Source organism: Cricetulus griseus, chromosome 4, assembly GCF_003668045.3.
Source record: "Cricetulus griseus strain 17A/GY chromosome 4, alternate assembly CriGri-PICRH-1.0, whole genome shotgun sequence".
Classification (NCBI taxonomy): domain Eukaryota; kingdom Metazoa; phylum Chordata; class Mammalia; order Rodentia; family Cricetidae; genus Cricetulus; species Cricetulus griseus.
This window is the reverse complement of record NC_048597.1, coordinates 98,237,794-98,309,882: the sequence shown is the minus strand read 5'-3', so window position 1 is coordinate 98,309,882 and position 72,089 is coordinate 98,237,794. Positions and strand designations below refer to the sequence as shown.

At 47.6% G+C, this 72,089-nt stretch overlaps 1 long non-coding RNA gene across 3 annotated transcripts; it reads left to right on the top strand.

Moving 5' to 3' along the window:
* Positions 1-25,818: 25,818 nt before the first annotated feature.
* LOC118238758 lies at positions 25,819-30,263 on the top strand. Of its 3 annotated transcripts, XR_004769824.1 has the most exons (3): positions 25,819-25,914; positions 26,657-27,125; positions 29,474-30,263. It is a non-coding gene; the product is annotated as an uncharacterized LOC118238758 (long non-coding RNA). The 3 variants fall into 3 exon arrangements; XR_004769826.1 differs by lacking the exon at positions 25,819-25,914 and having other exon boundaries at positions 26,369-27,213; XR_004769825.1 differs by lacking the exon at positions 25,819-25,914 and having other exon boundaries at positions 26,370-27,125.
* The last annotated feature ends 41,826 nt before the right edge of the window (positions 30,264-72,089 follow it).

The window sequence follows — 72,089 nt, the reverse complement described above, 5'->3', positions numbered from 1 at the left end:
AGCAACTACCAGGACCACAGATGCTGGAAGACTCACCCAGAAGCTTCCTGGGAAAGAGCAGAGGAGTGTGGGATGGGGGCTGGGCAGATGGGAAGAGCCTGGGACTGACCAGGAATGTCATATCATTATTGATTGTCAACTTGACAAGATCTAGGATCATCCATGAGGCAGGTTTCTGAGCATGTCCATGAGGGATTTTCCCCATGAGGCTAACTGAAAAGGAAAGATCCACCCCAAATATGGGCAGCAGCCCTGACTGTGTGGTTGACACAGATATAAGGAAGCCCAAAGGGAAAGGCTTTTGGTTTTTTGCCTGCTTACCTTCCAGCATTGCTGGTTGAGTCAGTCTACCCTGTTGCTGCCACAGCTGCTGTCAATGCTGCCACCATCCTCTGATGCCATCAGAACCCAGCATCTTCAGCCTTCCAATGTGCAGTGGAGACCACTGATGTGACATGACTCTTGTAGACTTGGGAAGCACTTAGCTTTGAGAGTTAAACAGCCACTGGGTATTCAGTCTTTCCCAGGTGAAACAGCCATTGTTAGGTTACCCAGACCAAGTTGTGCAAGCCAATCTAGTAAATCTAGCCACTCTATATACTCATCCTGTCTGCTCTATTCCTCTAGAGCCATGATTAACCCAGGGAGTTGTAGCAGGTTTTCTTTTGAGCCGCCAACCAGCTCCCAAATCACGACATGGAGACTTATTAATTATGAATACTTGGCTTTATCTTAGCTCTTATTTTAATCTGTTTCTCTTCATCTGTCTTTTACCTCAGGGCTCTTACCTTCCTTCCTTCCTTCCTTCCTTCCTTCCTTCCTTCCATTCTCCCCTCTCCTCCTCCTCCTTCTCCTCCTCCTCCCTCCCTCCTTCCCTCCCTCCCTCCTTCCCTCCCTCCCTCCCTCCCTCCTTCCCTCCCTCCTTTTCTCCCCTCTCCCCCCTCTCTCGTCCAACTGGTGGCTCCCTGGCTGCTCTGGCTGCGTCCCTCTCTTTCTCCCTCCTTCTCTTTGCCTAGATTTCTCCTATTATTCTCTCTGCCTGCCAGCACCGACCATCCCTCTCCCACCTAGCTACTATTGGCCATTCAGCTTTTTATTAGCTCGACCAGGTGCCTTAGGCAGGCAAGGTGAAACAGGTGCAACACATCTTTACATAATTAAGCAAATGCAGCACAAACAGATGTAACACATTTTTACGTCGTTAACAAAGGCAGCAGAAACAAATGTAACACACCTTCACATAGTAATACTCTGCAACATAAGCAAATGTAACACATCTTTACATAGTTACAATAATATTCCACAACAGGGAGTTACAGCCCACCCTGGGCAGAAGCCATGGTTCTAGACCTGAGAGCTACCCTCATCACAGTAGATTCTCTTACAGGGGAATTCACTGTCACACCTCCATAGTCTCTGAGGTACATGTCAGCAGTTCAAGCCAATCAGTACTCCCTTTCCTTAGTGGCAGGTGTGGGTGGGTGTTTGGAAAGCAACTGTTTCAAATATATGTCATAAGATATATGGGGGAGTCTACGAGGAGGCTTGCAGGAAAGGTATTTTTCTTTTTCCTGTCAGGGTGGCTGTAACGGATGTGGCGGCTGGAGTTGTGGCAGCCACATTGCAATCATGAAGAAAAGACAACGGCTAACACACTCAAGAAGGCAGGAAAGGAAGAAACAGGTTTTTGAAGATATTAACTATCTAGGAATCTTCTCCCAGAAGAGCTTGTCCTACGAGATGGCAAATCCCCTCCTATTTATGTATTCCTATGTAGCAAGTTACCCCCAAACAGAGCAGCTCCTCACAGCAAACATGTCTCTGGGAATTAGTCCTGTAGGAGCCAGTCACTCAGCTCAAGGTTACAGCTCAAGGTTCACATGTGGCCAGGAGGGCACTTGACAAAACTGGATGGGGCTAGAGTACCTGTTCCCAAGACGGTGCCTTGAATAGTTATTTCCAAGGGTGGGGTATGGGTCTCAGTGCCTCATGGTTTGGGCCCTTTCACAGGATTGCTTGAATACCCTCACAACATGGTGGCTGGCTTTCCAAGGAGGAAGTGGCCTAAGCAAGAGGGGAAGAAGAAGCCACTGTGTTTTATATTTCTGGTCAAAACATGGAAAAAACATCCAGGTGCCCATTGATGGACCAGTGGATACATAAAAGGTAGACTATTATTTGGCCATGGAATAGAACAAAGTGATAAAGCTGTGACATTAATGGATCTTGAGAGTCTGGTAGCGGCGGTGGTGGCAGCATATGCCTTTAATCCCAGCACTAGAGAAGCAGAGGCAGGCAGATCTTTGTGAGTTCGAGGCCAGCCTGGTCTACAGAGGGAGTTCCAGACAGCCAGGACTGTTGCACAGAGAAACCCTGTCTAAAAGAACCGAAAATAAATAGAGAGATAAATGAACAAACAAATAAATAAACAGATCTTAAAATTGTGATAGGCAAAAGGAGCATTCATTGTTTCTATTCACAGCAAATGTCCTGAATACACAGAAAGTAGATTAGGGGTTTCCCAGAGCTGTGGCATAGACAGAAAGAAGGAATGACAACAATGGAATATATCCCAGAATTAGATAGCAAGGGTGATTGCACAGTCTTGTGAATATATATCAAAACCGCTACTTGCTCATGCATATTAGAACCTGACTTACAGCATGGATTTTATCTCAACTGAAAAAAAAATCATTTTAATTCCACATGCCTGGTCATTCACATTCTTTATTGTATAGAGACTTGTTATGGCGAATACTCTCAACTGTCCATTCTCCTGTGGGTGGGCCATTATGTCAGTTCTCACCTGCCTCAGGCCTGTGATTGGTTCCCCTGCATGTCTCTCTGTGTGTGATGGTGTCCCCAAGGAGCTTACTGAGAAGTACAGGTGTGGGCTGCAGGTCTAGGAGCCTACTGTGGAGTATGGGTATGAAATGCAGGTTCAGGAGTTTACTGAGGAGCACAGGTGTGGGGTGCAGGGCTAGGAACCTGCTGTGGAGCATGGGTGTGGGATGTGGGATCAGGAGTCTACTGCGGAGCATGGGTATGGGTTGCAGCCTACTTTGGTGCAGGGATGTGGGAATGATGCAGTTTCTGCATCTTCTGCTTCACAGCTCTGCTTTCTAGAACTCCTCTCTGAGCCGAGGGGGACCAAGCAGAGAAATAGTTCTGCCTCTCCGCTTGGCCCCTCGAGCCCCCTGAGGTCTTGGAAAATAGGGCAACCAGAATGGAAAACAAATCTCGCCAATCAGGCAGTGTACTGCTCTCCCCACCCTGGTGCTCGGAGACCCGCTGGACGGCAGCAGGGCCTCCCCCATCAGAAAGCATTAATGAATATTCACAGGATTCATTAAACATTTCCCCGCGTGGCTGAGCAAAACAGTGCTGAAACCCCCAAGCCATTAACAAAAAAAAAAAAAAAAAAAAAAGGGAGGGAGAAATATTGCAGGGGCTGGGGCACAGGCTTCAAGAGCCTCTGGCGAGAGATGGATGTTTAGTTTTTAAACTCATTCAGTTGCATCTTTGCACTGGTGTTTTGGAGGGACTCTGTGTCTCCATGACCCTGAATAGTCAGCCCTGTGTGCTAAAACACTCCTTGAGATAGGAACAGACACTGCAATTTCCAGGTCACAACGATGTTTAGAGGGCACTTCTGAGCATCAAGGGTTTCCCTAGGAATCCCCTTGTTGGACACTAATGGCTATTCAGTAGTGCAGTACAATTGCTGTGACCCCACTTGAGAGATAAGGAAACTGAGGTCCACAGCTACTAGTGTAGCATCCCAGACTCACTGTTCTGAGGCCACACCATCTTGTTCTTGAAGCTTTTATTGGCCAGAATGCCTTGACCACAATGGGGCAGTCCATCCTGGGCCCATCCCCAAACTGAGAGCCAGAAATGCAACTGTAAGAGTGCAGTGGGCGCAAGCCATCACAGCGGGCTGGAGAAGCCTCAGGTGCAAGACTCTAAAGAACCCAGAAAATGGATAGCCATGTGCAGAGAGTCCTCTCATGCTCAGAGTGACAAGAGTCTTAGGAGTATAGCATCAAGCTTGAGCATGGCTGGGACAGTTGATGGAGAACATTCTGGAAGGGATTAGTTCACAGTCGCCTGTGAGGGAGCCATCAGGAGAGTGGGCTGGGGTGGGTCCCCGAGGATCTCCACTGCCTGAAAGCTCTGACTGTGGCTGCCTGTCGATGATGGACGCCCCTTCATGTCCCTGGATATTTTATCCTGAGCAGGAAGAAAAGAAGGAGGAGGGGAGAGAGGAGGAGGAGGGGGAGAGGAGGAGGGGGAGGAGGGGAAGAGAAGAGGGAGGGGGAGAGAACAGAAGGACAATGATAATGACTGAACATCCACCATGTGACTGAAGCTGGCTAAATGCTCTCCACAGATTATCTTCTCAGCCTCAGAAGGCCCTTTAATCCCCATTTTAGAGTGAAGCAACCAAGACCCAGCCAGGCAGGGTCTGGCTTGTATTGATCATCTACAACTACACAACTTATTCCCTGGCTATTTAGTAGCTTGAAACCTCAGGAACCACTGGGTTCAGGGGCAAGAGAGATGGCGGTCCTAGCTCAGATGTTGGGATAATCTTTTTGTAAGATATATTTCTGTCCTTCCTCACTTGCCTAAGGCACCTTCCGATTGGTTTAATAAAGAGCTGATTGTCCAATACCTAGGTAGGAGAGGATAGGTGGGACTTCCAGGCAGAGATAAGAACCCTTGGAAAGAATCTGAGGTGAGGAATCTCCAGACAGAGAGGAAGTAGGACAATCAGTACTAAGGATAGGTAACGAGTCATGTGGCAGTATGTAGATTAATAAAAGGGTTAATTTAAGTTTTAAGAGTTAGTTGGAGGCTGGGCGTTGGTGGCACATGTCTTTAATCCCAGCACTTGGGAGGCAGAGGCAGGCGGATCTCTGTGAGTTCGAGGCCAGCTTGGTCTCCAGAGCGAGGGCCAGGATAGGCTCCAAAGCTACAAAGAGAAACCCTGTCTCGAAAAACCAAAAAAAAAAAAAAAGTTAGTTGGAAACAAGCCTAAGCTAAGACCAAGCTTTCACAATTAATAAAAAGTCTTCATGTTATTATTCAGGAGCTGGTGGAACAAAGAAAGTCCTGTTACACTCAGATGTCTGAAGAAGTCACAGGCTAGAGGTAGCCTGCTATGGCCACAATGGAAAGCCTTCGTGGAGCTGGGCTCTGACTCTTAGTTTTTGCTGCTGTGATAAACACCATAACCAAAAGCAACTCGGGGAGGAAAGGCTTTATTCCAGATTACAATTCACAGGTCATAATCCATCACTAATGGAAGCCAAGGCTGGAACTCAAGCAGGGCCGGATCCTGGAGGCAGGAGCTGATGCAGAGGCCATGGAGGGGAGCTGCTTACTGGCTTGCTCCTCATGGTTTGCTCAGTTTGTTTTTTTTTATAGAACCCAGGACTACCAGCCCAGGTATGGCCCCACCCACAATGGTCTGAGCCCTCCCCTATCAATCACTAATTAAGAAATATCATACAGATATGCCTACAGGTGATCTAATAAAGGTATTTTCTCACTGAAGGTCCTCTTCCCAGATAACTCTAGCTTGCATCAAGCTGACAAACAAACAAACAAACAAACAAACAAAAACCATGCATCCTCTCAGTGGGTCCTCTGATGGAGTCACTGGCTGGTTCCTCTTCACATGGAAATTCTCTGGGGTGACCTAATTGTGCCTGTCATGTAGCTGCTGGCTTCTCCAGTATGAATGATCTAGAAGAGCTGGCAGAGGGCCATCATGTACTGAGGGACCCAGCGTGGAATTCTCACTATGCCTCAGCCACATCCCTTCCCTAGAAATGAGTCACCAAGCCCTGCCATCCTTAAGGGGAGAGGCGGGAGGGGGGCACCTCAGAAGGGAGGGGTGTCATGGGGTTTGTGAGGATCAAAACACCCCAGGGCTCCAATCCTGTAACCGGAGATGGGTGAAGCCAGGGCTTCCTGTCTGTCCACTCCTCGGACCCGTGTTACCCTTTGCTGTGAGATGCAGCAGCCTCTAGCTTCATCCATCTCAAGGCTTGTTCATTAAATAGCAAGTGAAAAACCTATCCCTCCAACTTTCTAAAAAAACATTAGGGTCTCTCATAGCACAGGCTGGCCTCAAGCTCTCAATCTTCCTGCCTCAGCCCCACCAGTGTATCACCATAGACCTTGGCTTGGGAAAACTTCTATATATGTTTGAAACACCTTGAGTGAGTGAAACTTTTTCTCCCTTTAAACTTCATAAACTCTAAATTACATCAAGTATTCCCAGGGGATATTTAGCATTCAGACTGGATTTTGAAGTCAGTGCAAACAAAGAGTGTAAACCATCACATTAATGTTCTGATACTGATTATACATACAGTTGACCATACTACTAATATGTTGGGTTAAATAAAGCCATGTTTTAATAAAGTAGGTGTGTATATGTAGGTTAGCATAGCATGGATGCAAATGTGGGGGCTGGAGGTGGCATCGGGTTTCTTTATGGCTCTCTGCCTTCTTTTTTAATTTAAAAAACTGATTTATTTTTAATTTAATTTTAATTTAATTTATTTTAATTTAATTTAATTTATTTTAATTTAAAAACTGATTTATTTTTATTATTTTTGATTATGTGTAAGTATATGAGTCTGCCCGTGGCTGAGGGCTAGCCTGGGCAAGTTAGTGAGACCTTGTTTTAAAATACAGAATGAGCCAAGAGTGCCAGCAGTATCCATCAAGAGATGGAGACAGAAGGATCAAGGCTGTCCCCAAAGCAAGTAGGCAAGTCCAGGCTACACCAGACCCTGTCTCAAAAACCTAATTTGAAGCTAGCAAGATGGCTCAATGCACGAATGCACTTGCTGTCAAGGCTTATGACTCAAGATCAAACATGGTAGAAATACAGGACCCACATGGTAGAAATACAGAAGTGATTCCCATTTGTTGCCCTCTGACCTTCATGTGTGCTATGCAGCCCATGCACACTAATTTTCTTTTTTAAAAATTGAATACAAAAAAGCAAATGAAAAGTTGAAGGAAAGTGAGGGATATAGGTCAGTGGTAGAGCATTTGCCTAGTCTACCCTTTAAAGGCCCTGGGTTCAATACCCACTACCACAAAAAATAAAAAATAAAAATAAAAATAAACCAATCAAATAGCACCGAGGTAGCCTGAGTCACTGTTTGCTGAGTGCATAGTGGTAAAGGCCACACCAGACCGGAAACATTCCACCTGCCACGGTGTTTCAAAGTGAATCAGACTGGGAAAGTTAATCAAGATGGACACTCAGGAGGCCACACCCAGAGGAAAGTTGGTTTGTCCTCTCAGTCCAGTGCTGCTCCTGCCTTTGGGTCTTAGCATATGGGCTTCCCTCCTTCTGAAGGCATCTTCATCTTTCGCTATGTCATAGCACACAGACATTCTGTATACACTAGGCATCTAATAGGGGAGCAGGCACTGACAGCTTTTCCCGTTCATGGGTGTCAGATACAGTGTGCCGGCCACCCTGTGCCTGAGGGGTGTGTTTGTGGGTGCAATGGAGAAGGGGGATGGAGATGTCCAATTTGAAAGACCGGGGTGCATAGGTAAGTGAGAAAAGTAGGTTAGAGACAATGTGCCTCAGACGACCCAAGTATTTTAAAAAGCAAATTCCACACTTACTTGTTTGTTTATGGATATAAAAGTCTAGAAAGGTATGTACTCCACAACGGCAATTCCCTTGAGGGAGGACAGGTGTGAGGTTGAAAATATACAGAGAAATTGTTTTATTCTTACTTACTGCCTTCTGGAGCTGAAGTTCTTTGGGGCTAAACTTCCAGAGCCTTCCTTCACAGTTGATCTCTGCTGAACCAAGCTGCCACATACCAAGATGGATGCAGATATGTTATTCTTGTAGCCAGACTGTGAGAGAGCTAAGAGGGCAGAGGCTTAGTCTTCTGTCTGAGTGATGGCTGCAACCCCAGCTTTGACCCCATCAGGGCTGAGGGCTCAGCATGCTCTGTGTGTGCTGAATGGCTCGGCCTCACACACTGAAGCCTGCTGGTCCCTAACTCTGGGGACAGATGTTCACTGCTTGAAGAGGATGGAGATGTGTGTGTCAGCAAGGTTTTGGGGAGGCAGAAGACTGGCGTTTCCTCCTCCCACTGTGAGCAACTCCCTGTGCGAGTGGGACCACCAAATGTCCCTCCCGACAAGAGGCCACAGTAGCTGGTAATGTCATGGATGAGTTCTACATCCTACCTGGACCCAAGTTCCAGAACATTCTAGGGCATGTTTCCCAGACTTACACTATGCTCGAAGAGAACAGCTTGCAAGACCACACGCCTCTGGAAGTTGCTTCTTGCAACCACCGCTTTGGGGTAATTGTATGCCCGTGAGCTTGCTAAAGGCTCTGAGTGGTCCTGCATCAAAGAATCAAGTTTGACTTTACTCAGTCCCAGGCTCACTCAAATCATTCTAGTTTGCTTTTCTGTTGTGATAAGCACTGTGACCCAAAGCAGCTGAAGGGAGGAAAGTGTGTGACTTAAGCTTCCAGGTCAGAGTTCATTGCTGAGGGAGAAGTCAGCAGGAACTCAAGCTGGTGAAGGGACCAGCTCCCCTTTCGGCAGTCATAGAGGCTGAACACGTGCTTGAATGCCCTTGTCCTGGACATTAGAAAGTCAGATGCCTGCCTGGTGACAAGGAACCAATCAGAAGTTAGCTGGTGGTGCTATGCTTTACGACCCTGGCTGTACTTTACAGACAAGCACACAGCAATGACGCACAAAGCATAGCAACCACCTTGGGAGGGCCTATGGGCCATAACAACCAGTTGGCCAATCAACACAGGGCAAGCCCTCCAAGGCTGGAGGCACACCAATAGTGAGCCTGTGCGTACCCCTAGACACTCCCCTTACGCTGCCCTATAAGATCTCGGTCCTGTGGCTTCTCAGAGTCTTTTTCGAGCCATCCGCCATGGCGGGTGGATGAAAGACCCGAGCTAACATGGGGTTAGCTCGTTAAATTACAATAAAGCCTCATGCAGTTTGCAGCAAACTCTCGAATCCGCCTGGTGATTGGGGTGACCTCGGTCGTGGCCTGGGACCCCAGATACCTGAGTTTTCCGGGGGGTCTAACACTGGAAGCAGAAACAATGGAGTGATCCTGCTTAGAGGCTGGCTCTCTCTGTCCCAAGACACATTTTGGAAAACACCACTCTAGAATGTTCTCAATATACTGCCATCTAGAAATGTTTGGTTCCACTGAAGGCTGATCAGGCACAGCATGATCAGCACTGCACACACAGGTTTCTGCACCGGACCCCAAAGATAGCAAAGTTCTGTAGCACAGATGGAATCAGGATGTCTCCCAGGAGGGCATGCCACACTCATTCTGGAGCCCTAGGGACAGATGGCACCATTGTTAATTAGCAATTGCCACTCAGGTTTGAATGCCAGTCCAACCAGGCCTCACTGTGTTGTGACTTAGGGAAGTCCCTATGCCTCTCTGAACCTTAAAATGAAATGGCTCCCACAGAGAGCTGGCTGGGTGGACAGTGCTTGCCTTGTGTCACAAGACCCTGCACTTGATCTCAAGGCCCTGGGCTCCATTTTATTTATTTATTTATTTATTTATTTATTTTGGTTTTTTCGAGACAGTGTTTCTCTGTAGCTTTGGAGGCTGTCCTGGAACTAGCTCTTGTAGACCAGGCTGGTCTCGAACTCACAGAGATCCGCCTGCCTCTGCTTCCCTTCAAATGCTGGGTTTAAAGGCGGGTGCCACAACGCCCGGCCCTGGGCTCCATTTTAAGGACCCACATTAAGAGACCCCGGTGTGTGGCAATTGCTTTGTAATTTTAGTGCTGGGCGGAGGCGGGGGGGGGGGGGGTGCAGAAGGATTCTGTGGCTCCATGGCCAGTCAGCCTAGTGGAATTGGGGAGCCCAGGCCAGGAGAAGACCCTCCTCCTGCTCGCGCTTCAAAAAACAAGGTTGACATCTGACACCTGAGGTGTGCCCTTGTGTATGCATCTCTCTTTTTTGAACGCCCCGCCCCCAATCTCCAGGAGGAAGCAGAGCCTACTGCAGGGGAAGTGTGGTCCCAGAGCAAAAGCTGCTTGAGAAAACCCTCGAAGGCCCTGCGTCTCGGGTTTAAACTATTAGAACCGTCTTGTGTCTCGGGAGAAACTTAACGCGCTTAAAAACGGGGAGAAAAGCAAACAGTAGAAGCAGATGTCGTTTGTGGCAGAAACTAGAACTAGAGGGGCTGGCTGAAGCTTTATAGCTCCGCAATGTAGTGGGGTGACCCTGGGTAAACCCAGCACCCTCTCTGAGCTTCCCAGGTAAACGCAAGGACAGGAGCGGCGCCGGGGCTCTGCAGGCCTGCTGCAACAGGAACACTGTCACTCCGCTGCCTCAGGTCCCTCTGGTCCATCCACATCTTTTCCTTGCCTTGGGCCTTCGTCCTTTTCTTCTCCAAAACCAACCTAGAAAGCGAGTTAAACTGCGCTCTGGAGCGGATCAAGGTCACCTGCCTTCCCAGGCCTCGGGTTCCCCCCGTGGGGCGGAGCGTCCCCGGGTCCTTCGGGTCCCTAGAGGCCTCGCCACACTCTGCCTCGCGCCTGCCAATTAGGCCCTAATTTGATTTCTGCTCTATCCGTGCGAACCCCATTAAGCCCAATTCCGCTCATTACTGCGACTTTTCTGCTCTCAGTGCGCCCCCCTCCCGTGCGCCCCGAGTCACCTCGACGTTTCTTAGGAAACTAGGCTGGGAACTATGCCCTCCAGGAATTCCTTGGACGCCCTTCACTGGTCAGTCCCCTGCCGCAGCTTGGGTGGTTCCCGGCTTGGGGATCTCCGTGTTCCTCTCTACTTCCTGCCCAGGTGCCAGTTCCTGTCCACTGAGCTGTGTGATCTTCGGGGATAGTCTCAACCTCTCCCAGCCGCTATGTGCGTTCGATAGGACTGTACCTCCCAAGCATGTGAGGCTGAAATCCAAGTCACCCGTTAAGCCTTGCAGAGGGTTGCTCAAGGACAGGCAGTTCAAACGACAGGAACTTCGAAGTCCAAAGTGCAAAATTAAAGACAAACCCAAAATTTCTGTGACAAGATAAACCACATTTTACCATCTAGTGATGTGGCTCCGGGGTAGAGTGTTAGATCCAGAACTACAAAATTTAATAATAATAATAATAATAATAATAATAATAATAATAATAATAATGATATTACCAACCCCCCCCCACTATTTTCAAGAATTTAAAGCAGAAATCCAATAATAGAAACAAAAATGGAGACAGGACTTGAGGTAAGCCACTTGCAAAGTGAGAATAGTCTTGAACTCCTGATTCTCCTGGCTCCGCCTCCTGGTGGCCATACTCTAAGATTACAGGCTCCAGGCATGCCGTAGGGATTGGAACACAGGGTTAGTGTGTTAGACCAGACAGGATCAGCTGAGTGGCGACTCCAGGTGTGTGTGTGTGTGTGTGTGTGTGTGTGTGTGTGTGTGTGTGTGTGTGTGTGTGTATTTCAAACTTAAAAAAAAAACCATTCTATTAGATCCACCTTTAATCTCAGCACCCAGGAGGCAGAGGCAAACACATTTATGAGTTCAAGGCCAGCCTGGCCTATATAGTGAGTTCCAGGCCAGCCAGGGGTACATAGCTGTAGTTAGCTGCAGCTACTTGCTTAGCATATGCAAAGCACTGGGTTCAAAGCCCAGCGCCAGAGTGCTGTACTAAATAATGTCTCTTGGTCCCTGATTTTTTAAGGGTTTCTTGGACTTCTCTAACAGATGTGAGTTTTACTTTAGTCTCAGCCCTGAATAGAAGTCACAAGAAAAACCTTCTTAGCTCCAACACCCCATTATAATAAGTGGCCCTTCCAGTCTAGCTGGGACAGTTTGTGGGATTTTGACTTTAAAGGGCTTTAAAAAAAACAAAAACCAAAAAACATTGGGTGAGCGTGTGCCACAGTGAACTATGGAGGTCAGAGGAAAACTTACAGGAATGGGTTCTCTCTTTCTGCCATGCAGGTTGGAGAGGGAACACCCAGGTTTGATAGCCAGGGCCTTAGCCACTGAGACTAGACACCCCACTCCCCACCCACCCCATTCTTAGCTGATTCTTCTTCTTCTTCTTCTTCTTCTTCTTCTTCTTCTTCTTCTTCTTCTTCTTCTTCTTCTTCTTCTTCTTCTTCTCCTCCTCCTCCTCCTCCTCCTCTTCCTCCTCCTCCTCCTCCTTCTCTTCCTCCACTTTCTCTTTCCTCTTCCTTGTCTTTACATCTATTTTTTATTTTACGTGTATGGTTGTGTGCAAGAGAGTTTTGTCAACTTGACACAATCTAGAGTTCTGAGTGGAGGGAGTCTCTATTTTTAAAAAGCCTCCATAAAACTGGGCTGTACACAAGCCTGTAGGGCATCTGCTTAATTACTGATCACTGCGGAGAGCCCAGCCCATCATGGGCAGTGCCATCCCTGGGATGGTGGTCCTAGGTTCTAAAAGAAAATAGACTTAGTAAGCCACAAGGAACAAGCTGGTAAGCAGCACTTCTCCACGGCCTCTGCATGAGCTCCTGCCTCCAGGTTCTGCCCTGTTTGAATTCCTGTCCTGACTTCCTTTGATGATGAACTGTGATGTGGAACCATAAGCTGAATAAACCCTTTCCTCCCCAAGTATCTTTGGTCATGGTGTTTCATCACTGCAATAGTAACACTAACCCAGGACAGGGTGTTTGGTCTGCATGTGTGTCTATGCACAGATATGTACCTGGTGCCCATGGAGGCCAGAAGAGTGCATCAGCCCCCATCCTGGGTTTCTTATTCACAAAATGAGGCTAAGAAGGACTTTGCAGAGATGCTCCAACACTCACCAAGCAGGCAGTGTGATTGATAGCAGCTGTTTCAGACTCTGGGCAAGTTCATGGTCTCCTCTCCTGGGTCCTAGCTGGAGGCTCAAAGACCTTGACAAACAGCATTTAGTGGACTGAGGGACTTAGCCAGCAGAGTGGTCTGTGCTTGTTCACCACATGGCTAGAAGCTGGTTCTTGTTGCCATTGTTATGATTTGAAGGAGTAGCTTTGACCTTGACTGTCCTTGACAAGGCAAGAACCAGCAACAGGAAGGGGTAGTGAATTATATACTGGTGTTGAAATAAGGAGCTAGCAGCTAGGGTGAGGCTCACTTGGTCAGAAGGTGGAAAGCACTAGGACTTGCCCCCTATTCTAATGCCCCACCCCACACATATGAAAATAGGTTTGCAAAAGTATTTGTGGAATAAAAATAAGGTGGGAGCTGGGAGGTGGTGACACACGCCCTTAATCCCAGCACTAGGGAGTCAGAGGCAGGCAGATCTCTGTGAGTTCGAGACCAGCCTGGTCTACAAGAGCTAGTTCCAGGACAGCCTCCAAAGCCACAGAGAAACCCTGCTTTGAAAAATCAAAAAATAATAAATTAAAAAAAATATGTGAGGTGGTACTTTCCACCTTTGGTTGCCAAAAGGATTGAAAAGTTCCCTCTCCCCTTCCTCTTTCATTCCTTTCTTCTTTATTCCCTCTCTCCCTCCTCTCCCTTCCTCCATACCCCCTTCATTCCTTTCTTTGTGAGACAGGGTCTCCATATATAGCCCAGGCTGGCTTTGAACTGGGGACCCTCTTGCCTCAGTCTTACCAAATACTGGGATTACAGCACTTCCATGCTTGGCTTTCAAGTTCTTTCAATTTAATCCATCCACAAAGCCCTTATTCCAAATGAAATGCTATCCACGGTTCCAGGATTACCTGGGACAGCTCTCAGAGATGGGATTCTTTTTCACACACCCCACTCACATCCAAATTACTATACTAACTTCTAGAATATAGCAAACCCAAGGAGCCCCAGGTCATCATGCCCCTGTTCCCCCAAGCCCTGAAACTCTGCCATCCATCTCCAGAGAGGGTACCAGGCCTCACTGCCAAGTTCAGAGCAGTTTTAATTTAGCAGAATGTCTATGTTTTTGGTTTCGGTTTGTACATTTTATATTGGTTGGTCTTTGTTTTTTGTTCTGTTTTTCCCTTCACACCTGTTGCCGTTTTGTTCCTAAAGGTGCTTAATACTAAGGCCATTAATACAAAAACCTGAGCTAGCAACTCCTGCCCCACAGTCTTTTAGGCTAGTCAGTGCCAAGGAACCAGGGCAGGTCACGTGACCCCACCCCTACCTGCAGGCTTCTTCCCATTGCATAACCTCTCACCCAGATGGGCTTTGTTCTAGAAGGTGAGCGAGTCAAAGCCTGCCAGACAACGCAGCTCTGAGCCCACCAGGTTCCCTGACTCACACCCCCTTGGGGGAGCATTGTGGAAACATCACCGGAACTGCCCTGTTCCCAGGTGGTCTGCACAAGGGAGGGGAATTTTTCTCAAACCTCTAGAACAGAGGGACTGTTGGGACATTTGCAGCTCGATTAGAGGAATCTGCTCTGCCTCCAGGCAAAAATAAACAACCAAAAAAAAAAAAAAAAGATGATTCAGTAGACTCAGGACAGATCAAATTCAAATTCAGTTGTCTACAGAGAACGTCCCGCTACACTGCCCAACTCCACCTGCCTATGGCTTGCACTCTAGAAACACTTCCTGTTCTAGGTTTCAGATTCCAGGACATGACACATCATGGTGGCAGGAGGGGGTGGGGACCACTGGAGTTCCTTTTCTCCCCTGACCCTTCGAATCTCAGAGATGAAGATGAAGAGGTGATTATGTCTGTTTCTATTCCTAGAGAAGATGCTCCCTTTACCTAAGCTATCATTAACTTCACAACTTACCCAGAAGAGCTGGGGGAACTAGCTGGGCGAGAGGCAAGTGTGCCCTGTTAGGATCCCTGTAGGGTGTGTCAGGCTGAGGTGCTGGGAATGGCCAGTGTTTATTTACTGCTTTTGTTAAATGCCTGGGCTATACTGGGTCTGTGCTGGTGCAAGAGGAGGGCAGACATAAATCCCCCAGGGTCATCTTTCAGTGGATGCCTGGGGGCTGGCAGAAGCCCTTATATCTTTGTCCCTTTCTGCAAATCAAAACTTCATGGGCAGAATATGGTGTCAGCACAACGCCCCAGCAGTAGCTTTCGCATCTTGGGAATGACCTCCAGTTGCTTGGGAACCGGGTCAAGGCATCTTATTATGAGGGAGGAATAAGGCTTTGCCTGGCTCACAGGAAGCACATACCAAGTCAGCACCTCTCATTCCTGCTCAGCCATTGGTAGGGGTGAGCACATCTTGGAGAGGATGTGGCTTTGGGTCCATGGACCACTGCTGGGCCAGTCCTGGTGGCAGCCTGGTGGAGGTTTGAAGGCAAGAGAAGATACCAATATAGACAGCCTCCTGCTGCCAAGCAGGTTGCAGGCTTGGAGGAGATGACCAGGTGCCAACAAGAAAACACTGAGTTAAGTCTCCGGAGCAAGAGAGCAGCTTGGAGACCAAGCACAGATCCAACTGCCAAGCTTCCTCTGCCCTTTAAACTTTGGCAGATCGTGGATGCCTTGGGGAAACCAAAGAGATCTAGTCCTTTAAAAATACATGTTCACTCATATAGGCAAACACAGCATACATACTTTTCCCTCAAGTCCAGGATGTGGCTGACCCCCAAAGCCCTTTTGTTCAGGAGTCCTCAACCCCTTGGAGACAGGTATAGCATTGTCTTCATTCACTCACTGAAAAAAGTGGTGACCCAGAGGGGACTCAGCTTGTCCCAGGCACACAATGGGTGAGGGTCAGGCCTGACCAGGGCCTTCTACTGTACAATACTAGGGAATCTCCATTTTAAACATCTGGTGGTGTGCTGTGCCACTGATAGGAGACCAAATGACACAATATTGCCACACTCTTGGAAGCCATGACAGTTCTCTTTCTCTCTGTTTCTTTTGTCTTTTTCTCCCTCTCTCTCTCTCTCTCTCTCTCTTTCCTTCCTTCCTTCCTTTCTTTTTCTTCTTTCCTTCCTTCCTCCCTTCCCTTTCTTCCCCTTTCTTTCCTTCTCTTCTCTCCTTCCTCCCCTCTCTTTCTCTCTCTTTCCTTCTTTCTTTCTCCTCTGAGGCAGGGTTTCTCTGTGTAGCCTTGGCTGTCCTGGAACTCACTCTGTAGACCAGGCTGGCCTTGAACTCACAGAGCTCTACCTGACTCTTTGTGGTGTGTCATCACCATACAGCGTGCACGTGTGTGTGTGTGTGTGTGTGTGTGTGTGTGTGTGTGTGTGTGTGACTGAACCCAGGGCTCAGGAATGTTGTACAGATTTTCTACCATCAGTAATGTTACTTTACCAACCATTTCTTTGGAATTTCTTTGCCAACATCATTGCTAAAGGATCAGTGGAGGGACAGATCTGTGGAATTCTAGGAAATCCAGCTGGATCCAGAGATGGCAAAGACTTGGATGCTGAAGTTCCCAAAGGAAGAATGTTCCTAATTCCCTCATTCTCCACTCAGCAAGTCATCTTTTAGAGGACACATCTCATCACTTTCAGCACTCTCTCCAGATATCTTGAGTAACATCTGAGCCTGTTACAAGGGCCTCCATGACCCAGAAGGCACTTCTGCCCTACCTCTTGCCACCTTCTTGTTTATTACCCCAGTAACCCTGACCACTTGTCAGTCCCAGCTCTTGCCAAACTTTCCCCCTCCCACACTGCCCCTGCTGCCCAGGAATATTCTAGCCTTAGATCTTCTAGGTAGGATTGCCACATCCTTCAGCTTTCTCATGATGTCTGTGAGTTTTCCAAAGCATGGCCCTCACTATTATTTCTCCACTGTTCCTTCCCAACACTACAGTCTGTATCTGTTTTGTGTCTCTATTCATGTAGATATCGTCTGACTCTTCCCTGGCCCACACATGGCTGTACAAAGGATAGTTTGGGTCACCATTCTAACCCCCATCTGGACTCAATGCTGCACAAGGAATGCCTGAAAGTAAATATGGATGCAGAGGTGGCCCTCTGCTGCTGAATGCTGGACAATCAGCACCTAGCTCCACACTGTGGCTCCATCCTAGATAGCATCTCTGGGACCTTCCAAGAAACCAAGCTGGAAAGTATCTTAGTTAGGGCTTCTATTGCTTCAAAGAGACACCATGACCACGGCAACTCTTATGAAGGAAAACATTTAATTGGAGGCTGGCTTACAGGTTCAGAGGTTTAGTCCATTGTCATCATGGTGGGAAACATGGTGGCATGTGGGCAAACATGGTGCTGGAGAAGGAGCCCAGAGTTCTACATCTGGATTGGCAGGAGCATAAGGGGGTCATTTTCATTAAAATCACCATAGAAAAATAACAGTCCCATAACTCAGCTTTGGGGAGAAAGCCCAGGTGAGGTGTCAGAGAAGGGTGCTTCTAGCTTAAGGAGCCACCCTGTGAGCAGTTTGAGACTGTGGCATGAAGCACAGAAGCTAGGCTGTGCCAGGGTGCCAGGGGACTTTTAAAGCTTGTGTTTCTGTCTTAAGAAGATGGGGCTGGCTTCTGGGAGTGCAGTTTAATTACATTCAGTTGGCTGGATACTGTCAAAGGCTGTTCTGGGTCTTGCCAGCCTTATAGACTCAGGCATTTTTCCAGTAAATGTGTGAGAGAGAGCAAGCCATGTGGTACCCCTGGCAAGCCTTGGTACTAAGGCATCCTCCACTCACCATCAGCCCACCTGGGCATGTGTGGCAGGAGACCAAGGGACCTCCAAGTGTGCATGCATCTTCCTTTCCATCCTCTGGGTGTCCTGGGCCGAGGGGAATGTCCTGCGGAGCCCAGCTACCCCTGAGCAGGCAGAGGCATGGGACAGTAACCTCACTCACCCAAGATCACACTGTTTGAAAGCAGCCAGAGTATAGATGGACACACAAATCAGACGCTCCTTGTGGACATGTATTATTGAGTATTGCCACTATTCTGGGTGAAACATAGCTCTTTTCCCTCAGAGGTCTTTCTGTCTGCCTTACTATATGTATGTATGAGTATTATTTATTTCCTGACAGTGTCTCATGTAATCTTTCAGTCTGGCCTCAAACTCACTATGTGACCAAGGATGACTTTGAAAGCCCGATCCTCCTGCCTCTACCCATCAGGTGCTAGGATGACAGGTGTGCCATCCCCATCCACTTTCTTATACTTTTTAGATTTGCTCTTGAAGGGCAATCCTAATTCTCAACAGGCTGAGGCAGGAAGATTGGTTTAATGCCAACCTGGGCTACATAGTGAGTTCTGAGCCATTCTGGACTACATACTGAGAGGCCGTTAATAAAAGAGGGTATGGGAGATAGTTCAGTGTGCAAAAATGTTTGCAGTGCAAGCCTGACTAGCTGCATTCAGTCAGTCCCTCAAACTCATGTAAAATGGCTGGATTCAGTGGCACACATCAACAATGTCACACTCCTATAGTGAAGTGAGAGCCAGAGCCAGGAGGGTTACCCTGAGGCTCTCATGCTAACTAGCCTGGATTACGAAGCCTGGCAGAAATGACCAGAGCCATCCAACCCAAACAAGGTGGGAGGAGAGAACCAACTTCAGAAAGTTGTTCTTTTACCTCCACAAGTGTACCATGGCATGCATGTACCTACCCAATAACACACACACACACACACACACACACACACACACACACACACACACATACACACGAAATAATTTGTAAGATCCACCTTACACCCTGCCTCAGTTTCCCAAGCATGGAACATGAGTACCTTGAGCAGCTTGTTAGGGCCTTCTGGAACTCTGTATAGAATATGGCTCCTCCATTCATAAATGGGAATATTTAGGAAGCTATACTGTAAGGCAGATGTTAAAATATTAACCAGTTCTGTTCTAGCTGAGTGGTGGTGACACATATCTTTAATCCCAGCACTTGGGAGGCAGAGGCAGGTGGATCTCTGTGAGTTCGAGGCCAGCCTGGTCTCCAGAGCGAGTGCCAAGATAGGCTCTAAAGCTACACAGAGAAACCCTGTCTAGAAAAACCAAAAAAAAAAAAAAAAAAAAAAAGAAAAAAGAAAAGAAACCCTGTCTCAGAATTAGTTAATTAATTAGCCAGTTGTGTGAGACAGGAGCCAGCTGCTATATTCTCTAAGAAGCAGATCTAGCTGCCTCCTGTCCCCTCTGTGATTCCAGGGCTGTGAGAGCCTCCATAGACATTGCATTCTATTCTATCTGCAAACACAATTCAGGATAGGAAAGCCTTTGTGATTGACATGGGAGCCCAAGTCACAGGGACATACCACAGCAGTTTGTCACCTATGTTCCCAGCAAAAGAAAATGAAGATAGCAAAGGGTGTTTCCCCAAGCTAAGACAGGTGCCCCTGAATTTTCCCTGGGCACACTCAAGGAGCCAGGTACCTTGGATGATCTTAATCAAGTTGCATTTGCCGCCGGCCCGTGTGCTCTGACCGTGTGTTCCCAGAGCTGCTGAGTTAAGCTGAACAGCAAGCTTCCCGGCGTTAGCTGACTGGATGGGCTGCCTCAGTATGTTCCTGTCTGTAGTTAGAGAGCAATGCAGGTCAGGTTCCTGTAGGTAATTCAGAGAAACAAACCTGCAAAGGCCAGAGGACAGAGAGGTTGAGAGAATTCCCAGAGCCACAGGCGACATCCATTCAACTCTGATGGTATGGCTGAACTGTGTGGGCTTGGGTGTCTGGTTACAGGTCGAGAGGCTGGGCTCTGCAGCCTATGTCCTAGACCGAGGACACTGCTGCTGGGGGTTGGCTGGGAGCGAGATTAGGAAGGGATGGAATGTATGGCAGGAGGCTGAAACATGCCTGCATGTAAGGCCATGCTTCTGAGTAAAGGTGTAAAGCCGCGTAGGATCCCAGCCCTCTGGTTGATGATTATCTTGACGCTCTTTTCGTGACTCAATTAGACCTGCCTAGGCAGGGGCTGGTCACAGCCCGCAGAGTCTCTTTATAAGCGTCTCTTTCATTCCTCCACCCTCACTCCCAGGGACAGTCACTTTGGGGCCTTGTGGCCTTTCTTTTTTTCTTTCTTTCTTCAAAATTAATTTAATTTTTTACATTCCAATCCCAGTTCCCTCTCCCTCCTCTCCTCTCACTCCCCCCGCCCCTTTTAAGACAAGATCTCATGGTCTCAAAGTAAAACTATGTAGCCAAGGATGACCTTGAACTTCTGGTCCTCTTGCCTCCATCTCTCAGGCCGTGCTGGGGCCCGAACCCAGGGCTTTGGATATGCTAAGCAAGCACTCATATTAACTGAGCTGCCTCAGCCCCCCTTTCTTTCTCCCTTTCTCTCTCTCCTTTAAAAATTGTCAACTGAAGCCAAGTTGCCAAGTGAATTGTTGAGCAAGTGAGCCGTCCTGGGTTTCTCAAAGCAGGTCTGGGCCAAGAGAAACTTGAGGGAAGCCAAGAGTGGCTGGCCGCTTGCAAAGAGGCGCCGCCCGCCCGCCCGCCTGTCTTGCAGGGCTCTGTCTCAACTCCCCCCCCCCATTCCACCCTGTGATTAAAGGGACACAGTGCCTCAATCTCTTCCTTACCCCCTTCTTCCCCAAGCAACGCCCCCCCCCCCCGAACCGTAGTGCCAAGTTCCTTAACTGAAGAAAATGGCCCTTGGATTTAAAGTCATTTGGCAGTGACCATTGGAAATGGCAGAGTAACCCCAAAAGGGAAGTAGAGAGGCCAGAGCTGACTGGCCTTTGGCTCATGCCTGCCCTCCCTCCCAGACCAGCCTGGTTACAAAGGGACAAGCAGTATCCACCCTCTCAGGCACTTGCCTGTGGCCCCTTTTTCCTTCTTCCAAGGGTCATATTAGGGTTTTCCATCCTGGAGGTTCAGTCCAGGAGGACGGAACACTCTCTATGAGAGAAACTTGGACTCAGCTTTCTCCGTGTGTCTCTGTTGAACGTCTTGCCTGGGCCTGCAGAACAAGGCTTTCTGAGCCCCAGAAAACAAAGGCTGTGGTTGTATTTCCCACCTGGTTTTGGGTCACTTGAGGCTATATTCTTTCTTTTTCTTCCCCCTCCTTCCCTTCCCTTAGATTCCCTCATCTATCTGTCTGTCTGTCAATGAGGCAGGGTTTTACTATGTAGACCTGGCTGGCCCAGAACTCAGTATGTAGATCAGTCTGGCCTCTAACTCACAGAGCTCTGCCTCCCACATTCTGGGACTAAAGGTATGTGTGACCACACTTGGCCCATGGATAGCTATTAAGTACCAACTGTGTACTGGCATCCTTTGCATTTCTACACAAACACATAGGATAGTTGTCTCTACCAGTATTAGGTGAATGAATGAATGAATGAATGAATGAATGAATGAGATTTTAGATGTGACTTTCAGAAGTGAGCCGGGGTCCTGGGTTCTCCTAGAAGATTGTCAGTGTGGTTAACATTTTAGAATAGAGATGCCAAGCAGGTTGGCTGGACCTGAGGGGAGGGATTAGGACCCAAGGAGGGACCACTGCTATGTCAGCCAGCGTCTTCCTGACTCCCTGTGAGACTCAGTCAGGTGAAATCCTCACTGTACTTTTTCTAACAGAGCACTGAGAGCAAGCCCAAGGCTTTTCGAAAACTTGGGTTCTCTAATTCTCAAGAACCTCTGGCTTTTCCTCAAATTTCACAAAATCGGACCCCCCCACCCCCTAAAAAAACAAACCCTGGAGCACAGACTCATACAGGCACTGTGGACTGGCTCTTCTTATGACTTGGAAATGGCTATGTTTTCTTCTTGTTCAAGAGCCTACAGTAGGGCTGAGGGTATCAGTGGCTGAGTTGGTAGGATGTTTGCCTAGTATTGGAGAAGCCTTGGGTTTCATCAGCAGCACTATTTAAAACTGGGTATAGTTCTATATGCCAACTCCAGCACTTAGGATCAGGAGTTCAAGGTCATCCTAGACTACATGGTGAGTTTGAGGACAGCCTGGGCTACCAGAGGCCCTGTCTCAAACAAACAAGAGTCCACCATGGCTCCCAAGGGCCTGTTCCTTCCAGCCTACAGTGTATTTTAATACAAAAATCCACTTAACCTCCCAGCACCATGGAACGGGCCCTTCAAAGGCAGTTGCTCTCCCAGAATGCAGCTTCTGGTTTCATTGATGACTTCCTGATCTTAGTGATACAATGTTTCTAGTTTAAATGGGTTTGAATAGACCATCCTAACTCAAATCCTTACCCTTCACGTGCCCTCCCTCCCCACCCAGAGAAACTCAGTGTCTGTTTAAGGTTATCCCCTCTTGTTTCTTCCTGGCTGTGAGCAGGGCTTACAAGGGGATCGCAGGCAGGTTGCTTATCTGCTTGATTGGGTACTGAGGTTGTTTCCAATCTCTAGTCATAATCTACACGGAGGGAGAAACATCTGTAACTACATCTTTTTAGGCATCTGCCATGATCTTCTTGGGCTAAATTCCTAACAGAAGAATCATGGGATTAAAGGCTTTGAGATGGTGGGAGTATAAGGACTGGTGGGAGTGGGACACGTTGAGATCCCCAGGCTTCAGGGAGACTCAGCGGGAGAAAGTGATGTATCTGGTTTTTCCTTCTTGTTGTTTTGCTTTTGCTTTGTTCTTTTCAGTGTTTCAGATCCAACCCAGAGTCCTGTGACCTAGAGGCAAGCGATCTGCATCTGCCTTTGAGTCACACTCCCTGTTTTCTCCCCTAGGGAAACTGGACAGTTTAAGAGGCAATGCCAGTGGCTGGGGAATGGCTCAGTGGATAAAGTGCTTGCTGTGCAAGCATGAACACATGGGTTTGAATCCCCAGCAGCCGTGAAAATGACCTCAGCAATGGTGTTGTGTGCTTATAATCCCAGTGCTGGGGAGGCAGACATGGGTGGACCCTGGGGGGCTGCTGGCCAGCCAAATCGGTGAATACACACACACACACACACACACACACACACACACACACACACCACACGCGCGCATTTCTAATACTTTTGTGTTCCTCCATGCTAATGTTCTTCCCCTGCCAGTGTCAAGTTTCTCTGATTCCAGAAGTTTCCCCCAAAGCAATATACTAACAAAGGAGGGGTGACTCTGCCTGTCAGTGTGCCTTTAGCCTTGCCATGAAAGCTAGAGGATTGAGAAGCAGAGTCCCCTCCTGGGTCCTTAGCACCTGGGGACTTCCCTCCCACTCTCTGGGCTGGGTGGATGAACTGTTGCACTTCGGACAGACAGTTGATTGACTGTGGTAGTAAGAAAATCTGCATGACACAATGTTTTTTAGTTTTTTTCTAGAGATGTTTGCATCATACAAATGGCATGTTGGGTTTTTTTTTTTTCTCTCCCCTGCCTCTCTCTCTGCCACTAAAAATGAATAAATCAATTGTCTTAATCAAACTAATGGAGACTGCAGTGACTGGAAAGAGGTAGAAAGGCTCTCAAAGGAGCCCGCCTGCAGCTGCCCTGTTGGAGAGCAGCAAGCTGGGGATGCTTCTCATCCCGGAGCCTGTTTCCCATGCTTGCAGATGGATGTGGTGGAAAGTGACTAGTAAGTATTTCTCAGGACAGAGATGGCCAGAATCACTTGTGTCTCTGAAGAAGAAAGAGGCAGCATGAATGTGGAACGCTCTTCTCTCAGCCCTTTGCACATGGATGCAGAGTGGTGATATCATGTTCTAGTTGATAAGGTTCCATACCATCCCCCAGACCTGACCTTCAGGCTGACCCAGAACTGTGGAAAGCCATGAAGCTTGTCATGGTTACTGTACCTACATAAAAATGAATGGTTTGGCAAAAAACAGAGGTCATCCTGTCATGATAAGATCATGTCTACACTGAGCAAACACATCATAATCTGCCTGGACCCTCAGGAACAAGGGAGGGTAGTGGAGGGGGGCAGAATGAACATAGTTCTACACTAACCTCAGGCCTCCTGGTCAAATCCATGGCGGCTCTGAAGAGCAGCTGGCATTAGTGGCAGCAAGTCTGCTGATCTCCAAATTATTATATCAAAGTGACTTTTTCAGTTCTTAAGGCATGGCAGTTTGTGCATCCTAACAGACAGTAGGAAAAAAGAAAGGAGAGTTCACAAGGATCATTGTCCCTTTGTCCACTCTCCACATATAGTCTACGAGGAGCTGGCTTAAGGACACAGAGAGTGACAAACAGGTCCTTGGCTGGGGGTGGTTGTAGGTTAAGTCTAAGGGTGGACATTAACCAGCTAACATAAGGAAACAGAGATCTGAACCCCAAAGGCTGGTGTGGTGATACACACCTATCACCCTAGTGTTTCAGAGGCTGAGGCAGGCTTGGGCTACATAGTGAAACTTTGTCTCTAGATGTAAAACAAGGGCCAACTGGGTGCTACATAAAGGGGTCTATGGGAACAAGACATCAGAGGGGCCATGGTCCAGCCCTGAGGTGAGGGCGAGTCAGAACCCATGGGCAAGGGGAGGAAGACATTGCATTAGGAGAGATTCTAGGTTAGACACTGTGACTTGGAAGGAGGCTGGGGTGGGAGTGGGAAGGTGGAGGAGTGGGGGTAGGGGGACCACACACTGTACACAGGCACAACCACTGGGAAGGCAAAACAAATGGAAATGAGCAAGTGTTGTTGGCAGCTTGGCAACTCTTTAACAGGCTAAATGCTGAGTTGTTATATGACCCAGCAATTCTTTTAAGCATATACCCCAAAGAATCAAAAAATAGGTGGTCAAGCAGTATCTACACGTGTCTCTAGGAGATATCCACTCTGGCCAAAAGGTGACAACAACCTCAGTGCTGACCAACAGATAATGGATTAGCAAAATGTGGTCTATTCACACAATGGAATATTACTTGGCCATAAAAGGAATGCTATGCCACCAATGAACTCTGTCAATATTCCATTAAGTGAAAGAAAACAGAAACAAAAGATCACCTTTGACTCTGCTCATACGACAGCTCGAGTAGGAGAATCCACAGAGACAGAAAGGAAATGGTGGCTTAGAGGGAGGGGGACCAAATGATGAATGTCTGCTAACAGTATAGGGTTCAGTACATGGAGTAGTGATGGCCACACAGCCACATGACTATGGAGTGATGCACTTTAAAATGCTAAATTATGCTGTCTTACACACACACACACACACACACACACACACACTCACACACACACTTTGGGAGAGTAGTGAGAGTTCCCTTAGCCGCTGAGCCTTCTCTTTAGCCCCTATATATGTATTTTAGAGGGCGATACAGTCAAGATTGAGTTTTAGTTTTTTCCCATTGCCCATTTATTTCTTTGTGTCTCAGTTTCTCCCCTGCAAAACCACTTCATAGGCAGTGCTGTTCTGGGAAGAGACAAGCCCATGGGCCTGCTCCGACACCTCCACGAATGTCTTGGGGCCCCAGATGAGCAGTTCTTCCTTCGGGGACAAGGTAGATGTTGCACAAAGGGAAGCCATCCTGGGGGCTGGGGGCCTGTTCAGATGCAGGTCCTCAGAGTTGCTAAAGCTTACCCTTCTTTATCACCTCGAAGATACTAGGTGATGGCCTGGCGAGATGGCTCATGATGCAAAAGCATTGCAGCCAAACCACATTGCCTGAGCTGGACCATTAGGGCCAACAAAGTGGGAGGAGAGAATTGACTTGCCCAAATTGTCCTCTAGTCTCTACGTGCACGACCCCACCAAACGAACTCTAACAACAACAACAAAAAAGAGACATTGTCTTCCTGTAGCCCTGGCTGGTCTGGAACTTTCAATGTAGATCATTTGGCCTCAGCCTCCCAAATCCACCTGCCTCTTCCTCCGAGTGCTGATATTAAAGATGTGCACCACTATGGCCGCCTAATTTTAAAAAATTAAAAACAACACCAAGCAACAATACTGAGTCCCTCAGAAACACTCCACTTCCTTCCTTGCCCCTCCCCTTCTCACATGACCACGCCTCTGTCAGCAAGGCTCCGCCCCTCCATTCCCTGGCCCTGGGCGGATTGCTTTGGTACCTAGGACTGAGAGGCTGCCGAGAGCGTAGGGAAGGGACTGCAAACTGGCAGGGTGAGACCTGAGGACACCAGCCAGGTCCGTCCACGCCCTCCCCGCTGGCACATGCCTAGTACCTTTACCATTCAGGGTCCCGGGGAGGGAGGTCGGCAGGGACCAGGACCAGAGTCCCAGTCGATGCCAAATCTGATTCTCTCCTTTTCTCCAATAAAAAGACTTCTTCTTCTTCTTTTTTTTTTTTTTTTGCTTTTTTGTTTTATTAAACAACACCCCTGACGTTTCTTTTGTTTTATTTTAAATTTAAATTTCGGAAGCATCCATTGGAGGCCGGGTCTTGAAGGAGCGAAGTCCTGCGCGCACACACCCCTCCCTCCCTTTCCTGGACAAATCCACCCACATTACAACTCGCCCCGCCCCTCGCCGCCCCTCCCCCCAGGCCTCCTGGGGGAGGGGGTGCTTCCTACGTTGTGGAAGGGTTCCGGGAGGACCCAGGCCAGTAAGAACAAATTAGATAATGAAAAGAATTACGGCCCTGGCGTCCCCTCTCCCCGCCCTCTCGGGCGTTGCTCTCTCCTCCTCTCCCCTGGCTCCCGCACTCCCTCTTTCCCGGCGTCGCTGGAACGTTCAGCGGCCCGTGATGAATGATCGCCTGTCACGGCTTGTTTATTATAACGCGGGCAATCAATTACACATCCCCAACGCTGGCCGGCCCGCGGGAAATTGATATGCTCAGCACAATCCAATGTGAAAATGGGAACTCATTTGCCAAATGTCTTTCTCAGGGTTCAGTGGCATGATTACAGTGTGTTTCTTCCAACAGGATGGTGGGACTGACAGCGGTATCACTTACTGCCTGGCTCACGCCACCCCTCCTCTAAGGCGTTATTTATTGTGTGACAGAGGCCAGCGCAGGCAGAGGACAGAGGTTTCTGTCCTGGAAAACGGGTGGGCAGGGCCACGTTTCCTCTTCGAGTTTTTGCAAGCTCAGGCCCTGGGTTCTGCCTCCAGGCTACTTTCGGCAGCACCTATCTGCCCAGTCACCCTGGGGCCACCCCGAGGACAAAGCTCTGTCCAGTAGGAGCTCTGCAGACTCAGGAATCAGGCAATTCTGTCTGCTGCTGATTTTGAGTCCTTCGAGACCGGCTCTGCCTATCTGCAAAATGGGAGTTCGATGTCCCTGGCAATATCGAAGTCAGGGATCTGAGGAGGTGTCAATGGCACAGATTGGAACCCATGTCTCTGTCCTCAGCCTCCGTGACACTGTAGCCTGAAGATTGTTTCTCTTCCTGGTGAGATTTCACTCTCCTCTGCACGCTAAGAAGATATGATAGCCCTAGCTTTGCTTATGTCTCTAACCCTTTTCATGCCCCTTGTCAGGTATTTATTTATTTATTATTTATGTATTTATTTATTTTGTGTACATGGGGGGAGTGAGCCTCATGACATGCTTGTGGAGGTCAGAGGACAACTTTGTGGGTATCATTTCTCTCTAATTTAGGTTGTCAGGCTTGGCTACAAGCCTCCTTTAACCTGAGGAGCCATCTCGTCAGCCCCTCTGGCTTCCATCGTCAATATAAACAGGTCATAGTAACTCTGGCCTTTCTTACTATGTGGGATTTTGAGTCTCCCCTGAGAAAGGAGAGAAGTGCTAAGTTAAGTCCTGGTCTGCCTGGCACCTTCCAGATCTCTCCGGATCTAAAAATGTGTTGTGTAAACTGGGGACCAGAGCTGTCACTTCTCTCTGTGGCTTTTGCTGTCTGTTCTGGTCAGTCCCTGAAGTCTGCCGTAATTTATTCCCTTAGTGCACCTGGCATCAGGTGGATAACAGACCCGGGGGGGGGGGCAGGGGGGGTTGTGTGCCAGTTCTCGCACATGTGTTCCGCCATTCTTCATTTCACTTTGCGTTGTGTGTGCTTAATAACTCTCTGACTGCTGGTATGAGAAGTCCAAAAAGCAAGGGACAGGTTGACAGCAGGCACTTCTGTGTCCCCAGTGTCCCCAGCCTCTACTTGGCATGTCCTAAGTGCTCAGTAAATATTTGTGGCTTTCACGGTAGGCTGAATGAATAGCATGAGAGCTAAACTCATTACTGGGGCAACCTCTGCTGAGCAGAGCATGGCCCTAGAGACGGGATGTTTACAGGCATTTTCACCCTACGGTATCCCCACAGAAACAGCTCATGCTCCCTGCACCAAGCCTTGCCAGAACTCTGAACAAACGCGCTGTGTGCTCAGAGCATAGGAACTGCTGACAGACCGAATGTATGTGCCTGTCTGGTAATTCCCACTTACCTTCCAATCATGACACACTGGGCATAAATCTGAGTTTCTGTCAATCCTTCTTGCCTTGTAGCTTCTGTTGCCACCACCCCAGACTGTGGGCTCCTATGGACAGGTCTGTGTCTTATTGGCCTCTGGTGTTTGTAGCCCAGGCTGGCCCCAAGCTCCTGCCACAATTTCCCAAGGGTCTGTATTATAAGTACATGACACCAAACTAAGTTATCCCAGCATGCCCAGCTGCCGCTGCCACCTCCTCTCTCTTCTTCCTCTTCTTTCTTCTCAGTACTGGATTTGAAATCAGGACCTAACATATACTGAGCAAGCACCTTACCCGAGTCATACCCCAGCCCTCTTTTTATGTTTTATTTTGAAACAGGGTCTCACTGAATACAAGTTCAGACTGGCCATGAACTTGTGATTCTACTGCTTCAGAATCTCAAATTCCTGGGAATATAGACCTGTGCTACCAGGCCTGGACCCTCAGGCCCCTTACACTTTGATCTCCAAAATGCCCAATGCACTGCTTTCCTTGAAACAGGCACTTTTCAATTCATCCATCCATTCATCAATCACCAAGATCAATTATATTTTGTGAACAAAGGCATATGGGAATATAACATGGAAGTCCATCAAAACACCGAGAATGAGGGAGTGTTTTAAATTTGGATTTTAAATTTCTATGTCTGTTTTATGTGTATGGATGTCTTGCCTGTGTGTTTGTCTGTTTTATCATGTTTGTGCCTGGTGCCTGAGGAAGCCAGAGAGAGAGAGTCAGACCTCCTGGAACTGGAATTACAGGCAGTTGTGAGCTGCCACGTGGGTGCTGGGAATCAAACCCGGGTCCTCTGGAAGAGCAGCTAGTGCCCTTCGCTGTTGAGCCATCTCTCCAGCCTCTGAAGTTTAGATTTTTTTTTTTTTTAAGAAGGGGGACTAGTGAGATGGCTCAACAGGTAAAGGGCCCTTGCCGCCAAGCCTGATGATGACCCATGAAGCCACACCCTGAAAGTAGGAAACTCACTCCTGTGGTGTGTTCTCTGACCTCCTGTGGGCTAGCACACATACATGCAAACAAACGAATGCTTAACACAAAAGTGAAACATGGATGAGTTTGGGATGTAGCTCAGTTGGTAGGTTATTGGTCTCCCATACACAAAGCCTTAGGCTCAATTTCTAGCACCACACAACCAAGTGTGGTAGTGTACACCTGTAACCCCAGCGCTTGGGGGTGAAGGATTCAATGTCATTCTCAGTGACATTGCAAGTTTGACACCAGGGTGGGGTGGGAGGAGATGGTGATGCTGTGGAGTATATTTTGTGAAGTATTTCAGGTTCACAGAAGGAATTTCTTTCTATTACAGTTGTTGCATCAACAGCTACAGTGGCAATACCGAGCCTCATTCCTAGCCTGGCCTAGACCCTCCGCTGTCATGCATCACTAACTGACTAATAGACCTTACTCCTTGGCTGAGTCTGCATCCTGCTGGTGCCAGCTTCCCTATATGAGAGAGAAGCAAGAGACAGCACTTTGGGACTCCGGGGGAACAGCCCACGTCTGCTGCACATCGACCGTTGAGCTCTGAGGAGAGCTGGCAGACAATGGGAAATGAAACATTTGAGTGGTTGGGAAATATTAGGTGGGAAATCCCCCTCCCCCGTGTATTCTGTGCAACAGCTGTAACAAGGAAGGTGGGGGATTTCAGTTCCCAGTGCTCCTGAGTAGACCAATGGCAGCTAGAATGTTCTCCCAGGGAAGACATGGCCTCATATATGAAGTTGGCCAGGAAGCCAGATGCTTGCTCAAGACCTCTGGACCACACACACACACACACACACACACACACACACACACACGTACACACACACAAACACACTCCTCCTACAGGTTTTCTGTGGCCTTGACAGAATGGAGACTTGTATGACCTCGTGCTCCCTTCTGACCCAGTCTCCTTGGTAGGACTTTTGTGACCACAGCCACCTTCATCTCCCCTGAATGTAACGGTAAACTCCAAAGCAGAGGCTCTGCTTGTGATGCCCCTGGTGTTTCTGGTTAGCCTGTGGCTTCCTTCCACTTTCTCCACTCCTGCTGGTAACAGACATTTGTCTGTCACACTCTTCCTCTTTTGTACAATAAAGTGGGACTGACACTAACCGTTCCTTGTTTTGTTTGCTTTAAAAGTAGTAAATACTCCAGCAGAGAGGGGCAGAGACAGGTGAATCCCTGGAGCTTGTGGGCCAGCCAGACTCACTGAAACCCAAGCTCAGATTCAGTGAGAGATCTTGTTTCAAAAACACAATGTAAAATGTGATGGAAGAAGATACCCCAGTGTCAACCCCTGGCTTCCACACATACACATACACATACACATACACATACACATACACATACACAGACACAGACACAGACACAGACACAGACACAGACACAGACACAGACACTGACACACACACACACACACACAAACCCTCTGGCCTGCACACACACAGGCACTGACACAGATACACGCACATATGCTCACACACTCATACACACGATCTCTGGCCTGCACACACACACACATACACCAACTGATAAACACTTTAAAGACCTCATAGCCAATGTCGCCTCAGTACTGCATATATGGTATTTATTTTTTAGATTTGCTAACGGAATGGTATACAGATTTTGAGACACTTAATAGGTGGGAAAACAGGAAGTTAGAAAGGTTAAGTGACCCCTGTGTATTAGTCATGAGGTTTCAGTTGCAAAATGACCCAATCGTGACATAAATGGACTCCTGTGTGATACAAAGTGGTTGGGATTATTTCCATCAAAAGTGAGGGGCAGGGCTTCCGCCATGGCTGGATCCAGGTCCTCAGTGAGAGCATCCAGAATATGCCCCCTCCCCATCTGCTTGGTTCGGGTTTGCCTCCTTCTGGTTTCATGTTTAGATGGGACCTCTGCCTGCTTAACACATCTCCCCAAAGTCAAATCTGTCTTGGTGGCTTCTGCAAAAGTCCCAGGGTTGGGGCCAGAGGGCTGTTATAGACTCTTCTCACTTGCTAAAGCGATTATTGAGGTGATGGGTGCAATGAGCTGGGCTCTAGGCCTTTGGTTGCAGGCAAAGTCTAGACAAACCTCATGGGCAGGACGAGAGAGACTCCCCCAAAGAAGATTGGGGCGTTCCACCAGAAGGGGAAGGAACAGGTGCCAACTGTGGAGAAAGATCCAGTGTGAACACCCAGGAGCAGGAGACAGGAAGATCTTCAGCTGGTGGGCTGGGGTCAGAGTACAGGGGGAGAGTGCTTGTCTAGTGTGAGCAAGACCCTGGGTTACAGCTCTGAAACTTCCAGAATCAAAAGCCTCGCTCTCCTGGGTTCTCCTGATTAGACCCCTAATCAGCACACACCCCACAGGCTCTCCAGTTCTGCTCTGTGCCTTCTCCACACTGCTTGTGACACTCTTCGACCCCCGGGGTTCTGTCCCGTGTGCCCAGTCCTGTTGTGCCACGTGAGTTCTATCCAGTATTAATCACATCCTTGGGAGGGCAGGAGGGAGGAAGCCAGTGAAGCAGAGGCCTGTGACATCAGGGTATTTGGGCAATGCAGAGTTTCTTGTATTTATGCAGACACTTTAACAAAAATAAAGAACTCTCTAGATTAAATTTGAAAAACAGGGACTGTTTCTCTGGGGTATACCACACACAGCAGGAGAGCCCAGGCAGTGTGAGAATCCATGCGTCCCCATGACTGCCTCCTATCCTCTGTCTAGGAACTGGTGCGGGGGTTGCAGGTTTCTGAGTGAGACTTGCACCCACCCTTTCTTACCTTCCTGTTGTATCACCCCAAGTTGTACACCTTCCCCAGTGTGGGGCAGCACACAGAAGCAGAGCCAGAGGGTGGACCTCTGCATCATGCCTGGTTCTCGAGCTTCCATTCTCAAGTTCACCCCGTAGGTAAAATCCAGCAGCCAGCGTCTGTTTCCCTCTCCCACTCAGAGCCTACTTCACTCTTCCAAAAGACTGGATGTGAGCCACGTGCTGCCTTCGCTTGGGAGTGTTTACAAACAGCCACTCCCAGAAAGCAGGTCCCTGCACACCAGCCCTCTCTGCCATGCCAATTGTCATTAGAGGTCATTAGAGCCCACCCCTGAGTGAGTCCCCAGTGTTCCGGGAGCTATGTGCCTACACACTTGACATGCATTGTCTCCCTGGGCCTCCCATTGTTATTTTATTCATTGTGCATAGACAAAAAAGAGAAAAGGAGACTTGGCTGAGGTCTCTGTCAGGTTCAACCCAGGCAATCAGATTGTGTGAATGAGCAAGCGCCACACAAGCTCCGCTAAGTACATCCTAAGAGCCGCTAGCAAAGAAGCCCCAGGCGAGGGCTGCCTGTCCAACCTTTTGACTTTTCAACGCAATGTTGTTATCTACAGAGTTCACACTTGAGGGACGTGCAATCAAATTATACATACATACACACACACACACACACACACACACACACACACACACACACACACACACACAAACACAGCTCTATTATAAAACTGGTGGGCTCCCAAGGCGCCAGCAGGACCCAGGTGAGTCAGGTAAAATGAGGCACAGCCCCTCCTGAGCCCACCTTGTGGCAGCATGTTGAATGAGCGAGCAGGATTCTCAGGATCTTCTATTTGGAGTGCCTCCAGGCCAGCCAGCTGGCAATGTTACAAAGACCGGCTCAGCTCACCCTAACTCAATTAACTAAGCTGGGCTGAGCCGGCTGAGCTAAACTCAACAAGTATTTTTTTAAGTGCTAAGCTGGCTTCAGGGGAATAGAGAGCAGTTGGGACTGACTTTCACTCTGCCCCTCAGGAACTGCCTGAGCCTTAAGTAGATATAGTACAGCACTGATACCGTATTTTCTAAATTAGTATTACCTCAGTAATTTGTCTTAACCACCATTCCTCTTGCGCTATTTACCAACTTCTTATTTTTCTTTAAAGGCATTGACAGTGGAGACCAGGGATGTATCTTAGTTGGCAGAGTCCTTGCCTAACATGCACAAGGCCCCCGGGGTTTGATCCTCAGCACTTCATAAACCTTGTGATGGTGCATATCCAGCATCCTAATCCTGGGGAAGTGGAGCCACACAGGTCAGGAGTTCTGGATAATCCTGAGCTAAATTAGCAAGTTTGAAGCCAAGCTGAGCTAGCCCAGATTCTGATCCCCAAATAAAATGTTAACATCCTTTACCAAACTTAATTTCTGCTTTTATTTAGTGAGGTGAGGTTGACATGCCACCAAATCTACCACTTTCAAGAGAACAGTTCAGAAATGGTGACTGTTTAATTACAAAATATCTTCGCCACCCCCAAATGAAGCCATACAACCGTGAAACAGTCTCCACCCACATGGCCCTCTCCCAGCCTCTCTGGAAACTGCATCTCTGCTTCCTACCCAGTGAGCATGTTTATTCTGGGCATATCTGTGAGTGGGCTCATGCAATGTTTACATCCGAGTGTGGCTTCCTCTGCTTAGCATAGTGTGTCTGAGGTCTAGCCACATTGTCGCAGGGCCCAGGACTCTTAGCATTTGTCATCCTCCAGCCTCCATCTCCCCAGTTCTAGGCAGATGCATGTGTACCATCATGCCTAGAAAGATCTGTTTTAAAAAGGAAATTTACATAGCTGCTGCAAAGAAGAGGCTTGCATTTTCCTGACACACAATAAGACATACTATGGGAATTAAAAATGTCCCCTGGGTAACATATGAAGCCATCTTAAGGGCTCTCAGATGTAAAAACCCCTAGGTTCTAGGAGTGGCTGGTTTTGAGTTCAAATCTTACCTCAGCCTTCTGAGCCTCCTGCTCCAGCCTCATTTTCCTCATTTTAAATTGATTTTATTTACAACTCCTTTTACTATAGTGGCTAGTCATCAGGATTAAAGCCACGAGGACAATGTCTTAGGGATTCTATTGCTGTGAGCTGTGATAGACACCATAACCAAAAGCGACTTAAGGAAGGAAAGGGTTTGTGTCATCCCACAGTTCCACATCACTTCCATCCCTGAGGGATAAAAGGAACCTGGAGGCAGGAGCTGATGCAGAGACCATGGAGGGTACTGCTTACTGGCTTGTTCCGCATGGCTTGCCTGGCCTGCTTTCTTATAGAACTCAGGACCACCAGCCCAGGGATGGCCCCACCCACGGAGAAGTGCCACGGCTGAGCAGGTGGTCTTGGGTTGTATAAGAAAGCAAGCCGAGAGTCTGAAGAGATGTCTCAGTGGTTAAGAGCACTGCCTGCTCTTCCACAGGACCTGAGTTCAATTCCCAGCAACCACATGGTGGCTCCCAACCATCTATAATGACATCTGATGCCCTCTTCTGGTGTTTGGCATACATGCAGACAGAACACTGTATACATAATAAATAAATCTTTAAAAAAAAGAATAGCTCATTTTATTTAGGGGGGGTGTCAAAGTGTTAAAAAGAAAGAACCAAAGAAAGAAAGGAAGGAAGGAAGAAAGAAAGAAAGAAAGAAAGAAAGAAAGAAAGAAAGAAAGAAAGAAAGAGAGAAAGAAAGAAAGCCGAGGGGACCATGAACAACCTGAATTTAGTCTTCGGGATCCATATGGTAGGAGAGGACTGGCTTTGTTCTCTGACCACTACACATGCACCATGGCATCTGTGCATATGTGCGTGCACGCGTGTATACACAGGTGCACACACACACTAAAAAAAATTAAAAGAAAGAAAAATCCAGCTATGATGGAGCATGACTTTAAACCCAGTAGGCAGAGGCAGGTGTATCTCTGAGAGTTTTGAGGGCAGCCTGATCTACATAGTTTCAGGCCAGCCAGGGCTATACAGAGAGACCCTGTCTCAAACAAAACAAAACAAAAACCCACAAAACAACAACAAAATGGAATTTTAAAAAGCTATTTCTAACCATTTTATATGTATTAATGTCTTGCCTGCATATATACCCATATACCATGCGCCTAGTGCCTGCGGAGGCCAGAAGAAGGCATTGGATCCCTTGGAACTATAGTTACAGGTGGCTGTGAGCCACCATGTAGGTGCTGGGAATTGAATCTGTGTCCTCTGGAAGAGCAGCTAACTGCTGAGTCATCTTTGCAGCCCAGAAACAAAAAATTGAAGTAAAAATTTTAAAAGGGGGAAAACCCTAGCTAGACATGGTGGTACACACCTGTAATCCCAGCATTCAGGAGATGGAGACCAGCCTTGGTTACATGACACCCCATCTCAAATGCTAGCCTCGAATACGTGAGACCTTGTATCAAATACCTTCCTTCACAAAAAGCGAATCAAAGATAAAATTTTTACATTGTAGTCCTATAACACATTCAGTTATGATATGCAAATTCAACAATAGGATTTCACAACAACAATAAATAATAATAAACTGTAGCAAGAGAAAAGACAGAACTAATAAATATGTATAGCAGATGAGATTCCACCTCATCTGCCATTTCCATACAGAAGATCTGAGGTTCATGTTAGCATCCCTGATTCCTGCACCCCCAGCTTCTGTTACCATGGCTAACTGTGGTCTGAGAACATGATGTGGAAAATTCCAGAGATAAAAAATTCATAAATTTGCAGGGCAGTAGTGGTGCATGCCTTTAATCTCAGCACTTGGGAGGCAGAGGCAGGCAGGTCTCTGTGAGTTCGAGGCCAGCCTGGTCTACAGAGTGAGTTCCAGGACAACCTCCAAAGCTACACAGAGAAACCCTGTCCCGAAAAACCAAAAAAGGAAATCCATAAATTTTTAATAATTTCCACGACAATATAATTCTCGGAACTGCATTATCATTTGTTACTGTGTCTAATCTCTCATTGTGCCTAGTTTAGGAGCTAAACTTGGGGGCGAGAAAGAGGGGTCTCAATGGTTAAGAGCATTGGCTGCCCTGTCAGAGGACAGGGGTTCAGGTCTAGCACCCATGTTGGGCAGCTCATGATCATCTGTAATTCCAGACCCAGCTTATACAGCACACCTCATCTGGCCTCCAGAGGCAAATACATACACACACATACACTCATACACTACACACACATATATGCACACATACATATACCACACAAATACATACACCATACACACATGCACACACATACACACACCACACACACACATACATATACCACACATATACCACACACACACCTACACACACACACACACACACACACACACACACACACACACACAGAGAGAGAGAGAGAGAGAGAGAGAGAGAGAGAGAGAGAGAGAGAGAACAAATAAAAAAATGTTCCCTGCTGTGCTATATTGAAGGAATTCAAGTAGAGACTTGACTCAAATTGCCGTCTGCCGGCCTCTGGGCTCCTGTGTTTTTCTTACAGGACTATTTTTGGTGGGTATTTGGAGACTGCACACACCAAAGTGTTTGGGATTTGAGATTCGAGCCTGAGTATGATTAAAATTAGCCTCTGATGAGCATGCCCAGAATAGCTCTGTGTGCACGTGCTTTGCATGTGCATGTATGAGTGAGTGTGTGTGTGTGTGTGTGTGTGTGTGTGTGTGTGTGTGTGTGCATGTGTGTGTATGTTCCATAGTATATCTACAAAGCAGACCTGCCCTTAGGTGACCCTACCGTTGTCCACAGGTGGAGATGGAGATTAATACCATCACATGGCCTGTGTGACTATGCGTTCCCTACTTCCTACAGTCCCTTCAGAGCCTAGCCTTTCCCCTCTCCGCAGGAACCCTGGCATGGCAACTCTCTGGACTCCTAGATTAGGGGATAACAAACAAGTTTCTCCCTAAGTGTCCACTAGGATGGAGCAAGCAGGAGCTGCCCAGAACACCATGGGGAGGACCAGGGTAAGGCACTGAACTCATTCTCAGGCTGTGGAACAGCCGCCTAACCACCATGGCTGGCTTTGACGTGAATTTATTCCCTCACAGCTCCAGCACCAGGGCTCTGAAATCCAGGGCAGCAGGACCACATTCCCTCCAGAGTCTTCAGGGAAGAGTCTTGGCTTTGGCATCTCTGTGGCTGTGGTTGCAGCAAGTCCACTCTGTCCCCATTTCTCTCGATGTATGTGTGTCCCTCACAGCTTTGCTGCAAATCTCCCCACCTCATTGAGGAAGCATCAAACTTGGTAGTTCAGGTCTTCTCTACATTAGCTATTCTGGAGGCTGAGTCAGGAGTTCAAGGCCTACCTAGACTTCACAGTTCAAGGCCAACTTAGTGAGACTCTCTCAAAATCAAAATGGAAAGAAGGCCTGGGGCTGTAGTTCGGTGGTAGAGTGCTTACCTGACATGGGTGGAGATTTAGGTTCGATTCCTAGCATTGGAAAAAGGAGGATGAGGAAGAGGAGGGGAGAGGAAAAGGATGGCTTCATTTAACTACATTTACAAAGCCCATTATTCACCAGTTTGGGGCATTAGAACTTAGCATGTCTCTTAGGGTAGGGACTATTCAAGCCTTAAAAGATGTTATGAGTTAGTGACATCTCTGGTGGTGAGGAAGAAAAACGCCCCCCCCCCCAATGGCTAAGCTTGTGGAAGTTCATTTGATCTTGGTTTTAGTTAGATGGCGATGAGCTCAGGTTGACATGCTGATTGCTGACCAATTGATCAGTTTCTGCTTTACCCATCTATGATCTACCATCAATTTCCCCCTCTTAAGAGGTTCAGAAGCTAAGTGAGACAGGAATTATAGCCCAAGGCCCTTGTATCTCCACACTACTGAGCCCAGTAGTTAACTCTCCATGCTTGCTGAGGTTAGACCATGCAGAGGACCTGTGACCTTCCAAGGGCTTTTGAGGTACAATTGGTTTTAACCCAGAAGGCTAACCCCTCAGACTTGCTCATCTGTACTGGGTCTACCCAGATCTTTCTCATACTCAGAGCCTTGCTTGTATAGGAGTGTGTGTGTGTGTTTGGGCTGGGGGGGTCTCCCACTAATAGGATGGCACTGTAATTGCTTAGCAAGATTACAATATCAGTACCATCCATCAAGCTCTGCCCCTAATGGAATATGGTGTCCTGAACAAGGAGGGCAACGTCATAATGTGGGGTGTCTGTAGGCTGCTTTCTAGCTATGAGCTATGGAGCTGAAATGATAGTTCGATCGATGTAGAGGCACTAAAATATAGCCCTGTGAATCTGCACATCCGTAAAAACCAGTTATTGACAACCCTGAGTGGATGGATCTCAGGCCAGCTCTTTTAGCCCTGATCGGGTGCGCTCTCTCTCTCTCTCTCTCTCTCCCTCCCTCCCCTCTCTTTCTTTCCCTCCCTCTCTCTCTCCCTCTCTCCACTCTCCCTCCCTCTCTTCCTCTCTCCACTCTCCCTCCCTCTCTCCCTCCCTCCCTCTCTCCCTCTCTCCCTCTCTCCCTCTCTCCCCCCCTCTCTCCCAAGAGGGAGAGAAATGCAGCTGACTAAAGTTTTCACAGTCTGCACAACAGACCACCCCCTAACAAGCTCCAAGTTCAAGCTCCACTCTGTGGAACTGCAAGGGAGAAATCAGCTCTCGGGGGAGCAGGGGGGCTTCCCAATTACATCCAAGCTTCTTGGTTTCCCTACACCAAGCCTGCCAGTTGGCCAAGAGGTGGGAAGCCTGTTACTTGGCCTAGTCTCTCTATCTCACTGAGTGACCTTGGAAGCAGCTTCTCCATTGTGACTCCTGTTGCAGTCCACCTTGCCGCCTGCAGAGTTCTAGACAAATATCTATAGCTTCACACCCCTCCCCCACCCCACCCCAGGAAGACTTAAGCTATTAAGACCCAGAGAATGGAATATGAAGTCATCACTTTTTTTCTGCTCTGTGTGTTATCAATTTGTGGCATTTTTGAATAATAGCAAAAATGAATGGATTTACACAGTTGAGTTCCCTCTCAGGACTTCCAAGTCCTTCTGGGGGAGTTGTACTGCTTCTCACCCCTGTGGAGTGGGGATTGGCACAAACATGGAACCAGACTGGCCTCAAAGTGGGTCACAGTCCCAGTCTGTTGTGAGGGACCCCACTGAGGCACAGAGACAGGGACACCGAGGCTCCAGCACAGTGATAAAGCCACACCCTGGGCCATCCTCCTCCTCTACACACCAGGAAGTCAGCTGCTTTCCTCCTTTCAGACACCTGTCTGCCAAGGACAGGGCTTGGCATACACACACTTCCATTCTTCCATACCCCAGCATTAGCATCACTGTGCACTGAAGATGTTCAGGGTCTCCAGGACCCCTTCCATTAGGTCTTCTGCTCATGGGCCTGGAGCTTATCATTAGTTTAATGTCTGGCTTTCCCCCAACAATGACAAGTTCATAACAGAGGAAGCCTCTCCATTTGTTTTTATTATTATTACTGTGACTCTGGATGGATGAATTAATAAAGGATGGGTAGATAGATGAGTAAATGGAAGGATGGATAGATACTAGGTGGATAATGTATAGATAAATGGATCAATGATAGATAGATAGATAGATAGATAGATAGATAGATAGATAGATAATGGATAGAGGATGGCTGCCTGGATGGATGAATAGATGAATGGATAGAAAGATGAGTAGATAGATGGATGATAGATGGATGAATAGATGTATTATGAATTATGAAAGGGTAGATAGATGAATATATAGAAGGATGGATAAATACTAGGTATAGAATGGATAGATAAATGGATGAACCTGGGGTGGATGATAGATAGATAAATAGATAGGCAATGAATAGGTGATGGCTGGATGGATGATAGATAGATGGGTGATGAATGAACTGACAGACGGGTGGGTGGGTAGATGGATGGATATATAGATGGGTGGGTGGGTGGATATATAGATGGATGGATGGACAGATGGACAGACAAATAGATAGTTGGGTAGGTGGGTGGGTGGATGGATGGATGGGTGGGTGGATGAGTGAATGGATGGATGGATGAATGGATGGGTGGATGGATGGATGGAAGGAAGTGTGAATAGATAGATAGTCATCTTCCCTCTCACTGCTAAGTTGTTTAACTCTATTTTTGCTGCTGCCGACTCCTTCAGTGATATCAGGACCAGCCTTTCCAGGCTTCCATTGTTGACCAAAGACCAGAAGTTCTTCAGGAAGCTTCCAGGTTTTCGGTACCAGATAGGACTGCTGAGGTTCTCAGCATCATGGACTGAACAACAGCTGGGTTCTCAGCCTCTCAGTTAGAGCTACTGTGGGACTATTCCAAATGCTGAGGCTCCCAGCCTCAAGGATTGGGAACCTACTGGGTTCTCAGTCTCTCGGGTGTGATTCAACTGTCGTCACTATGTTGAAGTAAGCTGATCTAATACATTATCTTAATGTATAAATTCATTTCTGTCAATTCTGTTCCTCTAGAGAACTCTGGCTGATAAAAGATCTGAGTTCCAAATGATCAGAGAAATCTGTGTCAGGAACTACTCCCCAAGTCTCTAAGTAGACCCCCTCCTTTGCTTCTCCCTAGCTTCTGATGGTGGCCATCCATCCCCAGTGTTCCTTGGCTTGCCGCTGCATCATTAGTCTCTGCCTCCCTCATCACATGGCTTCTCCAGACTGTTCACATCCTTGCATTGCTTTCCTTCCAAGAACAGTAGTCAGTTGGAGTGCAGGCCCTCTGTCCTCCAACCGGACCTCACCTGAACAAGTTACATCCTGTGTCCAAACAAGCTCACACCCTGAGGCTCTGTGAGTTAGGTCCTCCACACAGAGGTGTGCTTTCTCGGAATGCCTGCAGAGGGTTACAAGGAACACTCAGGATGATGGTGGTGGTGGGCGTGTTCATCATAGCAAGGATACAGAGGTGACCTCCATGTCCGTGATTAGGGGAGATAGAAAACCTGAAGTGATATATAAAGATGTTGGATAGGATACAGGAGACAGAACTCAATCCCAAGCCACTGGCTTTGCATGCATCATCTCAGAAGAGCTTAAGAATGCATCGAAACTCTAAACACAGCAGGAACAACTTGGAGATGGACAGCTCATCCATAGACACTGGTTTTTAATTCCACACTCAGAGTAACACGGTTTCCCAATCCAGGAAAGTGGGCTGGAAGGATTTTAGGAGTAGATGAAAGTAAAAGCTACAGCACAGAGACACAACAGGGACCTCGAGCAGGCGGTAACTGTGTGTAGTGTAAATGGAAACAGGGACCCTGGGAGTGTGCTCAAGTGGGCTCCAAAATCTGTAAAGATGTCATGATGGCAATGGCATGACGGGAGACCCAAACAGGGACATTTGATCTACTGATGACCACACAGAGGAAGGGGAACCTGAGTGGGGAGAGTATTGGCAGAAGGATCAGCTGGTGTATGAGCAGGCACCAAATCCAGGCTTTCCTGGGAACTGTGAGCACGTGAGAAGGGTGCTGTCCCATGACTCCATTTAAGGAAAAGGGGCACAGAAATAGCAGGAGCCAAAAGCATATGGGTGCAGGGACAGACACAGGCATAGCCTTCCTTATAGCCCAGAAACCCAGAAACCTCAAGTCCACCTTTCTTTTTTAGACTTCTTTTTTTTTTTCTGGTGTGTGTGTGTGTGTGTGTGTGTGTGTGTGTGTGTGTGTGTGTGTGGTTTGTGTATGCTACACGTGTGTGATAACCCAAGGAGGCTACAAGAAGCTATCCAGATCCGATGGAGTTGGGAGTTAGAGGAGGTTGTGAGCTGCCCAATGTAGGCATTGAGAGTCAAACTTGGGTCCTCTGCAAGAGCGGGAAGTGCTCTCAACTCTGAGCTGTGTCAAGCTCCCCACCCCCAACCCCAAGTCCACTTTTCTGTCCTCATTTTGGATGGGTTCTGGGGTGCTGATTCTTCACAGAGACCTATGGAGGGCCTGCCCTGGGTGTCATGTGACTTTCAGAATCACTGGCTACATACAGAAACCCCTGCAAAAAATGCCTCCAGGCATCGTGCTTGGTGTGGGGAGAGTAATACAAAATGGCATCTGGGATTCACTGGTTTAGAGTTTAATATGCCCCTCCCCGCTTGTAGTATTGAAGCCCAGATCTTCACATATGTTCAGCAGGCCCTTTATCATTGGCCTCTGCCCTCAGCCCCCACCCCCAAATAAGGGTCCTGCCCCATAGTATAGCTCTGAGGCCCAAAAGAAAGCCTGCTACACCTAGGTCCTGTTCCTAGCACAGGCCTGTAATTCTAGCACTCAGGATTGGATGTCGAAGAATGAAAAGTCAGAGATCATCTTCTGCTATGTAGTGAGTTCAAAGCTAGCCAGGCTGTGTAAGAACTTCTGGGAAAGAAGGAAGGGAAGGGTGGAGAGCAGCAGGTGGCGGAGGGGAAGGGTTCACCCTGATTCATTTCTGCTCTTCAGGTAATGAAACCGAGACCCAGAGGGTTCCACATCCAGGCCAGCATCACACTCCCACCGCATGAACACTCCTTGCCCGGAGGCATTTTGTAGTCCCAGAGGACCGGAACTCTTGTCTGTAGCTGGAACCCGTCCCGCAGGGCTCAGCGCTCTGTTCCAGTCTTTTACTTCATCCCTGTCAGCAACTTCTTTATTTCCACAAACTGTACCATTAAACCAACGGCTTTGGGAGCTCCCCGCTGGCTTCATCTTCCAAGCCTTTCCTTAGTGAGAAATTCCAGGATCCCAAGCCCATGGGGCAGTATTTCCCAACACCATCTTGTTTCAGGACAGCAAAAAGAAACAAATACCCACACACTGAACTGAACTGAACGCGGCATCCTCCTTGAGCAGCCAATGCCCCCATCAGGTGAGATCCTGCACAAGTCCCTTTTGAGAAGGGTTAGCTGGCCCCCTTGGGTACAAGCTGCAGGGTGGGGGTTGAGACAGACAGCCTCTTTCGGTTAGTCAATCAGCAGCTGCAAGGGATGCGTAGGAAGGAGCTAAAATTATTTGTTCCTTTTCTTTCTCAGAACAGCAGCATCGTGGCTCAGAGGGCAGCTGTCTCGAAGCCACGGCATGGGAGCATTTTGCAGGCTCCTAGGTGCCCCAGGATTCCTTTCCCATCTCACTCCCTTCCTGTCTGAAGTTGGGGGTGAGAATCCCGGGCCAGTGGGTGGACAAAGTGAGCTGCCAAATGGCCCTCATGAAACTCAGCCAGCCAAGTGCATGCTGGTGGATGTCCCCAGGTTCCGGGGCAGCAGCCCGAGGAAGGCCACACCCTTGGAAGCCACAGAGGGCCCACTGTCCCTGCTTTCACTTCAAGCCCCCCCCCCGTGGGAAAAGGCACTCAAGTCTTCCAAGGAGGAGGAGGGGGAGGAGGTAGAGGAGGATGGGGAGGGAGGAGAAGGAGGAAGGAGGAGGGAGGACGGTGGAGGAGAGGGAGAGAGGAGAAGGAGAAGGGGGGAGGAGGGGGAGAAGGGGAGGGAGGAGAAGGAGGAGGAGGTCTCCTTTTCCAGAATCTGCTGTTTGTGCAAAGCCTAGCCAAGGGCCACTTTTATCCAGGCCTGGAGCAGACAGGTTGAGGCAGGTTTTAAAAAGCACTTTATGAGGCTTTCAAAGGTACCCACGGGAAAGGAAGTGAAAGGAGTCTGTGTGGAGGGGAGTGATGCTGGAGGAACAGCATCTTTATTTCTAGCCCCGCCTGAGCGGCTTCTTGACAGTTACCACTCTGGTTTTGCTGAGTCAGAAGAACCCCTCAGCTGCTTGCCGGAAACACAGCTGTTAGGCGAAAATAACCACAGAAGCCAGCAACATGGTACCTTCCAGAAAAGGGCCGAAAACCGCAAAACAAAAGAGAAAGATACAAGGTAATAAAAGAGATACCATCTCTCTCTCTCTCTCTCTCTCTCTCTCTCTCACTCATTCACACACACACACACACACACACACACACACACACACGAGCGCGTGCACACACGCACGTGCACACACACGTACACACTTGTATCCTAACCTCTCAGAACCTGTGAATAGGACCTTATTTAATGGAACCATATTTTGGAAAAACAGTCTTTGCTGATCCTCCTGGATTCCCTGGGGAGTGCTAAATCCAGTGACAAGTGTCCTTGTGCGGCTGAGGTGGAGGATATGTAGAAGGCTAAAGGGAGGTGGAGGTGGCAACTGGCATGATGCAGCCAAGAAAGAGTCACCCACCTCCAAAGACTACTTACTAGGCTACAAGAAACTACTGGAGCTCAGAGTCCAAGCACTGGGTTGTGTCGTCCCCACTGAAAGGTTCAGGCATGGCGGTCAGCCATTACCCTGTTCCTCTTCTTAGTCTCCCCATTCTACTGGCCCTTATAATAAACTTATAGTCTTAAGTCTCATGTCTCAGCAATTTCCCTTTTCTTCTTTTTAAACAAAAGAATAACACCCACCCCCACCTCCCACCCCCCAGCTCTCTTCCTCAGCCCCCATGGAGGCAGCCACGACATCGGTTTTTGTTTGTTTTGGTTGGTTTTTTAGTTTTCTTCTTGCTGAAATTGTCTTCCTCTGGCAGCATAGATATTACTGGCCAGGGTGGGTGGAGTCCAGGGACAACAGCACTGCACACCCCTGGCATGAGGGAGGAGTCCTGCATGGAGATCTGTATCTGTCCCAGGCCAGGTGAGGAGACTAAGGATGGAACTCCAGAGAACCAGGCTGTGGGTTTGGATCTCAGCTCTGCCCTGCACTTGCTATGGGGTCAAGCATAAGCTAATGACTCTCTATGTCTCCATTTTCTGTCTATATACTGGGGAATATGAGAAAGTTTCAGTAGAGTCCTTGCCTCACGTGTATGGAAGGCCTGGGTTTTGTCCCCAGCACTGGGCAAGGGGAGGCAGGAGGGTAAGAAGTTCCAGGCCATCTTTGGCTACATAGTGAGTTTGGAACTAGCCTGAGCTAAGTGAGACCATGGGTAAATAATAAACAAACAATTAGTCTTCCTTATATAGTAGCAAAGATGAAGTGAGTCTGTGTATTCCAAGCTGCATTTGGAGGCGGTTTGCTCAACAGCTCTCACTGTCTAGTGCTTAGTCGGGGTAGTAAATGTCAGTGGTTTTACCTGTTCAGCATCTATGTGCTGGGAGACCATCTCTCTCCACCCTTCTTACCCAAGGGGAAGGATTGTGATCCACACTGAGCCGGAATCTAGACTTTCTGATTCAAGTGTGTGATCCAGACCAAATGAGTTGAGCAGAGTGACTCGATGTCACCCTTGGGGAAAGGCAACTCGATTGCTCTGGGCTCTGCCATGAGTGAGTTATGAGCTGGTGTCAAATGGCAGAGAGCAGACGTACGGGCAGGGAGATAACTGACAGCCCTACCATGGACAGAAGGACCAGCACACACTTTCTCTTTGAATATGGTTGAAGCCTAAGCCTGTTTTCTCTGGCACTTTGAGGCTTCTCGCCCTTTCTCTGCACTGACCCCCACTCCTTCCACTTGTGGCTTTACCAGCATGTGGCCGAGTTCTCACCTGCATTTGCTCATCATGCTGCCTATGTCAAGGCCTGGCCTCCCCTGCTCCCTCCGCATCCCTCTTCCCAGGGGCTGTTGCAGTTTCTAGCCTGCACTGTTGTTTTCTCTCAGACACTAATAAAATTCTCCGGGTGCTTCCCACAGTCTGTTTCTGAATTCTTTTACTCCCAAGACTAAGAACCCAACGAGGGAGCAACGATTTCCCTAGTAACATGGTGCCTAAGGTGGGACTCCCCCAAAGTTCCCAGTGGTGATACCTGCCTCTGTAACAGGCACCTTACCCCTGAGGCATTACCCATCCAACTTGCTGTGGGCATTTTCGATTCCTGTGTTTGCTTTTGTATCATTTTCTGCCCACCCCACTCCTGCTGGGGGTCTAGTTACACCTGGTTCCCCATACTCTATCTTATCTTCCCTCCTTGTTCTTCGGTTTGAATGCTGCCTGTCAAGGCATTAAATATATTGATATTTTTCTTTTGTTGTCTTTAATATGCTATTAGACTGGTGAAAATTTTTAAAATATTGACTTCCATCTCTAGAGGTTCCAATTTTTGCCTCTCTTCTTCCTTTTCTTCACCTTCTTCTTCTTTATTTTTAAACAATCTCCACTCCGTGTGTGTGTGTGTGTGTGTGTGTGTGTGTGTGTGTGTGTTGCATGTATTGTGTGCACTTACACGTGGAGGCCGAAAGTCAACATCCAGTGTCTTCTTCAGGTGCTTTCTATCACATTTTTTTAAAAAATATTTTATTTATTTATTATGTATACAACATTCTGCCTCCATGTATATCTGCACACCAGAAGAGGGCACCAGATCTCATAACGGATGGTTGTGAGCCACCATGTGGTTGCTGGGAATTGAACTCAGGACCTCTGGAAGAGCAGTCAGTGCTCTTAACCTCTGAGCCATCTCTCCAGCCCCTCTTTTTTTTTTTTTTTTTTTTGTATCTTTAGTAACATGTGTATAATGTGTGTTTGTATGTGGGCAGGTCCACACAGAGGCAGTCAGTCCTTGGGTCCCTCCAGAGCTGGAGTTACAGGTGGTTGTGAGTCAACAAATATAGGATTTGACAACAGAACTCAGGTCCTTTGGAATAACAGTAGAAGCGCCTAAGTGCTGTGCCATCTTTCCAGCCCCCCCTCCCCCCCAGCCCCGTGACAGAGTCACTGTACCTAAAGCTCACTGACTCAACTAGTCTGTCGAGCTTGTGAGCCCCAGAGATCCTCCTGTGTCTCCCCAGCTTTGGGATTGCAGAGCAGTATAACCATATCTGTCTTAGTTGGGTTTACAATTGCAGTGATGGAACACCATACCCAAAAAGCAATTTAGGGAGGAAAAGGTTTATTTGGCTTTCACTTCTACATTTGATGACTCTAGCTTGTAACAAGTTGGCACAAAACTAGCCAGTACAGCATCCTACTTTTACTTGGGAGCTGGGAATTGAACTTGGGTCCTCATGCATGCACAGCAAGCATTTACTGAGCCATCTCCCCATATCCCTCTTTTTCATACCTCTGGCCTTATTTATGAAACCACTGCAAAGCCCTCTGTTTAGTGGCTCTGGGCATCTGGTACCTGTTTGTACTGCCTGATGATACTCTATGTAGGGGGCACACTTCTGTGCTTCTCCAGGTGTCCAGCCATTTGCACCAGTGCTGGACACTGTGTCACACACTAGAACACCTGGTTTAGTTCTTTTCCTCTGAAGTTTTGTCTGGGCAGGTAGTTTCCAAGGCTTGTTTCTTTGTTGTGTTTGATTTAGAGAAGTCCCACTGCCAAGCACCCACACACACACACACACACACACACACACACACACACAAGGCTGTTTTAGACCTGCCACCAAGGTATAGCCTCAGCATGGTCTTCAGGAAATGTGTTGGTGGTTTAACCCATTGCTCCTGTTGTACTTGCTAGAACTTGAACGTCCCCAAACCCAGAAGAACTCCTGGAATGACTTGGCTCATGCCACCCCAGCGGCTGTGCTCTGCCAGCTTTGTAGCATATTGCCCAATGCCTGAGCAACTTGGCATTCAGTCTCTCACCCAATCAGTCCCCTGTGCCAATTTGTGGCAGTATTAAGTGAGTGACTCTTTGGGATTTTGCCCCACAAACTCCAACATCATCAACCTCCGTCTCATCACAGGAGGCCACACTCTCTGCCCCCATGTTACAACCTCAAGTGTCTGTCTCTCCAGACAGAAATCTGGGCTCAGGCTTAGTCAGTGTGCTGCCCTCTTTTCAGAGCTCTCCTCTGCTGTAGCCAGTGTCTGCTTGTGTTCAGCTGGCAAACAGCCCTGGGAGCAGACACCTCGTCCAGAAGCAGAATTTAACTGGCTAACTTGAGTAGAGGGAAGACAAAAGCAAGAAAATACAAATAAGAGAGAGGGGCTAGGATATAACTCAGTGGTAGAAGGCTCACCTGGCACGTGTGAGGCCCTGCATTCCATCCCTGAACACACACACACACACACACACACACACACACCACACACACCACACACTCAGAGAGAGAGAGAGAGAGAGAGACAGACAGACAGACAGACAGACAGAGACAGAGAGACAGAGACAGAGAGACAGAGACAGAGACAGAGACAGAGACAGAGACAGAATTAGAAGGGCCTAGGGAGATTTTTCAACATAAAAGTAATAGCCAAACAGTCTTGGAAATACACAGAGACTGCTGCAGCTCTGGAGACCCAAGGGAGCCCAGGGAAATTTCCAGATGCCTGGATGGATTTGCTCCAAGGCCATAGAGTCCTTCTGAAAGACCTTGTCTGGCATGGCCACAAATTTGAGCTTACCTCTTGGTCAGAGGAGGCAAACTACTTTGGCCAATGGTCCTCACATTATGTTGCTTTTTCTAGAAAGGAGACCAGGGGTGTGACTGAAGAAGTAACAGCCAGTTCCAGAAAGGAAGTCGAGCTTAACTCAGCAGCCTTAAGTAGGGTGGAGTTTGAACTCAGAGCCCTGGGTTGGCTTTCTGTTGTTGAACCTCTAGACCTTTGGATTCCCTGTCCCCAGGCATGCTGCCCTGCGTGCCAGCAGGCTTCATAGCAATCCCCCTGTAGGTTCACAGAAACAGCAGAATCTTCTTATCAGCCCAGAAATGCTAGTAGAGGGCTTGCTTATTGCATACAAAGCCCCGGGGCTCCTGACATTCAAGGACGAGTTCCAGAGAATTAAACTGGCTTGATGGTGAAGGGCAAGCTTGAACCTGTGTCCCAGGGGCAGCACATGAAGAGGAAAAAACCAAACAAACAAACAAAAAAACATGTCTATTCCTCTCCTGCTGAGTGCCAGGAAGAGAATGTTGTGGGGTGTTTTTGAGAGGGAGTCCAAGGTAGCTGTGGGCTAGTTGGTTAAGCAGCCTAATCCCATCAACTATGGAGATAGAGGAAGAAAGATTCTCTGCAATTGTTCTGAAGAATTCCATTGCTTCCACTTTGCCTGGAGACTAAAGTGTGTGTGTGTGTGTGTGTGTGTGTGTGTGTGTGTGTGTGTGTGTGTGTGTCCCTCATATTCACCTTCAAAAATCTCCACCTGAGATAAACTTTTCCCTCAATGCTGCTCTTTTTGCTGGTTCACACTGGCTTCAGAGGTGGGCAATCTGAGGTCTGGGACATGGACCAATGAGCCAGTGATAAAGTCAGGGACACAATCAAATTGGCCTGGGATGCTAAAGGACTCGTTTGAAAGAGGAAACAGAAAGGAAGAAGGGAAGGAGGAAAGAGAAAGGATCCAGGAGGAAGGGAAGAAAAAGAGCAACAATGGAGGAGGAGGAAAGGGAAGGGAACTGGAGAGGGAGAGGGTAGGACAGAGACACTCCACCATCGTTTCTGAGACTTGAAAGCCCACCTTAAGTGATACACCTCCTCTAACAAGATCACACCTCCTAGTCCTTCCCAAACAGCTCTGCTCCCCAATGACATATGAGCCAAAAGGAGCCTCTTATTCAAGCGACCACATCCTGCTTGAAGCACCTTTTGTTAAAACCCCTGTTGTTGGGACTGGAGAGATGACTGAGAGTTTGGTTTCCAATATGCAAATTAGACAATTCCCACCTATAATTCCAGCTCAGGGGGATCTGAGAACTTCTTCTGGCCTCCAAGGACACCACGTACACATGGCATATATCCACACAAATACATGTACATACACATAAAATAAAAAATACATCTAATAGAACTTAAAAAATAAAACAAGACTTGTCTGCTATTTTTTTCAGAGGAGTAGCCTCCCAAAGAAATAAGTATGAAGAATATACTTGTCAACCAAATTTCAAACAAGTTGTGACTGAATGCCACCAAGGAGCTCACACTGTCTGTCCCTAGGTGTCTTAGTTAGGATTATCATTGTTATGATAAGACACCATGACCAAAGCAACATGGGGAGGAAAGAGTTTATTTGGCTTATGCTTCTATATCATAGTCAATCACTGAAGGAAGTCGGGACCAGTAGCCCAGGGGTAGTGTCACCCACAAGGGGCTGGGCCCTCCCCCATCAATCACTAATTAAAAAAAAAAAAAAAACTCTACAGGCTTGCCCACAGCCTGATCTTCTGGAGGCATTTTCTCAATTGAAGCTTCCTCCTCTCAGATGGATCTAACTTGTGTCAAGTTGACACAAAACTAGCCAGCACACTAAGATAAAAAGAAGGGGCCTGTAGGCCTTTTGGGGTCTTTGAGAAACATCTCTGTAGACATTAGACAAGACCCTCTCCTTGTCCATAGGTCCCATCCCTCACTAGTTGAGAGCAGTCTGAAGACCTGAGAAGATGCCAGGGTGACAAGCTTAGTAACTGCCATTTGGTTCTCACCTGTGAGAAGAAACAAAGGGCATATGCGTATCTGTGTTCAGTTCCCATGACCAACAGTTCCCTTTTCTCTCCTCCCCCAACCACTCTGCGTGTGTTTTCGTGCGTGCGTGCGTGCGTGCGTGCGTGCGTGCGTGTGTGTGTGTGTGTGTGTGTGTGTGTGTGTGTGTGTGTGTGTGTGATATGAGTGCACACATGAACAGAGCGTGTGTGGAGGCCAGAGGACAACCTTGAGTGTCCTTCCTCAGATCCTGCCTCTTGTGTTTGAGACAAGCCTTTCATTAGCTGGATGTTCACCACACAGGCCAGGCTACCTGGTCCATGACCTCCCAGGACCCTCCTACCTCAGCTTCTGTGACAGAGCTGGGATGACAGGAGTTCTATATGGTTCTTTCTGGGGATCCAAACTCAGCCCTCATGTTTGTAAGGGAAGCATCCCCCCCCCCTGAGTTATCACACCAGCCCCTGACATTTTTCATCTCAAAAGAATCAAAATGTTCTGTCTGAAAACGGAGGTGTGCCAGAACAGTCTTGGAGTCTCTTCTTCACCAAGCATTTGTTAATACCTTCCTTGACATTCTCTGGAACGTGCTAGAAAAAGGTGATTAAATCTATTAAGAGAAAACAGGTCAACGGTTTTCAAACTAGGTTGGATAGAGCATTAGCAACTCTTGGGGCTTGGTGACTCTGGAGGGGGTTGAAGAGACCCTTGGCAGGTGGCAGTCCACACAGGTTCAGCCAGCAACTCCTGTTTCAGTTCTTTTAGGAATTTGTTTGGGGAATGGCTTAGGCAGTAAAATGTTTACCTTGGAAGCATAGGGACCTGAGTTCAATCCCTAGGGCCCACACAAAAAAGCCAAGCCTGCCGGCATGCACTTGTAATCCCAGCACTGGGGAGGACAGGCAGATCCCCGGGGTTTGCTAGTCAGTCAGCCTATCTTGTTGAATTACACACACACACACACACACACACCATACTCACAACATATCACACACACCACACAAATGCATTCACATTAATACTCGCAACACACACAACACATTTCTTTGTGACTAGAGGTGAAATTCACTTGATAGGGTGCTTGCCTAACGTATGAAGGCCGAAAGTTTAAACCTCTAACACCACACAAACACAGGCAGGACAATCTGGAGTTCAAGGTCACAGAAGCCAATCTGTGCTGTCTCAAAAAAATAATGATTTGTTTGATGTGGCCAAATACAATATATACTTATATGAAAATGTCTGTATGAAACCTGGTACTGCATATAATAAATATATACCAATAAATACAAATAAATAAAAAGGAATTTGTTTGAATCTCAGCATTTCAAGAGGAAAAAGCAGGAGAATTAGGGATTTGAGGTCAGCCTGGACAAAATAGTGAAATCTTGTCTCAAAAAGAAAAGAGAAAAAAAGAAAAAAAAAAAAAGGAAAGGAAAGGAAAGGAAAGAAAAGAAAAGAAAAGTGGGTCTGACCAGGCAGTGGTGGCACATGCCTTTATCTCAGCACTCGGGAGGCAGAGGCAGGCAGATCGCTGTGAGTTCGAGGCCAGTCTGGTCTCCAGAGCAAGTGCTAGGATAGGCTCCAAAGCTACACAGAGAAATCCTGTCTCGAAAAAAAAAAAAAAAAAAAAAAAAAAAAACAACCAAAAAAAAAAAAAAAAAAAAGAGCTAGTTCCAGGACAGGTTCCAAAACAGAAAAACTGTCTCAAAAAAAAAAAAAAAAAAAAAAAGGAAGAAAGAAAGAAAGAAAGAAAGAAAGAAAGAAAGAAAGAAAGAGGGATCTGTAGAGCTGGCTCAGCAGTTAGGAACACTGGCTGCTCTTCCAGAGGACCCAGGTTCAGTTCCCAGCACCCACATGTTGGCTCATAGCCATCTGTCATTCCAGTTCCAAGAGATGCAATGCCTTTCTTTGGCCCCCACAAGCACCCGGCATGCACATGGTGCACAGACATACTTGTAGGCAAAATACTCATACTCATAAAGTAAAATAAATAAGTCTAATTCTAAAAAGAATTTGTCTAGAAATTCTAAAAGCAACAGTCTGGTTCCTTACAATTGGAAAGTGCTTGTGAGTTATGATTTTAAACAAACCTCTGTCTGTGCCCTTTTTGCAACTGAGATCCTGGAGGGTGGCTTTTAGATTCCTGCCCTTAACTTACAAACCTTTTAGACTGGCAGAATTGGAGACTCCATGGAAAGCATGGATTGCGGGGGTAGGGGACCAGAAACCTAGTTCCCCATAGCAGTGTGGGTGAAGCTGACATGATTATATCACTGTGGAAACTCAAATGTCCAGTTTTTTTTTTTTTTAACTTAAACTGGCTTCACATCCCCTCTTCTGGAAATATATCCACAGGAAATGAAAATGCCCAGATACAAAAATATAAAGTATCGCAATGATGTTTTGTAACAGCTTATAAACAACAACCTGGAAACGGCCTGGGTGTCCATGAGTGGGGAATTGCTGAGCAAACCAGGATATATTTATATCGGGAAACACAGCACAGCCACTGAAAACTACGACTCAATCTGTAAGAGTGTGTGGCTGGGAGAAGGCTCACAACAGCCTATCAAATTGAAAGAAAGCTGGTGTGGTTCCATTTTTATTAAAAAGAAAAAAATCAAATCCTGTAAGTGTTTTTCTATGCTTTTTGTAAAGAAACAAAACAATAAAGAAACATCTATAACAAATTGCCTCCCCTCCAGGTTTCTTTTCTTTTCTTTTCTTTTTTTGGACAGGGCTTCACATAGCCCAAGCTAGCCCTAAACTTGCTATGGAGAAGTGGTTGGCATTGAACTCCTAATTGTCCTGCCTCTGTCTGAATGTTGGGATTACTGACAGTTACCACCACTCCAATTTATAACAAGTTGCTATCCTGCCTGGGAGGAAATGGAAAGCCAACTTTATTTTAAATACTTTTAAAGGAAGATTTTATTTTTATTTCTGTATATATATATGCAGCTCTTTTTTTGTGAGTATGTGCACATGACTGAAGGTACTCTTGGAGGCTGGAAGAGGGCATTGGATCCCCAAGAGCTAGAGTTACAGATGGTTGTGAGCTACCCAACTTAGGTCCTCCAAAGAGCAGTGAGCCATCTCTTCAGCCTCCTAAGTGTGTGTGTGTGTGTGTGTGTGTGTGTGAGAGAGAGAGAGAGAGAGAGAGAGAGAGAGAGAGAGAGAGAGAGAGACAGAGACAGACACAGAGACATAGAGACAGAAAACAGAAACACTGTGTAGTCTTCGCTGACTATGTAGATCAGGCTGGCCTGGAATTCACAGTCATCCTCCTGCCTCTGCTTCCTGAGTGCTAGGACTAGAGGTATATCTCATCATGCCCAGCTCTAAATACTTTTTATGTGGATGGGTGAATGGATGGATGGATTCATGGATGCATGGATGGATACATGGATAAATGAATAGATGGATAGATGAACAGGTGGTGAACAGGTGGATGGGTGGATGGATGAATATATAGATGGATTGATTGATGGATAGATACATAGGTTGATTGATTGATGGGTGGGTGGATGGATGGGTAGACAGGTGGGTGGATGGGTGGACAGGTAGATGTATGGATAGGTGGATGGATGGATGGATGGATAGGTAAATATATTGATTAATGGGTGGGTGGATGGATGAATGGATGGATGGGTCAATGGGTAGATAGGTAAATGGATTGATTGATGGGTGGGTAGATGAATGGATGGGTAGATGGATGGATGAGTGAATGGATGGATGGATGGATGGATAGGTAAATATATTGATTAATGGGTGGGGGATGGGTGGGGGGATGGATGGGTGCATGGGTAGGTGGATGGATGAGTGAGTGGGTGAGTGGATGGATGGAGGGATGAGAAAGTAAACAAATACTGATCACATTAGCATCCCTAATCTATTGCCCTCCTGCAGTTTCCTATGCATCTCACAGTCTCCTTGTTTTCCAGAGCTTCTGACACTTGCTCAAGGTCCCCATGACATTCAAGGACCCATTCTCATTCCAACTCAGTACACGGACTTGCAGCCCCCACCTGGCCCCTTGCTCTTAGCACACGGGGTCTTGTCTGTGTGCTTGGTGGGATTGTGTGTATTGGGGGCTTGGGGTGAGGGGAAGTACCTACCCTTTCTTTTTCTACAAAGTGTTTTCAAAACTGCCTTGAACACAGAGCCAAGCTGCCCTGCTGGCTGAGGCCTGGGCCCCAGAGCCTCACTTGCCTGTTTTCTACCAGACCTTCCCTTCCGAGTTCCCAGCCTGGGCACTTGGGGCTAAGGGCAATCGAATTAAAACGGTCAAGGAAGGAGGAGGAAGGCAAGAGGCTGGTGGCCAAATCCAGAAAGACCAGGCTTCAATTTGCATAATAATTTTGTTAGCAACAATGGGCACGCAGGACATCTATTTAAAGGCTGTAATGTTAATTTAATGGGAAAAAAGCTAATACAATTCCCCCAGAATTTTTCAATTAAATTAATGTGATGGACTTTAATGGATGGCTTAAGTAGAGAACGAGAATAGGAGAAATATTGCATAAATTATACATACATTTATATATGCACTGCCCACATAGACAACCCCCTGCTCTAAGGTTCTGACATATGAGAGGCCCGGTGCTTAAATCTGGCCACTGCCTACAACTCTATTTCAGTTAAACAGTAACCCTTTTATCATTTCATGATGGGGGCTGCTGCTCCCAGGGGAATTTCTACAAACCCCTTCCTTTCAACACCACACAAGAAGATGCCGGTCTTAAAGAGACAAAGTGTACTGAGCCATAGTCCAGGATAATGCCCATCAATATAAAAAACCAATGACAGGGCCATATAGCTGGGCGTGTTGATCCTGCCTCTCTGTCCCAGTCCAAAGGCAACTGATGAAATAGGAACCAAATGGATTGAGTTGTGTGAACCACTTGATTTTTATGTTTCCCTCTTCTGCATGAGTGTGTCATGTGTGTCATGGCTGTATACATAGCCACATGAGTAAGTAGGGGTGCCTGTGGGGATTGCCTGTGCATATGTACAGACATGTACCTGGAGAAACAAAGATGATATTGGGTGTCCTCCTTGGTTACCGTTCACCTTATCTTTCGAGGTAAGGTCTCTCTAAACTGGGGGCCCTGATTCAGCTAGTTCAGCTATCTAGCTGGCACTGGAAACCCATTGTTTCTCCCTCCCCGTAAGCTGCGATTATGGATGCTGTTGCTTACACACGAGTTGTGAGAATCCAGACTCTGGTCCTCGTGTCTGCACAGCAAGATCTTTATCCACTGAGCCATCAGGAATCGCTGCAGGAGAAAATGCGGAGCACAGGTGAGGGTCTACTGAGGATCCTGCCAATGAGCAGGAAGCCCTGGGCTGGCACAGGGCTCTGCCACTTCCTGGCTGCCTGAGCAGGAGTGAGCCAGGAGATGGGGCCCAGCCTCCCTTTTTCTTCTGTGAAGTGGGGATATTAATAGCTGTCTCGCAGCTTGCCTGCTCTTGCTCAGTGCCCCACAGAGAGCGTGGCAGAAGCAGCAGGAAATCGGATCTCTGTTCAAGCATCCAGCAAACTACTGAGTTTAACCTTCCAGGGACTGACCCCTGAGGGAGAGGTGCAGCTGCAACAATGGTCACTAAAGCCTTTCTGGTCCAGAGAACCGGGTTGCAGCACCGCTGGCTAGCTAATGGCACCCTGCTGCCTGCAAGTGCAGGTGGCTTCCCCCGAGACTGGCTGCTAAGCTGGCCCCCTTTCTAGGGAAGTCTGAGGGCAAAAGCAAAGGGGGGCAGGAGACGCCAGGGCTCCTCAGGGAGCTGTGGGATGTTCTCCCTGGGGGCACAGCCCAGCTCTGAAGGGGAGGTAGGCTGAGAGCGTGAATCCCCAGGGACAACATACTTCTGCAGTCAGAGCAAAGCTGCTTTTCTCAGGGCTTGGTTTCTTCTGCTTTGGAATAAGACCCAGTAGGAGAGCTGCTTTTCTCTGCAAAGTGGGAAGGAAGCCACAGGAGAACTGCCCCAGACATTTCCAGCCACCAGGGCACAGCCTGTCTGCAGGAAGATAGAGGGACTCTTTCCACAACAAAGCCATTTTCTTCCCTTCCGGAGGGACTCCTGGGACCTCGTGAGATGAGGCATCCCTATGCTCCACAGCAAACGGCAGAAACCGAATGGAGATTCACCAGGCAAATGAGCACCGACTGCCTTTTGTCAGAAGAGGAAGTAGACAGTGTCTTAGAAACCAGGAAGTCAAACAATGTGAGCTCTTTGGAAGCCTGTTTGTCCTTGAGGCTGAGCAACGATCAAGATGGTAGCCATCAATTCACCTCCACCTGTGTGTGCATGCATCTGTATGTGCACGCATCTGTGTGTACATACATCAGTATGTCCACCTACTCTCCCATCCACCCATTAATTTGTCATCCACCCGTCCATTGATTTTTCCACCCATCCATTCAGCCATCCATCCACCCATCTATCTTTCCATTCGTTTTTCCATTCACCCACCCTATCCATCCAACTAAATTTGTCTATCCACTCATTCACCGAATTTGTTTGTCCACCCATCCACCCACCCAACTATTTATTAATTCATATATCAGGTCAACCCACACTGCCGATTCTTTGAGTCCATCCATCTATCCACCCATTTCATTCATTCAGCAGACTGTTATGCTGTATCTCCTGGGCTGTTCATCTAGGAGAGCTTTACAATTCTGTGAACATGAATAGCTATGAGATGCTAGGTATGCAAAGGGGAATTAGCCACGGCTTCCCTAAGGAGTTTACAGGTTATTGGGGGGGGGCGACATGGGAGGGGCTAGGAAGTGAACATTAAGGAGAATGAAGGAAGAAGCAAGACAGTATGGTGAGTGGAGGAAGCCCTGAGTTGAAAGTGTATGGTTGATCCAGGCACAAATGAAGGAACCAGCTTCCCTTTCAGCAGCCATAACGGCCGAACACGTGTTTCTATGACCTTGACCTAGTCACTAGAAAGTCAGATGCCTGTCTCGTGACAAGGAACCAATCAGAAGTTAGCTGGTGGTGCTATGCTTTATGGCTCTGGGTGTGCTTTACAGACAAGCGCACAGCAATGACGTAGAGAGCATAGCAACCACCCTGGGAGGGCCTATGGGCCATAACAACCAGTTGACCAATCAACACAGGGCAAGCCCTCCAAGCCTGGAGGCACACCAATCCTGAGCCTGTGCGTACCCCTAGACACTCCCCTTACGCTGCCCTATAAGATCTCTGGGGAGACCTTAGGAGCCATCTTTTCTAGCTGTCCGCATGGTGGGTGGGTGAAAGACCCGAGCTAACATGGGGTTAGCTCGTTAAATTACAATAAAGCCTCATGCAGTTTGCAGCAAGCTCTGGAATCCGCCTGGTGATTGGGGTGACCTCGAACCTGGCCTGGGACCCCGGATACTTGAGTTTTCGGGGGTCTAACACAACCATGTCAAGGATCCAAGCGTCGCATCTTCACGGGAGTGGCAAATGTCCTTGGGCGATGCTTGAAGACATAGCAAAGCCTTCCTCAAAGGTCCCAGTGCAAACAATTGACCAGGGTGCCCGAAAGCTAGAAACTGCAGTTTCTTCCTCCCAGATGTGTACAGCTGACACCACTGGCCTACTCCTCTCCCCCGGCCCCGCGCTGTACCTAATGAACAAGCTGAGGCTCCTGGTTGCTCATAGTAGTAGGTGTGGGTCCATCAAAATGAGAGCAGCCCAGCGGAGCCCAGCTTTTCTGTGTGTCTGTCCTCTCTAGATTCTCTCAGGGTTCCAGAAGTAAGACAAGCAGTAGATAGCAAGATGGGATGGGGTACAGGCTCAGAGGAAGCAGCACCTCCTCACCTCTGTTTCACACTTGGGGTCTCCATGACTGAAATGGTGAAATTCCATTGTTTTCAGCCCCTCCCCCATCACCATGTGAAACTTCACTAAGGAAGCCTAGGAGGTGAAACTGACAGTCAAAAATTCTTCTAAGATCACCCTCAAAAACCCTCCGAATTAAAGGCCAGATCTGAGAAGGCTGCTCCAAAGGCCCCCCTCCACACATCTAGTCCTGTTTCTATGAACAAACTTTAAAGTGAGATGGTCTCAAACTTATTTCTCAACATGATAGGCTTTGGGAGCTCTTCTTACCCAGGCATACGAGAGGGGACCGGGTGGGACAAGCAATGGGTGTGGGAGGGTCTGGCCAACCCCATTGACCACTTCCATAAGACACAGCTCCCACATTGTCACCCATTTGCCAAATGTCCCTTGGGAATGGCAGGCCATGCCAGGTGAGCATAGCCAACATACATCTATAACCCCTGAGGCTAAGCAGGCTTCCTTTGTGTGAGCACCTCCTTGTGTGCACCGCCTTGTGTGCTTTACTTACTCAGCCCCTGTTTAAGCTTCTTCCAGTCTTTTTTTTTTTTTTTTTTTTTTTTTTTGGTTTTTGGTTTTTGGTTTTTTGAGACAGGGTTTCTCTGTGTAGCTTTGGAGGCTGTCCTGGAACTAGCTCTTATAGACCAGGCTGGACTCGAACTCACAGAGATCCGCCTGCCTCTGCCTCCGGAGTGCTGGGATTAAAGGCGTGCCGCACCACCACCCGGCTGCTTCTTCCAGACTTATGGGTCAACGAGCATCTTTGGACATGTGTCTTTGACACCTATGTAAGTCTGCCTACCGAATACATGGAGTGGCACTGTCTTATTTGCCACTTTGTAAATATTGCTTAAGTGAGCGCACGTTTAATGGCAGGGAAAACACTGAACAAAGAGTTTCTGGTTCCCATCCTTACTCTCAAGTGGCATAAATGCCACCTGTGGTTGGAGGGACTGAGGTCAGCAGACAGAGAGACAGAACCCAGAGTGGGAATTATCATGTAAGCCCCTTGATCCAGCTGGGCCTGAAGCCACCCTATTCCGGGACTTGTTTGTTTTATAAACCATGGCTTTCTCCTTGTGGCTTAAGCCTGCTTGAGCAGGGGTTTGGAAGTTACACTTTAAAAAGCACTGACTATCAAGAATCACCCTGCCTCCGAGAAGCAGGAGCTGACTCACACTTCCTCCTCCCCTCCCAAAGCCCCGGGTGCTGTCTGTACTCAGCTAAGTAGCCCTGGGTGCTGTTTGTACTCAGCTAGGTGCTTCCTCTGTGACAGCTGCTGACCTTTCCCCAACCTCCTCTGCCCGTGTCCCCAATACCAGGGCTGGAGTGGATCCTGAGGAAGGTTTGCCTGACAACTCTGCTAAGTGGGGGCTTGAGAAATCCATGCAGAGAAGCCTCCTGGCAGCCACAAGCAAGCATCATCTTAGCTGAGTTCAGTGAGCTTTGCCAACAAAGCAAAAACAGCACCCGTTCCAGGGCACTGGTCTGTGAGAAAGGAGGGGTGGAAGGGGCCGAGGGAGGGGGTGGGGATCTTCCAGGAATCTCTGTCCTGAGCCGCCAGGCGGACGTCACTGGGCAGATGGCCCAGTGGCCCCGGAGGTCTGTGACTGTGTTTAAACTTTCCATTCATTTCCAGAACAGGTTTGGGCTCAGTGACTCACACCCCCACCTGCCACACACAAAGCATGCTATTTACGTGGCTAATGTTTATAAAGTGCTCCGAGGGGCCTTGGACAAGAGCCTCGGCACAAGTACAGCACTTTACAGGCCAGGAGGAGTGGACAAGAACTTTCCTGAAGGGCTTGCACAGTGTGAAGTGGTCCACGTACACCAGGATTCCAGAAGGGCTCAAGAGGGCCAGGCACACTCCTTTTCACTTCATCTAGGCCATGCATGAGCACCTACTGTGTGCTCATGTGTGTCAGGCATTGTTCTAGACTCCATTCCCCTACCTTCTCCACCTGGTGAAGGAAGTTGCTAGTCTCAAAAGAGGGGATGAGCAGACATGCAAATGAGTGATTTGCAATGTTGATATCTGTTAAAAGAAAAAGTGGAAGATGAGGCCTTAGCCAGGGACTTGGGGATACCCTGAAGTCACCTGTCCTAAACACTCAATTGGCACAACCACCAATGATGGGGACCCCTACTTCATGGAAGGCCTCTAAGACCACAACAGCCTACTTAGTCACAGACAGAAAATGCCAGCATTGAAGAGGCTGAGGCAGGAGGATTTCCAGTTCATGGTCAGCCTGGGTTGCATAGGGAGTCCTTGAAAGTAAAGAGGGATAAAAGGAAGGAAGGACAAAAAAAGTGGGGGAGGAGGAAGGAGAAAGAAGAAAGGGAAGGCAGGGAGGGAAGAGGAAGGAGAGGAGAGGAGAGGAGAGGAGAGGAGAGGAGAGGAGAGGAGAGGGGAGGGGAGGGGAGGGGAGGGAAGGGAAGGGAAGGGCAGGGCAGGATATTTTAAAGGTACTCTGGTTTGCTCTTATCAGGGTTGTTAAGGTTCAAACATGGAAACGATGTCACCAAGGACAAGTATTATACCCAGAGATCCCTACAAGTAAGAGGCATGGACCATGGGTTCAGGAAGTTAAGAGCCAAAGGGGCTATAGGGAGGAACTTTGGACAAATCTTGACTGTAATTTCTATAGGAATAAAGTAGGCTTAGTGCTGGCCAGCTTGGCTAATTTTGATGGGTCTAGGGCACAAAGTTGACCTTTGTTATAGGGTACTTGAGCCTAGCATGACCAGGCAGATGGATGATGATCAGAGACACACGAACAGATGGGGGCGTGCCTGGAGATGGGGCCTGCCTGGCTGCTTGACGCTGCTCCCTGGCACATCATTTACTATCTACTGCATTCAGCATCCCTGAGAGGGAGGGATAAGCCCTACAGGGGGTCAGTAAGTCCCCAGGTGTTTGAAAGTTAAACAGGTAGATGTGCAGACCAAGGTGGAGGGTCCAGCTGTGGCCCTTCCTTGGCCACTTGCAGCCACCATAAGAGCAAGGACTTTGGAAGCAGCCTAGAGGGACTCTCCACCTTAGGGAGAAGGCAACCAGCTGTATTCCAGTGTGCCACCGACGATTCTTCAACTGTCTGTGGCACAGGCTCTCCTTCCATCTTCACCAGCCTACAGGACAGAGGGTAAAGGGAGGTGCAACATTTCCAGTGTGAAGCTGATTGATCGAAGGGAAAAAGAATTTGTGTCCAAACACCCAAGAACTGTTGGATATTTTCTTACACATTCTCCTCATTTCAATTCTGAGTTTGCTGTTGGGGAGATGTCCCTGATGAAAACAACAAGAATACTATTTTCTAGAATGTAGCCGTCACCGCCCATGCTGTTTTAGCTTGCTGGATTGTCCAGCCTTCATGGATTTGATCCCAGACATGCTAGCTTGACTTATTCAGAGAAAAACGCTGTGTTTCAGCCACAAACTGTACCCTCAGCCCTTGCCAAACACATTGCAACCCTTTCCAAAGGTCCCAACAGCAGTTGTCCAGGAATGCAAAGTTCATTTTCTGGATCCCATCTCCACACCCTCTGTGCATGCCTCACATCGGTCCCCAGGGGATTCATCCTGCATGGGAGAACCACAGAGCTGATTTAGGCTAACAGTAGCACAAGGCAAAGTACAAGTGTATGATAAATCTTCTATGACCACATGCCACACAAATGAGGTGGTGAATGTGTGAGTTTGGTGGGTGCAGGGACTGGTGGCTAGGAGGATGGATGGATTGGTTGGCTGGTAGCTAGGTGGATAGATAGATGGATGAATGGATGCATAGATGGATGAGTTGGTGGGTGAGTGGATGAGTGGATAGATTGATAAATGGATGGACATATTGGTAGGTGGATGGATGGATACATGGAAAGATGAGTTTGTGGATAGGTAGGTGGATGGATGGATTGGTTGGTTGGTGGCTAGGTGTATGGGTGGATTCATGGATGCATGGATGGATGAGTTGGTGGGTGGGTAGGTGGATGGATTGGTAAATAGATGATAGACTGGTAAGTGGATAAATGGATGTGATTGATGAATTGGGGTAGGTGAACAGACAGATGGATAGGATTGGCAGATGGATAGATTTATGGATAGATGATGTGTGGATGGATGGATAGAAGGAAAGGATGGAGGGTTGGCTTCTCTACTGATGAGCCTTTTGTCTCTAGGGTGAGCTTAAGAACAGAAGGATGGACAAATGCTCTGATGTTAAATAAGCCTAAGCCTCCAAACTAAGTCATATCTATTTTCCAGGCACTAGGAAAAGGATGAAGCATGCACCAAATACAGCTTGGCTCAAGGGAGTGCTGGTGATTTGGGATGAATAAGGGTAAATCCTGCTGTGATCTGAAGCACACCAACAAGGCAGCCTTCTACTGAAAGTGTCTCTGGACAACTCCTCCCACCAACCAATCTATTCACCTACTTACTTACTTATCTAACCAATCCATCTACTCACCCATCCACCAATCCATCTATCTTTTATCCACTCTCCTATACCCCCACCAATCCATCTACCTACTCACCCACCCATCTAACCAATCCAACTATTCAGCCACCCACCACTTCAGACAATAGAGATAAAAATTGTATTATTTGCCCAACTGATACAGAAACAGAAGTTTCTATTGTTAAAAAATTATATCTTCACAAATTCTAAAACAAAACACAAATAATCACATGAAAAATGTTCAGACTCCCTAGTAATTAAAATCAACTAAAATAATTAAGTTTTTGAGACAGTATCTATGTAGTCCTGGCTTTCCTGGAACTTGCTACATAGACCATGCTGGCCTCAAACTCACAGAGATCCTCCTGCCTCTGCCTCCTGGGTGCTGGGATTAAAGGCAAGTCACCAGACCCAGCCTTCAATTAATGTTCTTGAGATAGGATCTCATTGTATATCCCCCACTGGCTTGAAATTCAAGTGATCTTGCTGCCTCTGCCTCCTGTATAATACTGAGATCATAGGTTCCAGAAATACAAACTTAAATAAACAGATATCAAATTATCAAAGGTTTTCAAATTACCCAAGTTAGTTTGGCAAAGTGTTCCGGGAGGTGCTTTCCACTATAATGTTTATGGGGGTATTAATTGTCACAACCTTTCTAAATATCAATATAGCAATTTTCACAGAGGGTCTCAATTAAGCCATACCCTTACACTCATTAGTTCTCCTTCTAGGAAATTTCCCTAAAGAAATAATCAAGGATGTAATCAAATGTTTATGTATAAGGAAATTGATTGTAATGCTATTTACATAAAAAGAAGTGACCCTCTGTGTTCGATTGAGTTATAATCAAAACAACTATCAATTCACTCATCCATCCATTCACTCATAACCCATCCATACCCATATCCATCCATCCTTGCATCTGTCCATGCAACATCCATTCATCCATCCACCCATCTATTCACTCATTCATCACCCATCCCACCCATCCATTTATTCATCTTCCATCCATCAACTATTTTATCCATTCACCCAACTATCAACTCACTCACACATTCATTCATTTATCAGCCATCCATGTATCCATTCATCCACTCATCCATCCATGCATCCAACTATCAACTTGCTCATCCCTCCACTCATCCATCACCTATCCATATCCATCCATCATCCATCCATGTACCACTTATTCATCCATCCATCCACCCACTCATCCATCCATTCATCCACTCATCCATCCATGCATCCAACTATCAACTTGCTCATTCTCCACTCATCCATCACCTATCCATATTCATCCATCCATTTACCACTTATTCATCCATCCATCCATCTACCCACTCATCCATCCAGCCATTCATTCATCACCCATCCATATCTAGCCATTCATTCATTAATCACCTATCCATATCCATCCATTCATCCACTCAGCAAACAGTTATTAATTTCATGTGATATGTTTTGCCCTCTTTACCCTTGTGATATGGCTTTAAATGTAAAATTAAGGAAAACTTAAAATATAAAATGTCATATATAACATAACTCTAACTTTTTGAAATGTATAAATATTCACAAACAACAAATTCACAGAGGGACATACATTGAACCACTAATCAGGATGATTGATACATGTTTCCACGGTTTTTATTTTCTTCTTTTATTTTTCTAAAATTTTTTATGATGAGTCCATCAAAAAAAAATACACCAAAGTTTCTTTGGGTTGTTTGAAAGTTTTTACAGTGAACACAAATGATGTCATTAGAAAAGAATATGGTTGTTTTCACTTAAACAAAAAACATAAAAAGCCAGACATGGTGGTGCATGCCTTTAATTCCAGTACTCAAGAGGCAGAGGCAGGAGGATCTGTCAGTTCAGGGCCAGCTATATGGTTAATTCCAAGTCATTACAGGATGACATAGCAAAACCCTACCTAAATGGGTGTTTTAAGTTCTAAAGATAGATGCAGAGGAAGTTCTTTTGCCCGGGGAAGAGATGGGTCCCCACCCCTTAATTCATGGCAGAATAGTGAGAGTGGGGAGAGCCCCCAGGGCTTCCTGAATTTGCAAGACTATGCACCCTGATCTTAAGAACAAGATGTATCTAGAGAACAGCCTTGCATTGTGTACAATTTGAAGCATCTCCTGCAAACCCTACAGGCTCCCGGCTTCTTGTATGTGTGCATGCACACATCTTCAAGGTTACATAAGGAGGCCAAAGAACAACTTCAGGTAACCCTTAGGTGACCTACAATTTTTTTTTTTTTTGAAACAGTCACTCACTGGTTTGCACCAAGTAAGTTAGGCTAAACAGGACAGTGAGTCCCTGAGATCCACCTGTCCCCACCTCCCCAGCATGGGTGTGTCCCACCACACCAGGCTTTTTTACATGGGTTCTGGGAACTTGAACTCAGGTTTACTGTCTGAGCCACTTCCCCAGCCCCTGGCTTCTTACAAATCTAGCAATGCCTTCCAGGAAACCCAAGCTGAACAAGAGCCTCCATCACCCCTAGGCTCCTCCATTCTTGTGTGTCTGACCCTGCAGACTTTTGAATCAGTAATTCCTCATGTCCATCACATACTTACTGCTCTTGTGCAAATGAGGAAAATGAGACTGGGGAAGACTCCTGGCTCATCCAATGTATGCAGCTGAGCTGTGCCCAGTCAGTCCCCACAACTTTTATCCCAACTAGGAGCACAATTCACAGCTGCTTCCTCCCTCACATGGCCCCAACTAAATGTTCAGCTTAGCTCTCCAAGCTAGAGAGCATGGTTCTACATATCTGCAAGGCTGGTAGGTAATAGACACACATTCATGCTGGGGTGCACACCAAGACACACATCATCAGGTAGCTACATCATCCCCTAAACACCATGGAGTATGTTTCCACAAATCTTGGTGTGCTATGTCAACCAACTTGGCCTTTTTCTAAAGATTTGTTTAAGTGTTTGCCTGCATAAGTGTCTACACACATGTGTGCAGTGCCCACAGAGGGCAGAAGAGGTGTCAATTCCATAAAACTGGAGTCATGCATGGTTGTGAGATGCCATGTGAGTGTGGGATTCGACCCCAGGTCCTCTGGAAGACCAGCAAATGTTCTTAACTTCTGAGCCATCTCACCCTGCCCCCCCCACTACCATATCTTTTTTAAAGCTAGTGTCTCATTATGTAGCCCGAGCTGGCCTTGAACTCACCATCCTCTTGCCCCAGCATCCCAAGTGCTGGGATTACAGGTGCCAGGTGCATGCCACCAGGCCCAGCCGGGCTACCCTGTATTGTGTCAGGACACTGCTGGTATACTGCAAGGAACAAACACTACAGTAAATGTTTGGCTTATATAAACAGAGCACTGTGGGATGGGGCTGTAGCTCAGACGGAAGCAGAGAATTGTGGGACGGGGCTGTAGCTCAGATGGTAGAGTTCTTACCTAGCGTGGAAGAATTCCTGGATTTGATACTGGCACCACATGAACTAAGTAGGGTAGTGCACGTCTGTTATCTTGGGAGATGGGGGCTGGAGAGCATAACTTCAAGGCCATCCTCAGTACATTGCAAGTTCAAAGCCAGCCTGGGATAACTTGAGAGCCTGTCTTAAACAAACAAAAAACAAACGGTGGCACTGCACTTGGGAGGTAGAGGAAGGAGGATTTCTGTGAATTCCAGGCCAGCCAAAGCTACATAGTGAGATCCTGTCTCAAAAGGAGGGGGGCACAAAAACTTTGAAATAATAATTTAAAAATCCATAAACCGGCACTTTATTGTCAAAGTTGAGTTTGCACTGAACACTTAGTCATCCAGCAGAACCTCTGGCCTGGTCACAGAACATTACCACGCACATGCAACCTACACTGTGCTACACTTAAGAGTCTCCAGGTGACAGGGACTTTCCATTCTGTCATTCTGAAGGACCCCCATCATATACACAGCCTGTGACTGACGATATCATGCGACTGTGTTAGACGCTATGAGTAAATAAGTTACCCTCCCTTCAATATCTCTATGCTTCCAGTCCCATGTTGGCCTATGGGGACAACCTGTTGGCTCTCAAGGTGACTTACAACAAAAAATGGACTTGCTTACCTCCTCTTGAGGTACCCAAGACCTGACATAAGTGATCTGTGAGCATCGCTATCTCCAGGCATGGCGGGTTTTACTGTTCACCAGTTATGAACAGACATTCAAAGACATTAAATGCCCATTGAAGGTCACTTGGCTCAACGACAAGTTCACAGCCTCCTTCCCCACCACCCTGCCTGGCTGCCCCGGAGCCCATGATGAAGTGATTTCAGTAGCAGAATGTTATGCCACTTCTCTGTCCCAAATAACCAGGCCTGGGCTTGGGACCAAGCGTCTCCCTCCACGGCCACGGTGACCGCAGCAGCTCCCTCCTTTGTCAAATGGCCACCTTAATCTCTTTTATTTTATTGTTTTCACTTATTTTATTGCCTTGGCACAAGGCCGACAGCAGAGGGTATGTAGAGATCAGAGCCGGCCGCTCCTCTAGAAATGACTGTGAGCTCAGCCCTCCTCCCAGCGTCTGGAACCCAATGTCTGGAAAGTGGAACACAGCATCAAATGCCGCCGCCGCTGCCGCCGCCCCCACCGGATCTCACTTAGGGGCACAAGGCTGGGAAATTTCAGAGTCAATCTGGTCCAGGGGTGGGTAGGAGGCCTGAGCTCTTGAGCCAGCCTTCAAAAAGTATCTCTCTGGCAGCAAGGAATACGGTGGCCACCCGCCGGTCTGCCTGTTCCACTGCAAACAGGAAACCCCAGAGTTTATAGATGACCCCGTTACAAGGCAAATGTTTTGGAACAAATTGTTCATTTAAGTCCTTGTTTTCCACTAGCTCTCTTACTGGATTCCCCCCTCCTTTTCCTCCGGCCCACTGTCCTTATTAAGCCAGGGCCGTAGCGCCACCTGCTGCCCATCACAGGCAGTAGGGACTCAAGTGGGATTCAGGACCCTGGGTCCCTCTCCCCAGCTCTCAAATGGGTAGGACAGCGGTTCTCCTCATCCTGCCCCTCCCCCCACATTATAATTAAGATCAGGTAACAAGTCACTGGAGAAGTTCTTTGTGGTCGGGTGACCTAAGATTCCCTGCCCCCATCACTCATCTTCAGTGACAACAGGGTTCACATGTGCAGAAAAGACAAACCAGATGGTGTCATCATGCAAAGCCCAGCCTCTGTCCCCCAAAGGCAGCCATGCCAGCATCAGCTACCCGCATGACCCCATAGCCTCCATTTCTTTTGGATGCCACAGTAGTTCCTATGCCAGGTAGGACGTTCATGGGCTCTTCCTGCATGCTCGCTTGATCAATCTAGACCTCAGGAAAGTGATACATAAGAAATGGGAGCCCTGAGTGTCTGGAGATATAGGGCAGCTAATAGAGTGCTTACCTAGCATGCTTGAAGTCCTGGGCTCAATTCCCTGTCATCACATTAACAGGTAGTATACCCCTGTCACCCCGGTACTGGGAGGTAGAAGCAAGAGGATCAGAAGTTGTTCAAGGTCACATTTACATAGAAATATTGGTGTCAGCCCATATTGTGTGATATTCCATCTCAAAGGAGGAGATAAAAAGAATAGAAACCACAAGATTTGGCCTGGAGTCCTGACATCTCAGCCCCAATTCCACAACTGTGGGCAAATCACTTCTCCCCCCAGAAGCCACAATTCCCCTACTGTTTCAGGAGACAGTTACCAGATCTCAAGGAGTTGCTGTGAACATAACATGAGCAAGGACAGACAGAGACCTTCACAAAGGGACAAGGTGTGAACTGCAGAATGCTGAGACAACATGGGTTATAAAGCCACCCCACATGGGAGGGATGATTAGCAAATGCCCGAGGGGCAAAGAATGAATACATGCATCACAGACTCCACATCCAGGAGTTGCTTAGTTACATTTCAACCACCAACTGGGCCCTCTCTGCCTCACTCCGAAACCCCGTTTTTATTGGGTAAAGGACCTCTGACTGGCATCTCTGTTCATCTATCTGTCAGATGGACATGACAGACATTTTACCCTGTTCCTAGAAACATACCAGGAATCTGTCCAGTGGTTTGTATGAAATTGCTTGGGGATTTTTTAAAGAGAGGGAGTGAGGTAATCTTTCTCTTCATATAGGGTATTTCCATGTGCCTGATGGCTTCACTCTCATACTCCAAAGGAACTGAGGGCCCCCTGAAACAACTGGGGGTTCCCCCTGAACACACAATAGGAGTCACATTCATCACTATCAGTACTGGGGCAGTCTGACAACTCAAAGGTTGAGATGGTTAAACCCTTTGCTACTGGTGAAAGTTGAGCACATCCATGAAGTGGGTCCCCTAGCTAATTCATGGAACACAGGAGAATGCAAAGAGGGACTAGGGTTATTTGGGGGGGATCATTCAGGAGAGAGAAGGACCAAATGGTATCAAGACATAGCCCCAGGCCAAACTCAGAAGCTGTGGGGGACGCATTCAGCTTGGTCCTATGAGTCCTAGGGAGCCACAGGGCGCTCATGAGCAAGGGAGGAGCCTAACCAGAAAGAGAGCGGCTTGGGGGATGAATCATGAGGGCCACAAGAACAACTTAGGGTGGTGCACTGTACCTGTTGGCCTGGGATGGTGTGGTTTCTTGGGTCACAGGATCTTCAGGTTTCAACTCCCAAGATCCTGGAGTAAGATAACCTCTGAACTCACTGAGAATGGTGCTGTTTAGAATTACATCACACAGGGGTTCCACCTGGTGTCATCTCTCCTGACTCCCTCACCCCTTCATCTGTTCTTAGAAATAACTCATGCCATCCTTCATCTCATGCCATCCCACTTCGACCTTGTTCCTTGACAACCCATTTAGCAGATTACTGCATTAAGCTGCAAGCTAGCTTCTTTGTGGTAGTATTTGTGCAACTAGATATGGTGTTTTAATCCAATGGAGATATTCTAAAGATACAAATTTTAGCCCCATGCAAAATGGGGGAAATTTGGGGAGGGTGCAGAATAGGGAGCACCACCAATTGCTGTAAGTAGCTATTCCTCTTACTCTGTACAGAGGCTCCATCTCCCTGGCTCTCAGCTCACCCACCCACTGACCCCCCACCACGTGAGACTGCAGGAGCTTAAATATTCTGTAAATAATGCTGACTGCAGAACTTTGAAGACTGACTTGCAGAAGCCCCACAATAGAATTGCAGAATGTCAATGCAGAAGCAGATGTTTCCCTTGCATAGTCCAGGGTCAGAAAATACAAGGAGCCAGGGCTGCTGCTTTTCCCCTACTGGGCCACAGCAGACATTACTAATCAATCACCACACTGTCTAGCTGTGCGGCTTTGCAGTCTTAGAATCCTTTGAGGCAGGATCCATCAGTGTTTGAATCTAGCAATCATTGCTAAGGCTTATTGAATACATTTACTGTGTTGCTTCATCCATGTTTCTTTTCATTACTTTAATTACCATGTTCAAGCTGGACCATCCTTGGTGGGAGGGAACTGTCTTGAGCATTGTTGAGCCAAGCCCTGGGCTTTTAAGCACTAGATACCACTGTGAAACTTTCCCTAAAAACTGTGACAAGCCCAAAACACCTCTGGCCAGTTGAGGAATGTCCGGTGCGGGGGGGGGGGGGAGCGGGAGGAGATGGAGCAAATTTGCTCCTGCTTTGTGACATCTACCATTTTAGAGAGCAGAATTTTCAGACATTTTAAAATATTGTATAAAAAACAGAACTGACATAGAGAAGGAACACAGATGAGTTAGTGATCAAAGCAGGTTGCACACCGCCGGCCCTTTCCCTCCTACATCCGGGAAACCTCTTGTCTATGGAGGCAAAACCCGCATGTAGAACAGTGACCCCGAGAATAACAAAGATACTGAGTTAACTGCTTCTGTAGTAACCTTGGGTGCCAGAGGTGGCCCAGACTGGGGCTGTGTGGCACACACACACATCTGGCTCTTTCCCAGTCTGGAAATGGCTGAGTGTGGACCCAGCCCCAGGGACCACTGGCTCTAGCCAGTGGCACAAAGGCTGCTAGAGGCAGGGGCGGTACCACCACTAATAATCCACCCCATCTCCCCAGCGCTGACAAGCGGCTCCCCACCAGACCGGAGGCCTGTGAAGCCTGGCTTCGCCTCCGGAGATTTGGGGGTTGAAATCCTGACAGTTTAGACATACAGCCCGTGGGCAATGTCTCCCTTCTCCGGGGGGCTTATGTCTGTGCCAAGAATTCCTAACAAAGGAGGAAGAGATTAATTAATTTTAAAAACCCATAAAAAATGCTCACGAATCCAACTCGCACGAAACTGTCCATTTTTTCTCCTTGGTAGCGATCAAAATGTCCCGAGTTCCTACACACATATTTTACAGACACTTCATAAATCCTCCAGCGGCGAGGTTTCCTATAAGTAAGGTCCCCGGGGAAGTCATTGCGGCTTCTTCTCATGTATTCAAGAGAAAATTGGATGGAAACACTTAAGGAAGGCAGCGGGGGGGGGGGGGGGGGCGGGGCAGCCAGCTCAATTGCCAAGGACAGGAATCGGTTTTTCTTGGAAATCTTTGGAATTTCCAAATCGTCTTTGGCTTCTAGTACACAAATAATCTCTTTGTGCTGTCTCTTATTCTTTCCACTTACTTATTTCCAACTGTAAAGGCGACGTTTTTTGTTTTGGCATTAAATGTGAAATTAAAAGAAAAAGAAACAACAAAACAAACAAAAAACCCCTCCATACCAAATTTCAAGATTTTATACTCGATTTTGTTTTATTTTGAAAATTTTACCTGCATTTGACAATGCTATTTCATCATGAGTGGGCAAGACGGTCAACTTTAGTGGGAATGGCTGTCCCCAGGGAGCTTGTTAATCTGGAACCGTCCCCAAGTCATCTCCCCAGAGAGAAAGCTTGTAAGTGTGTGTGTGGGGGGGGAAGCAGGTCTCCAGAAAACACCTAATAAGCCTTGGGTGACTCTGCTCCCAGCAGATGCTGGCCCACACTTTAAGATATAATGAGTTTCTTTCCTTTTTTTTTTTTTTTTTTGATACTCAGCAAGTCAGAGATGTGAAAAACCAGATTTAAATAATAATAATAATAATAATAATAATAATAATAATAATAATAATATTGAGGGTGGGAGAGTTACTGCTTTTTTTCTGGGAGGGCTGGGCCTAAGTAGGCATTTCCCTCGGTGCGGTTACCATATGATTCTCTTCACACTCCGCAATTGAGCCAGCAGCCGGCCCGTCATCTGCACCAGCTCGAGCCAACGCGGCAGACAGCCACCTTTTTACAGAGCAGCGCTGACACCCATCTGCTCAGAGAAATTAACGTTTCCATCTCAAATAACTCATTTGGCTGCATCATCAAGGTTACAAGCCAGCACCGAGAGGGAGGGAGCAGGCCACGGGCGGCGGGGGGGGGGGGGCACACGGAGCGGGGTCGGGGTGGGGGGAGGGACGGAGGGAGGGGCTTTGCTTTCTGGAGGTTCCAAAGTTTTATAGGCAGAAAAGGTGCACAGGAAGACGTGGCTTTCTGTGA